This window comes from Helianthus annuus, chromosome 1 (assembly GCF_002127325.2).
Source record: "Helianthus annuus cultivar XRQ/B chromosome 1, HanXRQr2.0-SUNRISE, whole genome shotgun sequence".
In the NCBI taxonomy this organism is placed as follows: domain Eukaryota; kingdom Viridiplantae; phylum Streptophyta; class Magnoliopsida; order Asterales; family Asteraceae; genus Helianthus; species Helianthus annuus.
The window spans coordinates 115984878-116056437 of record NC_035433.2 but is presented as its reverse complement, the minus strand read 5'-3'; the positions used below and the strand labels follow the sequence as shown (position 1 = coordinate 116056437).

The following is a 71560-nucleotide window of genomic DNA, read 5'->3' as shown; positions in this document are numbered from 1 at the left end:
GCATCCCATCGGTCAACCGTTGTCAACAAAATCCATCCCTTTTACTTCCGACGACGCGATCCGTTGCTGTCGTGATTGTCTCTCGGCTCTCAAAAGCGCCAAGTCAGCAAACGTCCAGCATGGCGACATTTGTCCCGAAAACATTATAACAACAAATGGATTTTACGTTTTAGTTTCGTGGGGTCGTGCGGTTTTGGACGATAAAGACACGTGTCCTGCGGTGAATCTACAATTCTCGTCGGCATATGCGTTACAGCATGGCAAGCTTTGTCCTTCTTCCGACGCTGAGAGTCTGGTTTACGTTCTTTACTATATATGTGGCGGGAAAATGGCGAGTCAAGAACAGGTTGACTCAATCGAATCAGCGTTAAAGTGGCGGGAAAGATGTTGGCGGAAGAGGGTCATTCAACAGTACCTCGGTGAAGTGTCGTCGTTATTGAAGGCTTTTGCTGATTATATTGATGGGATTGTTGGGACACCGTATTCGGTTGATTATGATGTTTGGGTCGAGCGATTTAATAAGGTGGTTGATGGCGGTAGGAACCGAGGGAAGGTGGTTGAGGTTGAACATGCGGTGAGAGTTGAAGACGTTGGTGAGTCTTCGGGGATCGGTGACAGCAGTTGATTGTCGTATGGTTTAGTTGTCGATTTGTGTAAAAACCGATTCTTTTCGACCACGGTTATGAGTTCGTTTTGTTTTTGAAATCTTACTGTTTTTAGCCAATGATGTTCTGCATGTGACCAAAGAAAAGCTAGTGTGCTACATGTATGTCACATCATTAGAATTATATCTTCAAGTCAAAAAAAAAAAAAAAAAAAACCTTACGTTAACTTGAATTTATACCGTCGAGTGAACACGTATTTGTTTGACACGGCTCATTTCCAAACCAAATTTACGCCAAAACTTAGACTATTTGAAAACGTACATAAAAAACGAAAACCAACTATATTTGACTTGACTAATTTCCGAAAATATTAAGTCAAAATGCAAACCAACTTGAATTTATTTCAACACATACATAACAGGTAACTGATTAAATGATATGGCTGGGTAAGCATACATCGCAAGGGATCTCAGCATTTCGAAACGAAAGTTTTATCTTGGGGATAATTCTAGTGTTTATGCCTACATGTTGAAGATATTGTTGAAGAACCCACAAGATTACAATGGGAACAATGTATACGAAAGATTTAAAGCCAGAGAAACCAGATAGCAATGTTATTATTACGACGTGACGGCATAAAGGCGGCTAATACCTTGTATGAATTATATACCACATTATGATTTTATGAACCGAAGGTAAATTTCATTTTCATTACAAAAGAGAGATTAAGAATCCGAAAGAGCTTTGGTGATGTTACTCTGCACTGTTGCAATGGAATCTACCGCAGACTTGGCAAGCCAACTGATCCCAACTTTAACCCGATGCTCGTCGGTTGGTAGCCTGATCAAGTAGGCTAGTTTCCTAGCTGCATTTTGTAACACAAAACCACCATCATTCAATCTATGAGGTTTAATGACAAGTAGCAGTGGCAAAATGAACGGGTTGGGTAGCGGGTCAAAATTTAATGTTTAGTGTGGGTGAGAGAGGATGGGTGGGGTTGCTCCAAACAGTCCGAAAGTTATATAATTAGTATGTCATGATTACCAAAGTAGACTATTTCATTAATAATCTAAAATTTGGAATTAAAAAATTTAGTTTTGCAAACTTTTGACCCATTTCTGTTTAAGCTGAATTTGTTGTTTTTACCGGTTTGACCATAAGTAAATGGGTCAAATTGTCACCTCTACCAAAGGGTAATGTGCACAAAGTGCGGAATAATTACCAGCATGGCCGATAGGACCCTCCAATGTTAGGCCCTCAATAAAACTTGGTGTAATGGCAGCATCATTTCTCCCTAGGACCATCATCTCACCCAAATTCTGAAATCTGTACACAAAACAAGAGTAACATGTGTAAAATAAAAATAATGCATGTTCACTGTCATTTTTTATAAATAAATGTATTGAGTTAACTTGCTCCATATTTGTCTACACCAAAGGATTCTTTTTTTTCAGCTATTTTAAAAACAGACAAATATTATTTATACAATATGTATCAAATTTACTATTGAAAATTTATTGGGAAAAGGAAGTGACATTTGAGCATCGAACCTAAATGGCAAGAGTGGACGGTTGTTAATCGCAGCCCAAATGTTCCAACCAGCAAAATCTGCTTGCTGAAATGCAACCTGCAAAATTGTTTTTTTAAAAACAGCAGTTTAAGACAAAAACGGTTCGGGTCAAAACAACACACTTTGACCTGTTGCCACCTCTATCTATGGTACCTGTGCAGTGGCTGGAAGCACTTTTCCTTTAGGGTCTCTTAAAGCAGAAGAATCACCGACAGCAAATATACGTGGGTGGCCCTTCACTTGAAGCGTTTCATCTGTTTCTGCTTGACCTCTACCTGTTACAGGAAGCTCAAAAGGCCACCCATTTGGTTCTAATTGTGGAAGTAACGGTTTATTTCCAACGGTCCATAGAACCAAATCAGCTTCTAGAAGTTGTGTTTTTGCACCCTTTTCAGTAGGCTGTACCTCCACAACTAACTGTTCAGGATTATTGCCCCTTGCTGTAACATCTGATTCGTCACCAGAAGTTACAGAATCACCTGATTTCCCTATGCGGCGCACAAAATATCCTAGTAGAAGCTCAACTTTCCTCGAGTTAAGAACCTGTGAAATAGCTTTTATTTTTATCTTGAGATATGTTAACGGGAATTGATATAGGATTCATTAAGGCTTTATTGATTAGCAATAAAAGATATTTTTATAACCTTTAGAGCGGCTTCTTTATTTCCAGGAGGTGCAGTTGGTAAGATTGACGAGTCAACACTGATGGCCTGCACAACTCCTTTACCTTCTAGTCTTTCTGACACTGTGGCCGCCAGCTCAACGCCTGAATAACCAAGGCCTACCACCACCACACGAATCGGATTTGCCTTACCAAAATTCTCGCGTTCCAGTTTTGTTAATTTGTCATTTACTTTCTGCATCACAATGTATACACTAGATAATAAAGATAACTATGCTAGGGCTGCAAACGAACCGAATGAACACGAACAAGGCCTTGGTCGTGTTCGTTTGTTAAGGAAATACTTGTGTTCACTAACAGTTCATGAACACTTACCGAATGAGATTTTATGTTCGTGTTCGTTTATCAAGGAACTGAACATGTTCGTGTTCATTTGTGTTCGTTTTAGGTACCAAACACAAACAAATGCAAATAAATGTTCATGAACACACACAAGCACAAACAAACGTTCATGAACACACACAAGCACAAACAAAAGTTCATGAACACACACAAGCACAAACGAACGTTCATGAACACAAATGAACACAAACAAGTGTTCATGAATGGAAATAAATACAGACGAACGTTCATGAACACAAACAAGCGTTCATGAACATAAACGAACACAAACAAGCGTTCATGAACATAAACGAACACAAATGAACATATATTAAATTTCTGATAATATGCATCTTTCATCATACTGCACACACATTAAGAATATCCACCCAAAATATACTAATGAAGTTGAGAATACTGGAATAGGGTTTATTTGTCTCAGTTACCTCAAATAAAAATAAAAGAATATCAAAAATAAATATAAAAATTAAAAACCCTAATTAACTATCGAACACAAACGGACATAAACAGACGAACATAAACGAACAAACACCAACGAACTTCCCGCCGAACGGTTCATGAACTGTTCGCTGAAAGTTCAGTTCGTTTGCAGCCCTAAGTACGCATAATTGCATATAAACGGTAAACCAGTAATTAACTATTTCTAGAAACTTACAAGAGCATCATCCAGGGTCGAGAACGGTAGTGCATATTCAACGGCACCGGGTATGATATCAAGCTTAGGTTCAGCTCCTAAAGAAAGTACCAACCTGGCTGCCCACATACAAACATACAAATTAGCAAGTGCACATTAGCTCAAACAAAGTAATCTTTTTCTTTAAAAAAAATTGTGGGGTTTGATACCAATCATATTCGATGGCAAGTCCACTTTCAAGTTGAACAGTTCCTCCACAGCCGGATACGTTAGGCCCGTTTATTCCCACATGGTCACATGGACTGAGGACTTTCACCTTATCTTTTAGAAACTGCACCCCGGTGTTTACAAGCAGATCCGAAAACCGAGGAGCAATCTCCCATGCGTCTACTTCTAAAGTACTCAAAAATATATTTAGAGCAATCAGTATACCATCATCAAAATTGAGCATTAAACCATGAATGAAAGCAAGTACCTCCCGTTAGAAGCTCATATAACATAGGCTTAAAGACAAAGCGTTCAGATTGATCAACAAGAATCACCTGCAGCAATTATCAAATTTGTATTATAATATGACCTAATGTGAGAATGAAAGAAAAATCTTGAATAAAGGAACATGTTGCGATTCACCAGTGTTACCTGTGGTTTCTTATCTTCGGGCCATGTGAGTGATTCCAATCTTAGAGCGGTATATAGTCCTCCAAATCCACCACCAAGTATGCACACCCTTGGCCTCTATAACAAATAGGAATTATGTGTTGATAAAATGATGATAATTGATAAACCTGTATCTAATTCGGTGAGCTAAGCAAGCAAGCTACACAATGAATATGCATCTAAAATATAAAAAACAAGTAACGCCAACAGAGAATGCAACCTTTTTATCAGGCCACGAATACGGTTTCACATCCTCCTCTTGAGAAACTTCTATGCTCCCCGCATCGTTCCCCACCGGTGCACAACCAACCAGACTCGGTAGTCCACGCCTCGAAGTACTCCCAAACAACACCGAACTAGAACGAAATTTCGCGAAAGATGAACAGCAAAACATTTTCCCCCAATGAACAACTCCACCTGAAATTCATTCAATTAAACAAAAAAATTCTTCAAAGTTCAACCTTAAATCAAGTTTTCCTCTCTATGAGAAACTCAAATCATTAATCCTCTACGATTCCGCTTTCATTTAATAATTCTGTCTTAAACCCTAATCTCATTTGCTTCGAATTAAGTATTACTCCCTAAATCAACATTAACTACTGATTCTGAATTCAATTCTCAAAAGTAATTGAAAAAATCCATATAACTTTCCCCATTTCAATTCAAGCTATGGATGAAGGTTAAATGTTGAATGTAATTTGATAAATGATGCATATGATAAAAGTGTAAAAAAGAAATGTTACGATTGAGAGGAGGGAAGAGTGGTGAAGCAGTTAGGGCTGAGGCTGCCGCATTGAGGTGTGCCATTGCAGTAATACGTTGATTTACAGAGAACACGAAGAAGAAGAAGAAGAAGTGTAGAGAATGATGTGGTGATTTCACTTCCACGTTGAAGTGTTATTTCTTGCCTCTTCGTACGGCTAACTCGGAGATTGGAGACACAGAAATTGCGTTTCTACTTTTCTAGTTTCTTACCAGCATTTTTGTTTAAGCCAAGTTACCGGTTAGTCTATTTCATTATGACGTGCATGATTCGATCGGTTCAGTTATTATCTTGAATCGGAGTCATAGTTTGTCTATTCTATTAACAAATCGGTTTTTAGTTAATCAGTTTGGTTAGATTGATAGTTTATTATTCTGTTCAGTTAATAGCCGAAACGAAACTTAGGTTAAGATTTTTGTTTAAAAATACATAAAATTGAGGTGTAACTACATGAAATTGATTTATAAACACATGAAATGAAAATATAAATACATGAAATGGAGGTATAAAATATGAAATACATGAACCGGAGGTATAAAAGCTATAAATATATAAAAATATAAATAATTAGTTCGGTTTGGTTAATTTTGATTAAACGGGGCTGAAAAACTGATAATCAGATTTTGGTTAATTCGGTTTTCGATTAATGGGTTTTCAGCTAATCAGTTTTCAGTTAATTCAGTTTTTTGTTGATTTTGGTTCGGTTTCATTTGTTTATGGTTAACGATTCGGATTTTGCTCACTCCTAGACATTGTTAATCACGTAATATATCAATTTTTTTATTAAAATAACTATAGTTATACTATACTCAAATTAAAGAGAATAAAATTCTTGTTTTATTGGTGTAATTTTTAAAAATAATATTAGAATACGAAAAAGTTATAGTCATTTAAAAATTGTGGGGTAATTAGATTTTTATAAGGAGATAAAATATAAATACTAATGTAACACCCCCAAAGTCTTTTTATATGTGTATATGCCAGAGATAATAACTATTTATAAACATAATCATTGTTAGAATGATAACTAGGATTATGAACATAATTTAAGTGTAAGTAAAAATCTTAACTTAAAGAATAGATTTAACCCATAAAATACAAATATCCAAACATGAGGGGCCAAATTAGAATAAATTAAAAGATAATATATAAAAACAAAACTTAAAACCCAAACAGAGTGTGTTTGTGTCGACAGGAGCAAGAGAAAGAGAGGGGAAACCCTCTAACTTAGCAAAATCATTAAAATTGAAAGGGAAATCGAAGCTTGATTGTATGCATGAACACTAAATCTCCATCGTCTAAGTGTTCTTAACATAAATGTAAGTTGAATTTCATGATTTGGTGATTTTGTAGAAAGTGGCTTGCAACAAATCCTTGAGTTCATATGAAAATTAGTATGGTTGTGAGTTAGAATCACCTCATAGAACAAGAATTATGCTTGAATTTGGTTAATTGATGACTTAAAAGTGAAAACCCATTTGTAGTAGTAGTATGATGAAATATGATTGTTTTGGTAAAAAATATGATTAAGGATAATGTAACCAAATTTGTAAAGTGAGATAGAGTGCTTAGGTGATTAACGGTGATAAAACGAATGCTTGATGAATAATGTCATTGAACACAAAGATTTTTACGAGAAAATGGGCCCTTATTATTTATATATATATCAATTATTGTTGCTCCCCTCAAAACTCTCAAATACAACCCAACACGAGGCTTGTTGAGAGAACCCATAGTTTAAAAATAAAATTCATATGAAACCAGTCAGCAACAAGTTTTGTCTAAAATTGAACAATGAAACTCTAAGAGCATACGTACTGGGGCCTTATATGGCGCCCAATTCAAACATAGCGCCCCCATAGCGCCCCGCACACCGCGACGGGCGGCGTTATGGGGGAAAAAATGGGGGCCGGCGCTATATATTTCACGGCGTTATCTCCTTTCCTTTTCAACCATTGACCAATCAAAATAAAGAATGGTTTTTATAATTAATTAATAAAAACAAAAATTAATAATTAGGTAATGATGGGTAGGGGCTTTATGACTACGGGCTCTAGTGTTATAACGCCCCATAAAGCCTTTGTGTGACGTGGCACGACACGTGTCGCATAACGCCCCACAAGGGGCTTTATGACTACGGATGGCCTAATAAACCAAGTTACGACATTCATCCTGACATAAAGCAATTAAAATAATCCAAACAACCTTTATCTAAGTAATCTGTCTAAATATTCATTTTATGCCTAAAAAGACATGGTGTGGTGGTAAGGTAACTCCCCTCTATCTTAAAGGTGGGGGTTCAGTTCAAATCATGTAAGGTGCATGTATAGTAGACTTTAGAAGTAGGTTATGTGGAAAACTATGGGTGATTTTTTTTTAATTAAACACTAAAAATAAATGGATTAACCTTGTTTGAAACTCAACAATTATAATGTGCAAGAAATATAAAGAGACTAAATGTTAGAAATACAAAGTCGATTTATAGAGGTTCAAGCAGATTTTAACTAATTTATTATACGTCCTTTCCTCGATTCTCTAATCAAGAGTTGCTCCAATATGTGTTTTACTTAAACGGAAGAGATCACTAGTATAAACGTTTCATTAATCCAAACAATGACCACCTTACAACGTTTCACTAATCTAATATAGTGATCAACAACTAATAACACAAGTTATCAATTCAACACACTGTCATAACAAGTAATCACCAGGAAGATTTACACATGGCAGATTAAATCAATCTACGATTTTCCTTAAACTTGTTTTCCCAACAACTTAGTTTGTTGTTAAAAAAATATTTACTAACACTTTAAGTTTTAATAAAAACTAAACATGGAAGACCCAAGCAATTAACAAATGACCAACATTCAAAATGTTAACAATCAACAAATCAAATGACTAGAACATCACATAAATAACAATCAATAAATCAAATAAACTAATAATCTAAACATTCAACCATTCAAGTTACATTTAGATAAATTTGTTTAAAATACATATCTAAAATTGGGTTATTTGAGATTGTTTGGGAGAGTTGAACTTAAAGGGTTGTTCAGATCGCTCCAAGGGCACAGAGGAAGGTTGCCGATTTGCTGGTAAGGTCTGTAAAGTGTACAATAGGCTTCTCATTTGTAATATGTTTGAAATTCGCGATTAAGGGAGGGGTGGGATGTAACAACCCGCACCTTCGTGCGTTGTTACTACTCGATACACTCGTTACGCCTAGCACCAGAGATTCGGATCATAATGTAACTATATCAGATATATCGCTAAATCGAAGTATAATCGAATAATTACGCATATTCTATCGCTATTACAAATCTATTTTCATAAATTATAACACTCACGATGATGTTGAGTGAGGGCTCAATCTACCCTCCTCGATAACCGTGAGGGGTCGAAATATAAACAAGCAACGCTAACAAAGACTATCGGGAGAGTACCATGTCTCCAGCCATCGTGACGATGACGGCAATACGAGCAAAGTAGTACCCCGATAATCATTATGGCACCTCACATCGAAGAACGCACTCGAAGGCACGCGTAACTCGATCATCGCACCGAATATTGGATATATAGATACGCATATACGACCTTTTACGTATATACGACCTATCGCAACACACCAAAAACGAGGATTGAAAGGCTTCCGTACGGACGGGCCAACCAAACGGCTGGGCCGGTCGATCGAACGGCTGGGCCGGCCGATCGAACGGGCCAGCCGATCGGCTGGGCCGGCCGATCGGACAAGCCAGTCAATCGGCTGGGCCGGCCGATCGAGCGGGCCAACCGATCCAGGCCATTTCGCCCTCCTTTTCCTCCTTCCTTGCCTATAAATACCCCTCATTCACCCCAAAACACTTGTTGTTACTGCTGCTGCTCGACCAAGACGTTCCAACCCCTTAATCTCTCGATTTCTCGCGATTCTTGTAAGTTTTCAACTCAAATCTCGTACTTCATTGATCTATATGCATTCTTTCATCTTTCTATCTTTCGATTTTCGACTTTTAATCGTGAAATCAACGGATTTGGAGTGTTCTAGGGTGATGTCACCATGGAGTTCTTCAAGAGTGATGTCATCCCATGAAGAACAACTCAGATCCGAATGGTTTCCATACAATTTTTACATAAATCTCCTCTAAATCTATGTTTTCTAATCAAGAAGTTATGGATTTGAGATGTTCTAGGGTGATGTCATCATAAAGTTCTTATGAACTTCAAGTGTTGGCCTCATTCCACCAAGAACAACTCAGATCTAAGAGATTCCGCAAGAATAATCAAGGTTTTCACATCAGATCTACACATAAAAACGGTAGAACCAGAGCTTAGACCGACCTTCTACTCATCCTTAGTGTCGTGTTGGTCAAAGATCTGATTCCTAGCGATGAACCCACCAAATTCGGGTTAAACAAAGGAAAACCGTCAAGAACGGCAAGTCCTGATGGAACGGGGTGATTCCCGACCGTTAGAACAAGTCGGAATTGATGGAATTTCAGTTGTTCAACACGTCACAGCAAAACGTCTCGACCAAAACTACCAAAAACATGTAAAATTGTCGAAAACAGCAGAACGGGCCAGTCGATCGAACAACCCATTAGATCGAATAGCCCATTCGATCGAACCCATCCATCCGACCAAACCTTGGGAACTTCATTATCGTTTAGCGCGTAAACCAATACTCATGTAACCAGTCTGAAATCAGGGCATTCTCAGGCTTTATCCCGTCAATCCAACCAAATACGCACTGTGAGTATACTTGACCCCTTTTTATCGAATTTTGGGTGTAACATACGTTCTTTATAAATCGAACTTATCAAACGAATGATTCAATTGGTCAATTTATCACTTGCGAATAACTGTTTGCATAGATATACGTGATGCTAGTTGCATGTATGCTAGGACTTATACTCGTGATGTCCCACCACGACTAGTATAGTACTATTTCGCCCGACGGGGTCTAGTTATGCCATCGAAGAATCGAGCATCGAGGACTTAGCTGGTAGTATCAGTTTTGTGAGTATATATGTCGTGTATTGCGTCTATGCATGTGGAAATTCGCAGCTCTTTTAAATATAGTATGCTATTACGTATCAAACCTGTATACTCGCCAATACTTTTGTATTGACAATGTTTTAACGTATGTTGCAGGTTTAGTCGAAGTCTACATCAAATCAAGCTTGGAAGTCTAGAATCTCACCAAAAATCTAGGTTGTCGGATTTGAATTGTTCGAGAGGACAAGAAATCTGTAATAACTTATGTGATTGTATTGTTTGTTAGTATGGGATAACAAATGTAATGAATATTATCGCAATATAGTCGTTATGGATTCTCTTGAGCAATCTGATTCGCCTAGTGCCGCGCCCCGATGATTCTGCCATCGGTTGGGTTGTGACATGGGAGGTTGAGAAATGTTGTGACTTTGGATTATAAGAGCATGGGTGAGATTAGATTAAAGCGTATTGGGTAGTAAGTGCTACCGGGTAGTAATGAACTAATTATTATAAAAATTATAATTGGGTGCACTCATTGGGTTAGGTTTATATTTGTTACTTTTGTTTTATGATTGGGACATTATTTTCACATAGGATCATTAATTAAATGGTACACCACCCCCTCCTTGATTGATGATGGTTTATATGGATTAAATCATGATTACCACAACCCTCCCAGTTGATAATTTTAAGACAAAAATAAATTAAAAAAAATAAAGGGGATAGTGGTTTGGGTCATGACCACACCCTTAGAATAGTGGTTTTGAATGGTGGATTAAAGATGGATGCCATTAACGTAGAGGGTCATGAGCCTAACATGATTTCTGGATGTTATTTTTCATAAAAAAATTCATAGTAACTTTTTTTTTTCTTTTTGTGTGTATGTGTTAGGCAATCCTAAGCGATATGCTTAGGTCTGCCCCAACAGTTCGGGGGTGTTTGGGGTTCCTTTTTTCCCACCTCCTTTTGACTTATTAACTTTTATAAGTTATAAAAATAGTGTTTGGCAAAACAAGGCCTTTTAAAATAACTTATGGTTTCTACTATGAGAAGGCAAATTTGAGAAGTCAGAGATTTGTAACTTCTCAAATAATTTATGACCATTACACCCTTCAGTTTCAACAGATATTACACCCTTCACTTTTCAATAATTTATCCAACCACTGTCGCCATCTTCAACAATCTTCTCCTACCCCATCTTCGTCTTTCAACAGATATTCATCATTAATGCATGCCTCCTACCCCATCTTCAATAGCATTAACTTTAATTCATCTTCAGGATAACTTCAATTCATCTTTCAATCGACCATATCAAACCCTTACTCCTTTTATGTTATCATTAATTTCCATCTCTGTTCATAGGTTACCAGCGACTACACCATTAATCCTCCCACTACCGCCTTCAATTACCCCCATCTACCATGCCGGCTTCGTTTATATCCAACCGTTACATCTGCCCCCTATATATCTACCATCAAACCTTTACATCTCAACAACAAAACAGAATCATCCATCTTGCTATTGCTTGTTACTGTTGTTACTTGTCTCTGCTGTTGCTCGTTGCTGCCGGAGCCATACTGGAGATAGAATCGGCTAATTTTGCAAAAGGTAATAATAATTGTTTTCTTTTTAAAATGGTTATCTGAATGTGTGAACGTAACATAGGTACATATTAATATTGATCCATTCTTGATTTGTAAATTACAAAAAAGCCATTGTAAATTACAGTAGTGTACGTCTTGATTTGAACCATGTGCACTAACTAATGGCTTTTGTTTTCTGGTAACTAATGGCTTATGATATTTGAACCATATCAGACAGTTGCTTTTGTTTTTTTGCTTTGTTTTTAGAGACAATAGTGTACGTCTTTATGCACTTTAACCATATGCACTAGCTAATGGCTTCTACACTAACCAATGGCTTTTTCGAATGAGTAATTTTACACAACATAATATATATCAGTAAATGGATGAAAAACGCCAATAAGTTGTTGGTTGAAACATCATCTACCAAGAATAAATCGAGATTATTGTGGGATGATTTTACATTCAAGGCGTTTGTCGATGCGTGCGTGCTTGAATATAATAGAGGGAATATACCTGGTACAAGCTTTAGTAAGGTTGGGTGGGCGAATATAATAAACAGTATGTACGAGAAAACAGGCAAAACCTTTGAAAGAAAGCAAATAACAAACAAATGGGATAGCATGAAAAAAGAATGGAAGCTTTATGATCGCTTGATGAGGCTTGAAACTGGGATTGGCGGGACGAGAAGCTTCATCGATGCATTGCCCGAGTGGTGGGAGGAGAAAATAAAGGTATGTTCTACTTTTACCATCTAATAAACTTATAATCAAAGACATAATGTTATACGTATTTGTGTTTTGTTGTAGGTAGATCCCAACTATGCCAAATTTAGGGGTGTAAATTTGGAGATATTCGAGTCGGATTATGCTACTTTGTTTCGGGATTCGGTTGCTGTAGGAGACAATGCTATGACTCCGATACAATTTCAAAATGATGTTCAAACTGAAAATATAGATGGCAAAGGAGATATAGAATTCAAAAGGTTATGTAGAATAGCTGTGCAAGGAATAATAATAACTCGTGGCTTTCATAATAGAAGAAGGCCATGTCACACGTCGAATCGTACATGCCACATGTATGTTAATGAAATATTAACTAGCCATCCTAGACGGTGTTATGAAATATTTAGATTGCACGTGCCAGTTTTTAGACAGTTATGCATAGATCTTGTTACTAATTACGGATTGAAACAAAGCCGTAATATGTCTGTCGAGGAGTCCGTCAGAATCTTCTTGATGACTTTGGCTCATGGGTGTACGAATAGGTTTGTCCAAGAATCTTTTAATCATTATGGGGAAACTATTCATAGACATTTTGTCACACCCCGATTTCCACGTGTCTCACCGGTGGGCCCTGTGGGGGATTACCGTGACGTAGTTGGCAACATTATAGTCAAACCACACAATATATATGAATGCACAGCGGAAGCATAAAGATAAATATATTTCAACATTAAGTGTAATATCAATGTATCACCATTGTTGAAATAATAATCCACAGGGGATCAAATAATAATAATAAAGTATTGTTCAACAGACTTCAGGCATCTTAAGCTTGCGAGACTTCTAATGATGCTAAGGAGAAATCCCAGCCAATTACGCATAGTACCTGCATTTAGTCTTTTTGGGGAAAATACGTCAGTTTACACTGGTAAATACATTCAACTGACATTTTTGTAAAATGTTTAATAAAATTAGTTTAAATGCTCAAGGCACAAACTCTTTATAACTTGGGATAATTTATAATTAAATCTTGTAAAGAATTACATGTTACTATGCGTTCGGTCGCCCGGGTCGTGCCGGGTTAAAGTTTAATAGACACACCACATAGCATAAAACCGTGGCGGGTAAACCAACGGCTACACTTTTATAGTCATAGACATAATGCCGGGTGTACGCCTACACCCGGATGTCGAGGTCGTGGCCATTCGTAAATGCTGCCAAGGATATCCGGGACATGGTCATTAAGCCCCCAAAGGCGTAAAGCCAACAAAACAAATTTTTAAACGGATCACATTGATAATGCCCAACTACTAATGAGTTGGGGTCAATTGCCCAACCAAGCGGTATTTTAAATACCGTAACCCAAGCCCGTATAACGGAAAATAAGTTAAAAGTATTTACCTTTGCAAGTATAATTCCTTAATTGAAATAAATTGCAGATAGCTTTTACTGGTCCCCTATTCTGGAACGAAGGTTTAAATTAACCTATTAGAATCCTAACGGGTCTTTAATTTAGCCGTAGCTTAGACCGGTCAGTTTCAATGGATAGTTACGGTTTAATCGCGTGAAAAGCGAAAACCGTGAATGGAGTGTGATTTTGACCCAACAAGTTTGAAGACTTGTTTTATATGGGTATAATAATCATACTCTGGATTTTGGGGTCAAAACAATATGGTTTGACCCGTTTCGGCTAATTTATGTAAACTAGTTACATAAGCCGAACCGTGCGCGCAAAAGGCGCAACGGGTAACCGTAAGAGTCCTACATTGTTTTCCTAAGTCAACATGCTTTAAAGAGGTTGTGGTATCAGTAGGATACCTTCCATAATGCCCGTAACGAGTTTAAGTTCATATTATGCCCCGTAGGGGTATTTCGGTCTTTTTAAAGATTATAAAAGAGGTTTATGAGTTCTACAGGAAATCTGAGTTTCCCGAACAGTTTATAAAGTCTAAAATACTTTATTTATTAATTAAAATCAGTAGCAACTGGAATCGGGTCAAAAGACCTTGTAGAACTCAAGTTATGGCCGAAAAGGGTATATTCGGTATTTACCGAACCGTTGCCATAACCGCAGGTTATGAGCAGGTTAAAAATAATTAAAAATCTTTAGAAATCCCAAAATATTATTTTACATCAGTGAGTAAAAGGTTTGGTGTCGAAATCCGGGTTTAGATAGGCGTTATGCTAATTGCGCTATTTAATCACTAAAGTTTCGCAATTTGCGCTATTTAGCATAACTCCTATTCTGGACCTTGGATTGACATGAAATTTTCAGGGACATGCTTAGAAATCAGTAACCAAGGTTATGATCCTTTCACATGTCCGAAATTCTCATTTTAATTTAAAAAGGGCGTTACGGTCAACTTTTAAGCATTTAACGGAAATGTGTAAAAGACTCGGACAAACAACGAACCGGTCACAGAGGGTTATACCATCATGTAACCTGGTCCTAAGAGAGTCCTAAGGCATATCTAAATCAAACTTTAAAGGGTCAGAACTGAAGTCAATGCAAAAGTCAAACTTTTGCGACTTTCGGCTCCGAACCGGGTCTAAACAGAAAATGGTCGGATCAAACAAGCTTAGACTAGTTTATATACTTATTATCATGTTTTATGAGTGTTCAAACAGGTTACATATCATCTACATTACAGATTATGCAAGAAATCGCAAAATAACATTTCTGTTGACTTTTTCTAAGCATGTTTGACTCGATATTTGAACTAGTTCGAGTGGGAATCAGAGGGTGCCCTTTTTGGGGTTTAAAGCCCACATGATTACCAACATATAACTATCTTTGATTCGACAAATCACTGGACCATTCGTGATTTATCGCAAATTCAATCGTTAATTACGACGGATTGACTTTTAAGCTTAACTAAGCAATAACTAAGCCACAAAACGGTAGACACACTTACAGAAGCTTGGTGCACGAATTAGAATGTTAGAAGAGTGCTTGAGAGCTCCAGAGATGGTTTAGAATGCAGGTTTGAGGTGTGATTTACTTGTGCACAATGTATGGCCTTTTATAGTAACATTTCATGCATAAGATCATTACACATCAACCTACAAGGCATCATGGATGTTCAGCAGGTGGCCCTGGGTGCTAGGGGTCATGTAGAGGGCGCCCATGCTTCATTTATTGCTCAAATGATCGTTCACAACTTCAAACAGCAAGTCTGTCCAAGAATTCTGCATCTGGGACTTGTACGCGGCCCGCATTAGGATCAAGCAACTCACACGCGGGCCGCATGGATCCTAATGTCAGAAAACAGATCTTCAACTGGCGCGCGGCCCGCATTGGCTCACCCAAAACCTTAACGCGGCCCGCATTAGACCTGATTTCCAAGATTTTCAAATCTTTTGTAATGGTTAACCTGACCTTTCGGTTTCGAAGGGGTAACTTTGCGATTTGGCCCTCGATTATTTACCGTTAAGGGCCTCGTGCCTTTTACCCGCACTGTTAAGTCCCCGGTTAGTTTAATTACTATCCGAAAAGCCTTAGCTTTCATTGTTGACGCTTTTAACCCCTCTCGTACGAATTTGATCATAACTTTCTCGTTTTAAAACGGAACTTCGCGAAATTTATATAGTATATTCTAGTGAGTATATTTTACTGTTACAAAGCATCGGGTTCGTCAAAGGGTCACTCAGAGGTATAATTAAACATGTTGACACAGTTAACCCCTGTAGCTTGTAATCTCTCACTTTCTTCCGCGTTTCGCTCCGTACGATCCATGATTTATTCGTTTGAAGGTACGAGCATCGTTTAGGGTTACTATACAGTATATTTACCCTTTGTTGACATTTATAACCCTCGAATTTACATACTTTCAAGGTTTGTCAACTTTAGTCCTTTATTTAATATTTAATGCCACGTGTAAACTCATGACACGTGTTAACACATTATTGGACACAAAATTTCGAGGTGTTACATCCTCACCCCCTTAAAATAAATCTCGACCTGAGATTTACTCAAACAAATAAGGGTATTTTTCTTTCATTGCGGATTCAACCTCCCACGTGAATTCGGGACCTCTTCGGGCATCCCATTTGACCTTAACAATAGGTACATGCTTCCTTCGAAGCTTCTTCACCTGTCGATCTTCAATCGACAAAGGTTTTTCCACAAATTTCAAGCTCTCATCTATATGCACATCTGTATGAGGTATCACCAATGATTCATCAGCGAAGCACTTCTTTAGATTGCAGATGTGGAACACATTGTGAATTCCATTGAGCTCTTCTGGTAAGTTTAACTTATAGGCAACGGACCCGACACGTTCGATAACCTCGAAAGGTCCTATATATCTCGGGCTTAGTTTGCCTTTCTTACCGAAACGCATCACCCCTTCCAGGGTGATACTTTAAGTAACACTTTTTCACCTACTTCGAAGTGAAAATCTTTACGCTTTGGATCCGCGTAACTCTTCTGCCTATCTCGGGCAGCTTTGAGACGGTCTCGAATCTGGACAATCTTGTCCGTCGTTTCGAAGACTATCTCTGGTCCTGATAATTGGACATCTCCAACTTCCGCCCAACAAACAGGCGATCTACACTTTCTACCGTATAATGCCTCGAAAGGCGCAGCCTTAATGCTGGTATGGTAGCTATTGTTGTAGGAGAATTCGATTAGTGGTAGGTTCTTATCCCAACTACCACCCAAATCGATAGCACATGCACGTAGCATGTCTTCCAACGTTTGAATAGTACGCTCACTCTGACCGTCTGTCTGAGGATGGTAAGCCGTACTAAAATTCAAACGTGTGCCCAAAGATTGCTGGAAGCTTTTCCAGAAATGAGACGTGTATCTAGTATCTCTGTCGGAGATAATAGACACAGGTATGCCATGTAAGGCTACAATCTTATCAACGTATAACTGGGCTAACATGTCGGAGCTATAAGTCTCCTTGATGGGTAAGAAATGAGCTGACTTAGTCAGTCTATTGACTATAACCCATATTGTGTCATTTCCTTTCCTTGTCTTGGGTAACTTGGTAATAAAATCCATAGTTACACATTCCCACTTCCATTCGGGAAGTTCAGGCTGTTGTAGCAAGCCTGATGGCTTTTGATGCTCAGCCTTGACTTGCGCACAAGTTAAGCATTTTGCTACATAAGCGGCTACAGACTTTTCAAGCCTATCCACCAATAATTTGCCTTTAGATCCTGATACATCTTATCAGCTCCCGGGTGAACAGAATACTTGGAACTATGGGCTTCCTGGAGGATAACATCTCGTAGTCCTCCATAAATTGGAACCCATATTCGTCCATTTAATCGTAAAATTCCGTCCTTGCAAAGAGTTAACTGCTCCTCAGTTATTCCTAACTTCTCTTTAGGATAGTTAGCTTCCAACACAGCTTCTCGCTGTGCAGCTAACAATATCTCAATCAAATTATTCTTGACTTCAATGCTCTTGGCATTGATTCGAATGGGTTTCACCCTTTCCTTTCTACTTAAGGCATCAGCGACTACATTCGCCTTGCCGGGATGATATCTGATTTCACAATCATAATCATTTAAAGTCTCCATCCAACGGCGTTGCCTCATATTTAGCTCCTTCTGATTAAACAGGTGTTGAAGGCTCTTATGATCCGAATAGATCACAAACTTGATACCATACAGGTAATGTCTCCACAGTTTTAGTGCGAACACAACGACACCCAGCTCCAAGTCATGGGTGGTGTAATTCTTCTCGTGCACCTTTAACTGTCTCGAAGCATAGGCAATAACTTTGCCTTTCTGCATGAGCACACATCCCATGCCAGTGTGTGATGCGTCGCAGTAAACTACGAACTCCTCGGTACCTTCAGGTAATGTCAGCACAGGAGCGTTGCTCAGCTTTTGCTTCAGAATATCAAAGGACTCTTGCTGCTTAGGGCCCCAAACAAATTTTATCTTCTTCTTGGTCAGGGAAGTTAAGGGCGCAGCAATCCTTGAAAAATTTTCAATGAATCGCCTGTAGTATCCTGCTAACCCCAGGAAACTACGAATCTCAGTAGGCGTCTTTGGCTCTTGCCAATTCATGACAGCTTCAACTTTAGCGGGATCCACCTGGATACCACGTTCGCTGACAACGTGTCCTAGAAATTGGACTTCTCGTAGCCAGAATTCGCACTTGGAGAATTTGGCATAGAGTTTCTCATGATGTAGAAGTTTGAGAATACAACGAAGGTGTTTCTCATGGTCAGCTCGGTTCTTCGAGTATATAAGAATGTCGTCGATGAAAACGATGACGAATTTATCTAAGTACGGCTTGCAGACGCGATTCATGAGATCCATGAACGCAGCCGGTGCATTAGTGAGCCCAAAAGGCATCACTAGGAACTCGTAGCGACCGTAACGAGTCCTAAATGCGGTTTTATGTACGTCTTCATCTCTGACTTTCAGTTGATGGTAGCCTGACCTCAAGTCAATCTTCGAAAAACAACTTGCCCCTTGTAACTGATCGAACAAATCGTTGATCCTCGGCAAGGGATATCTATTCTTTATCGTGACCTTATTAAGCTCGCGATAATCAATGCACAGACGCATCGATCCGTCCTTCTTCTTAACAAAGAGGACAGGTGCTCCCCAGGGAGACGAACTAGGTTTGATGAAACCTTTAGCTAGCAGTTCATCCAGCTGGGTCCTCAACTCCTTCATTTCGGTTGGTGCTAGCCTGTAAGGTGCTCTAGCAATAGATGCTGCTCCAGGGATGATATCGATCCTGAATTCCACTTGCCTATCCGGTGGCAAACCAGGTAGATCTTCAGGGAAAACTTCTGGATATTTCGAAATGACGGGAATGTCTTCTATCTTCGGTTTAGGCTCTTCAATAATCACATGTGCCATGTAGATGACACAACCCTTCTTAAGACATTTTGAAGCCTTGAGCATAGTCACTTGCTCAGGCAATCCGTACTGGGTATCTCCCCGAATGGTAAGCGATTCACCGGACGGAGTCTTTATCACCACTTGCTTTCTGTTGCAGATGATTTGGGCCTGGTTGTGAGATAACCAGTCCATACCCAATACTAGGTCAAAACCGGCCAATTTAAAGGGAAGTAGAGATAGAGGAAAAGAGTGGTTCTTAATGGATATCACACAGCCATCTAACACAGTGGAGACGGTTTCTATGGTGCCATCTGCTAGCTCTACCTCGTAATTCACATTTAAGGTTTTGACAGGCATATTCAGCAATTTGCAAAATTTATGATCTACGAAAGACTTATCAGCGCCCGAATAAAAAAGTACTCTTGCAAAGATATCATTTACGAGAAAAGTACCTGTGATCACGTTATCATCCAGCACTGCTTCTTTCGCCTCCATCCTGAAGACTCTTGCATTGGTCTTCTTGGCCTCTTCAGGCTTCTTGGCATATTTAGGGCAGTTGCTTTTAATGTGCCCCTTCTCGTTGCAGTTATAGCAGGTTGCATCTTTTATCTTCTTGCAGTCCACGGTCTTGTGGTCCTTGGACTTGCACAACCCGCAAGCATACGACTTGGACTGAGTCTGCGAGTTTGATTCGAGCCTACACTTTCCAAAGTGATGTCTCTTGCAAGTCTTGCACTTGGGCTTCTCACCAGACTGTTGCCCATCCTTCCTTGACTACGACCCTCTCTTGTTATCACCGTTTCCACGGTGTTTCTTGCTCGACCTTCGTGAAGTATCATCTTCACGCTTTCTCTTTTCAGCTTCTCTGTTCCTTAGCGATCTTTGTCGGACCGCATCCAGAGTAAGGGACAAAGATATGTCGGCTACAGATCGAAAGGTCGCTGGCCGAGAGGCCTTCACACTTGCCTTTATTTTGGGGGCTAACCCACCGATAAAACGAGCGATCCTCTTTGGCTCCGGGGTTACCAGATATGGAACCAACCGGGACATCGTGTTGAAGCTCGTTAGGTAAGCTTGACAGTCAAGGTTTGTCATAACCAACGATAGAAAGTCGGTCTCAATCTTTTCCACCTCTTGTTGAGGGCAGTAATTCTCCTTGATGAGAGAAATGAATTCCTCCCATGTCATGCTGTATAGAACAGCCTTTCCCGAGGCCTGAACCAACGACCTCCACCAAGCCAGGGCCTCGCCCTTGAATGATTGTGACACATACTTTACCACATCTCTTTCTGCACAGCCGCTGATGTCCACCACGGTGTCCATCTCTTCTAGCCACGTTATGCAGTCAACTGCGCCTTTCTCTCCAGTGAAGTCTCGGGGTTTACAAGATACAAAATACTTGTAGGTACAACCCCTGGCGCGAGACGCATCAGTATACACTCTCTCTTGACGGACACTGTTTTCATTGGACGAGTGATTATCATCGTCCTTTTTAGGCTTGGACGGTGGCTTGCTGTGTGATTTTGAGTGGGTTTTCGGCTTGGAGTGTGGTTTGGATATGGTTCTGCTCCGAGATTCAGTATATTCCTCATATTGTCGATCCGGAGCTGCCTTGACAGCATTGTCGACAAGAGCTTTTAATTCTGCGCCCGTCAAATGAACATGGGCGTTATCGTATTCGTCTTCCTTCGAGTGGCTATTTTCCCCATTAGGATCAGCCATGGTAACTTGAATCTGCTACAGAAGATAACGGAAAATTTTATTTAGGAGTTTATTATGGAATTGTCTTTTATGGCAATTCATTAACCATGGTAAACAGAGACCATATCTGGTTAATTTGTTACTCACTTTTATTTAGGATTCGAATATAACTTATCCTAATTACAAACAATATTGTTATTAGCACAAAAGCCTAGTCACGAGGACGTTTTTATAATATTAGCCGAGATTACAGAGAATCAAGGTATGAAGGTTTGAACCGTAGTCCTTTTACCCTTTTCTGACAGGGAGTCATAGACCACCACTATCTTTTGTCTTATATGACAATGATTATGGCCCGTAGACACTACATCACTAATGGATGTTTAATAAGTTTGGCCCGTAGGCACTACATCACTATTTGGATGTTTAATAATTGATCATCTTTATTGACGATTTAACCCATGATTTATAAATCATTAATTTGGGTTTTGGAATCCTTAGAAGGATTAAGAATGATGCGTGCGATTTTAACGAATCACATCTGCCATGAACGTTAACATGATTACAGAGGTTAACAGGAATTCTGAATCTTTTAATCAGGTCTTACCATCTTGGCCGGATCTTATAAAGACACCTGGCTAGGTTTCACTCTTAAGATTCTTTATTTTAGGCAGATTTAATTTAAAAGGAATGATTTTTGATTTATTTCATATATAATAATAACAAAAATGAAATTCATAACATAACATTCCATAAACTTCAAATATGATTACACGCTGCCCTAAACGGGACTTTATAATTAAATAATTACCTACGCAGAGGTTTATAGCTAAACATATCCAAGCAGGGACCAAATACAAGATAGATGTCCGCGTAGGGACTAAAGGATAAGTCCGCGTAGGGACTAAAGTACGATAAATGTCCACGCAGGGACTAAATTGCAAATACAACATTACATAAGGAGACTAATGGTCTCGTTTCTTCCTTCCCTTCAGTAGGTTTGCTAAGCCTTTGAGAAATCCGCGATTACTCTTACGTTCTTGTTCGAAGTCTCGTTCCACACGGTTTAAGCGGTGGAGTATTTCTTCTTGCTCCGGTGGAGAAAAACGTGGCTGCTGCGACGGTTGCTGAACCGGAGGTCTAGGAGGTATTGGATACCCATGAGCTGAGTAATCTGGTCTTCAAGAGGTTCCATGAAGCGCATTATAATTAGCCGCTACCACATATGGATCGGCATCATAGTTATAGTTGTAGTGCGTGTGAGTCGGCTGCTCAAACGGATTGTACGCCGTGGAAGCGCCGTACGCTGGTATCGGATTGTCATATCCAAACGGTGGCGGAGGTGGTGCAACTGGTGGAGAATTCACCTCTGCAGGGTGACCAGAAGGTTCCCCTAATTGTGGTTCTTCTTCAGGTACTGACGGAAAGTGACTAGCACTCGAGTGGCGAGGGGTGCTGAAATGGAATTCCCCTCCTCGGGTGGACATCCGTGCGCCTGATGTTCTACGCCTTGGCGGATCTGGAATTACTGGTTGAACCGGTGGCGGTGGCGTAACGGCCACGAACCGCGAATCCTCAAAAGGATCCTGTTGTTGCTGTTGATCATGAGGCGAGTAATGTTGTGAAGGTGTAAAGTACCAATTACATTGGTCAAACCTCGCCTGGTAACTATCGGGACCTTGATAGGGTGTTCCACGAAAGGATGACCCATCGGAGATCTCGATTGGATGATTGGGAGTACCCCGTGCAGGCTCGACGGGGTCTGTATCCTCGTCCATATCTACTGCATTGTCTTCAGAAAAGTGATCCTCTGGTCCTAAAGGGTTATACCCTATTGGCTCTTGGACATAATCCGCCGGGTTAAACTGTCCTATGAAGAAAGGTGAAGGATCGCCATAAGATCGGTGCGAAGCAGATCGCTGGAGAGGTATAAAGGATGGTTGAGGGTTATTGGGATTATTTTCCGAATCTGGTCCAAACGAATGACGGTATGAGGGTGTTGAGCTATGCGAGGTAGAATGTCTCGCAGGTTCAAAGAGGTTTCTTCTTCGTCTCTGTGGTTCCTCACTTCTTGTACTAGAAGGAGCTCGCATGTTCGAGGGTCCAGCCTCGTGATCATTGTGAGTAATGATCGTTCCTCTGCCTCTTCCTCCTCTTCCTCGTCTGATTGCAGGTGGCATATTTCCTGCTTTCAAAACTTTAAATAACAATAAACAATAAAAAGACAAACTGGAATAACAATTCGAATTTGTCCTATGTTCTTGTCTAGACTCAAGTATGTGCAACTGTGTAACTGAGATTAAACACAAAGGCTAGTGTTTAATTCACTCAGTGTTGGCTCTGATACCAACCTGTCACACCCCGATTTCCACGTGTCTCACCGATGGGCCCGGTGGGGGATTACCGTGACGTAGTTGGCAACATTATAGTCAAACCACACAATATATATGAATGCACAGCGGAAGCATAAAGATAAATATATTTCAACATTAAGTGTAATATCAATGTATCATCATTGTTGAAATAATAATCCACAGGGGATCAAATAATAATAATAAAGTATTGTTCAACAGACTTCAGGCATCTTAAGCTTGCGAGACTTCTAATGATGCTAAGGAGAAATCCCAGCCAATTACGCATAGTACCTGCATTTAGTCTTTTTGGGGAAAATACGTCAGTTTACACTGGTAAATACATTGAACTGACATTTTTGTAAAATGTTTAATAAAATTAGTTTAAATGCTCAAGGCACAAACTCTTTATAACTTGGGATAATTTATAATTAAATCTTGTAAAGAATTACATGTTACTATGCGTTCGGTCGCCCGGGTCGTGCCGGGTTAAAGTTTAATAGACACACCACATAGCATAAAACCGTGGCGGGTAAACCAACGGCTACACTTTTATAGTCATAGACATAATGCCGGGTGTACGCCTACACCCGGATGTCGAGGTCGTGGCCATTCGTAAATGCTGCCAAGGATATCCGGGACATGGTCATTAAGCCCCCAAAGGCGTAAAGCCAACAAAACAAATTTTTAAACGGGTCACATTGATAATACCCAACTACTAATGAGTTGGGGTCAATTGCCCAACCAAGCGGTATTTTAAATACCGTAACCCAAGCCCGTATAACGGAAAATAAGTTAAAAGTATTTACCTTTGCAAGTATAATTCCTTAATTGAAATAAATTGCAGATAGCTTTTACTGGTCCCCTATTCTGGAACGAAGGTTTAAATTAACCTATTAGAATCCTAACGGGTCTTTAATTTAGCCGTAGCTTAGACCGGTCAGTTTCAATGGATAGTTACGGTTTAATCGCGTGAAAAGCGAAAACCGTGAATGGAGTGTGATTTTGACCCAACAAGTTTGAAGACTTGTTTTATATGGGTATAATAATCATACTCTGGATTTTGGGGTCAAAACAATATGGTTTGACCCGTTTCGGCTAATTTATGTAAACTAGTTACATAAGCCGAACCGTGCGCGCAAAAGGCGCAACGGGTAACCGTAAGAGTCCTACATTGTTTTCCTAAGTCAACATGCTTTAAAGAGGTTGTGGTATCAGTAGGATACCTTCCATAATGCCCGTAACGAGTTTAAGTTCATATTATGCCCCGTAGGGGTATTTCGGTCTTTTTAAAGATTATAAAAGAGGTTTATGAGTTCTACAGGAAATCTGAGTTTCCCGAACAGTTTATAAAGTCTAAAATACTTTATTTATTAATTAAAATCAGTAGCAACTGGAATCGGGTCAAAAGACCTTGTAGAACTCAAGTTATGGCCGAAAAGGGTATATTCGGTATTTACCGAACCGTTGCCATAACCGCAGGTTATGAGCAGGTTAAAAATAATTAAAAATCTTTAGAAATCCCAAAATATTATTTTACATCAGTGAGTAAAAGGTTTGGTGTCGAAATCCGGGTTTAGATAGGCGTTATGCTAATTGCGCTATTTAATCACTAAAGTTTCGCAATTTGCGCTATTTAGCATAACTCCTATTCTGGACCTTGGATTGACATGAAATTTTCAGGGACATGCTTAGAAATCAGTAACCAAGGTTATGATCCTTTCACATGTCCGAAATTCTCATTTTAATTTAAAAAGGGCGTTACGGTCAACTTTTAAGCATTTAACGGAAATGTGTAAAAGACTCGGACAAACAACGAACCGGTCACAGAGGGTTATACCATCATGTAACCTGGTCCTAAGAGAGTCCTAAGGCATATCTAAATCAAACTTTAAAGGGTCAGAACTGAAGTCAATGCAAAAGTCAAACTTTTGCGACTTTCGGCTCCGAACCGGGTCTAAACAGAAAATAGTCGGATCAAACAAGCTTAGACTAGTTTATATACTTATTATCATGTTTTATGAGTGTTCAAACAGGTTACATATCATCTACATTACAGATTATGCGAGAAATCGCAAAATAACATTTCAGTTGACTTTTTCTAAGCATGTTTGACTCGATATTTGAACTAGTTAGAGTGGGAATCAGAGGGTGCCCTTTTTGGGGTTTAAAGCCCACATGATTACCAACATATAACTATCTTTGATTCGACAAACCACTGGACCATTCGTGATTTATCGCAAATTCAATCGTTAATTACGACAGATTGACTTTTAAGCTTAACTAAGCAATAACTAAGCCACAAAACGGTAGACACACTTACAGAAGCTTGGTGCACGAATTAGAATGTTAGAAGAGTGCTTGAGAGCTCTAGAGATGGTTTAGAATGCAGGTTTGAGGTGTGATTTACTTGTGCACAATGTATGGCCTTTTATAGTAACATTTCATGCATAAGATCATTACACATCAACCTACAAGGCATCATGGATGTTCAGCAGGTGGCCCTGGGTGCTAGGGGTCATGTAGAGGGCGCCCATGCTTCATTTATTGCTCAAATGATCGTTCACAACTTCAAACAGCAAGTATGTCCAAGAATTCTGCATCTGGGACTTGTACGCGGCCCGCATTAGGATCAAGCAACTCACACGCGGGCCGCATGGATCCTAATGTCAGAAAACAGATCTTCAACTGGCGCGCGGCCCGCATTGGCTCACCCAAAACCTTAACGCGGCCCGCATTAGACCTGATTTCCAAGATTTTCAAATCTTTTGTAATGGTTAACCTGACCTTTCGGTTTCGAAGGGGTAACTTTGCGATTTGGCCCTCGATTATTTACCGTTAAGGGCCTCGTGCCTTTTACCCGCACTGTTAAGTCCCCGGTTAGTTTAATTACTATCCGAAAAGCCTTAGCTTTCATTGTTGACGCTTTTAACCCCTCTCGTACGAATTTGATCATAACTTTCTCGTTTTAAAACGGAACTTCGCGAAATTTATATAGTATATTCTAGTGAGTATATTTTACTGTTACAAAGCCTCGGGTTCGTCAAAGGGTCACTCAGAGGTATAATTAAACATGTTGACACAGTTAACCCCTGTAGCTTGTAATCTCTCACTTTCTTCCGCGTTTCGCTCCGTACGATCCATGATTTATTCGTTTGAAGGTACGAGCATCGTTTAGGGTTACTATACAGTATATTTACCCTTTGTTGACATTTATAACCCTCGAATTTACATACTTTCAAGGTTTGTCAACTTTAGTCCTTTATTTAATATTTAATGCCACGTGTAAACTCATGACACGTGTTAACACATTATTGGACACAAAATTTCGAGGTGTTACACATTTCCATAAAGTTATGGCAGCTGTGCTTAAGATGAGTGCTAACATCATCAAGCCATCCACAAACTATAATGATGAGGTACCTGCTCATATATTAAACAATCCTCGGTATTATCCAATGTTCAAGGATTGCATTGGCGCTATTGGTGGAACACACGTGAGAGTATCAGTTCAATTGAAGGACCAACCGAAGTACATTGGTCGAAAGGGATACGCGGCACAAAATATAATGGCCGTTTGTGATTTAAACATGTGCTTTACTTTCGTATGGGCTGGATGGGAGGGTAGTGCACATGACACCAGAATCTTCAATGAAGCCTTACGAAGGCCGGAGCTTCTATTTCCACATCCAATGGGTGGTTAGTATAAAGCATTTTTTATGTTATTAGTACTTGTTTGAAATGACTAACAACTGTTTGTTATATTTGTAGACAAATATTACGTTGTTGATGCCGGGTACCCAAATACTAAAGGGTATCTTACTCCATACAAAGGTCAAACCATTCGTCAGGGCCGTCTCAGAAAATCCTTAATAATTTTTGGGCCCCGTGCGATTAGAAAAAAATGGGCCCCTGAATAATAATAATAATAATAATAATAATAATAATAATAATAATAATAATAATAATAATAATAAGAAGAAGAAGAAGCTAATGTAGCAAAATGATCTGTGTTAAATAGTTAAACGAATCATGAGGTTCTCCATTTGTATTCGACCAATGAATTAGTTGTCAGGATCCAACCACATTTTCTATATCTCAAATTCCATGATCAACAACCAAAATTTTAATATGCACATCACATGCTTTAATCAAAATATAGGTTTCGGGTATTATCCAAAAAATCAGTATGAAGTTAAGCACAATTAGTTTCAAAATTGTTAAGAAAACTAATCGGTTAAGACAATTATCCATGTTCAAAGAGTGAATACATAACTCAAATTAGCATTAATTAAAAAACAATAAATTCAAGTTTTTGTGTAACAATTTCAACACCCTCTACACAAACAAAAATAACTAACATTTAAATCCTTTCAGCAAAAATAACTTTAATATGTAAATATATCCAAGTTAGTTTGGTGACACAAATCTGTTCATATGCAAATAAAAAAAATAAAACTAGAAATTGGATTCTAATACTTTAAACTATAAACGGTTAAATGAGAAATAATAATTGAAAAAAAAAAAAGACTTACAAACTTAAACAAGAAAATGTGTAAAGCATTTATGTGAATGATTAAATGAAGAAAAAAACCTTACAGATTTATGAAGGACCAAATTTAAATGTGAAGAAATAGTATATTCAAAGACTAAAAGATAAAGCTTGCAAGAAGCACATGGGGCCTTTCCATCTGTTCTATGCTAAATGAGTAAGCTGAACCAGCCCCTTAGACCCAAACAATACATGAAGGAAACACAAAAAAAAAAAAAAAAAAAAAAAAAAATCAAAACTGCAATTAATGAGAATCGAACAGGAGACCTATAGTAACAACGTCCAGCGAGGAATCCAGTGGGCCAAAGAATCATTTTGTTTAACATTTTCTACCATATATTTATATATAAAATATAAACATATTTTTAAACAATTTTGGGCCCCCAATATGTTTGGGCCCTGTGCGGTAGCACCTCCCGCACAGGCCCGAGGCCGGCCCTGCCATTCGTTATCATATACCAGAATGTCAACGTGGACAGAGTAGTGCTATGCGTGCTCCTCGCGGACCAAAAGAGACATTTAACTATCACCACTCGTCATTGCGGAATATCATTGAACGAACCTTTGGAGTATGGAAAGCTAGGTGGGCATTATTGAGAGATATGCATGTTATTACACATACGAGCACCAAGTGAGTATTGTGAGAGCATCGATGGCGATTCATAACTTTGTTAAAAAGTCTGGTATGTATGATGAAGCATTTAACACAGCCCAACAAGAATCTTACAATCCCCGCGGTACTAGTGATGAACTTCATGAAGAAGTTCCGTCTACAAATCGTACGGATAATGATGGTATGTACATGGCAGCAATAAGAGATATGATTGCGCAAGATATAATGGAATCACGAAGAAAAGCATAGTATGACATTAGTTTGTTATTCTTGTGCATTTTTTGTGTTTTTTAGCAATCTGAATGTAATATTATGATGTTCTAATTAGAAAATTATAAAATATGTAAACAAATGTTATGTTATATGTCTCGTGAAGTTGTTTTGCAATATGCAAGAGAGAAAAAAAAATAAAAATAAACAAGCTAAACCAAACACTTTTTAAAGGATGTTCTTTTTGGTCATTTTACATGAATAAGTTAAACCAAACATCTTTTAAAAAAACTACTTGTTGACTTATTGGCTCATAAGCTAACTCAAACACTTTTTTAAAAAGTCTTTTTCAAAAAGTCATAAATTAATAAGTTAGTTCTTACAAAAAGTCATATTTTTAATTTAAATAAGCTAACCCAAACACCCCCTTCGGATAACAAGCAAATTCGTCAACTCCATTATTTTTCTTGTGACCCCCATTTGACCTAAAAGTAAAAACGTACGGCAACAAATCACAATAATCAACAAGTTAACTTCGGCGTGTGAGATAAGTGACTCGGGTGCATGCAACAATAAAACGAGCCTCAACGGAACAAAATCCCCCTTTTAAAACTCTTCCCCATTCCTCCTCTTCTTTCGTAAGAACACCTTGGAGAAAACGTGCAAGCAAGGGATCAATGGAACAAGGAGAGGCTTCTGGTTCAAAACCCTACGATGAAATTTGGTCCAAACTTGGTATTTCCCTTATTTCTTTTCTTCAATTAACATTCAAAATCTTCTCTTTTTTTTTTTTTTACCTTCAATTGCAATGAACGCCGCTGGCTGTTGCAAATATTGTCGTCCTAGAATGTCAATTTGAAATATATTATTCTTAATCACATTCTTGATTGGTGTATGTGACTGCCACCCATGATTCTGTGGTTTTCTTGATTAAAGTCTTCAACTTTCTGGGGTTTCTTGCGGATAATCAAATAAAGATTTCATTTTTCTTTGATGGGTTTTTAAGTAATCTGCACGTAATTCAGTTTTTGATTCATTTACTTTTTTACCCCTGATGAATTTAGGGTGTGTTTGGATGTGCATGCTTATAGTCATCACCTTAGAAAATTCACCCTAAAAAAGAGAAAACGAATGGTTCTTGGTCACATTATAAATTTGTGTATGTGAACATTTTGGGGTTTCTTGTTGATAGTTATATAAATACTCTATTTCCCACTTGTATGCATGTCTCATTTTTAGTAATTTGCAGCCAAATTTGTACTTCATATGCTGATGCCTAATTCCTAGGTTATTTGGGGGTGTGCATGTGAAATGGTTCTTTTGATTTTTATATACAAATGAACACAGTTTTCTTGATGCAATTCCTTGTAGCCAATGTGTTTTTGACCATTGATTGATATAGAGATGTTTGAATGGGAGTTCTTAAAGTAATTATTACAACTATAAGAATCAATTTGTCATATTACCATTTAAAGTAAAGGATAGAGATGCAACTGTAGTTTTCCAAAATCTGCTTTCTGGTCCAATATTCTATTATTTGACCTTAAAGAATCAAAATGAGAATCATATTTATGAACCTTAGGGGCTATTTGGCAACATCTGAATGGTTAAGTGCTGAACCAGTGTGAGTGCATTTATGTCTATCGCCTCCGTCAAGACAGATTGTAGCGGAAACAACTTAATATTAGACTTTATATTGTAATAATTAGATAGAAATAGCAAGGTGGCATTTTGGTAATTAATGAGAAGTTTCATTAATTCCAAGGCCTATAAATAGAACTCTAAGAGTTAGAGTTAAGGACTTTTGACTTTTGGCATTTTGGAGCTTTGGAGAGCTAGAGCTAGAGAGAGAAAGTCTAGAGAGAGAGTGCTGTCCACGTGATTCAGGTGTTGTACGTTTTCAGATCATTGAATAGAATCACCGATTATATTACGTCTTGTGTGTTCGGTCACGTTTGTGTACGGATTCCGCACTTCACACGTTCGGTTCGCAATCGTTTCGGAGTCGAAAACCGGTCCTACAACCAGTAAGAGGTCTAAACCATTAAGTGCTGAACCAGTAAGAGCTCTGAACAATTAAGAGCCTGTATAATGCTTAACCGTTCAGAGGCAAATGTCTGACCAATTCAGATTAGAGGTCTTAACCATTCAGACTCTGTATAAATCTTAACCATTCAAAGGCAAATGTCTGAACCATTCAGACATCTGTTCGTGAAACAAACAGTCTGAACTATTAAGTGCTGAACCAGTAAGAGGTCTGAACCATTAAGAGCCTTATTAAGAGATAAACAAACAGCCCCTTAATTTTTGGCTGCACATCCAGTTACCCCCTTATTATTTTGCATACCCACTTTGTAATGTAAGTAGTTAAATGCCAGAATTGTGTAATGGGATATATAACGACAGATGAACAATGTGTGACTTTGGGTGGTAAAGGTTCTGATATGGAGTCTCCTGAAGATGAGTTGACTCATTGGTGATGAAGAGAAGCCTAAACATAATTATTATTTATTTATTTATCATTAATAAGAGTATAAAGCGTTATTGTCATGTTCCAGTGCCGTCAAACTCCAAATATTCAGATGTTGAATTGCGGTCTGATGAGGTGGAGATACACTCAGAGGTCAAAGTCTCTTCATTTGAAAAGCTCGGATGGTGTAAAATTACAAGAAATTCAGATCTCTCTTCTGCAACATTGCAAAATAAGAGGTACTTAATTACCGAATTTGGCTGTTCTCGCAAAACTGTAACCTTCAAAAACGTTTCTTGCATACATGAAAAATATTATATTATATTCTTCTAATGATAAGAGATAAAAGGCTTACTTTTTACTTATTTTCTATAAGATGGTAATTATTATGTAGATATAATTGGACCGACATGAATATTTTTCTTTGCTTGTGCAGTCTAAATGTAATATTTGTTGACGGGACCGATGTTCCATCTGAAGATACAATCATGATTAGGTGTGGAAGTGAGATAATCCCCGGCCCTGTTTCTGATGGTATAGACACTTCACACCGATTTTCCGCACACTATTTTCTTAATTACGTTTCTAAAAAGATAGCCTCTGACTATAAGTCTATTGATTTCTTCTTGATATTCGAAGGCTATTTGAGTTACAGATTTAAAGTGATGCCGATGAATGAGTCCTCCAAGAAGCTGTTACAGGTAAAAAAAACTAAAATTTATTTGTAAAAAAAATTCATCACATATCGTTCTAGAATATTGCATGGCGATGAAACTATGAAAGTTTGTTTTGTTATGCTAGATATCTTTAGATTCGGATCATGCAAAGTGCAGCATATGTTTAAACATCTGGCATGATGTTGTCACAGTTGCCCCTTGTCTCCATAACTTTTGGTACGCAGACTTTAATTCATGAGTAAACTTCCATTTTGCTCCCTGTGGTTTGGTCACTTTATCGGTTTTGCTCCAAACCTTTAAAAATAGCCATTTTACTCCCTGATGTTTCGGTTTTTTTGCCAGTTTGCTCCCCGCCTCTAACTCCATCCAAATTGTTTGTTTTTCCATTTTGCTCTCCGCGGGGAGAAAACTGGCAACAAAACCAAAACATCAGGGAGTAAAATGGCTATTTTTAAAGGTTTGGGGCAAAACCGTTAAAGTGACCAAACCACAGGGAGCAAAACGGAAGTTTACTCTTAATTTATATTATAATAATATATTATATTATTTTCTTAGAAAAATACTGTTTATAAAGTTCTTTTTTTTCTTGTCTTTTAAAGCAACGGATGTTTCTCGGAGTGGTTGAAGAGGTCACAGCAGAAACATGCAATTGTTCTTTGTCCCCATTGCAGATCCGCTGTACAATTTGTGGGGAGAAACCATTTCCTACATAGCATTGAAGAGGTATATTTCCGTAAAATCACTTAATGTCAAGTATTCTATTAAACAAATATACGAGTAAAATGCCATTTTCGTCCATGAGGATTGGCCAGATTTGCGACTTTCGTCCAAAGGTTTGTTTTTCCGCATCTGGATCCAAAAAGTTTGAAATCTTGCCATTTTCAATAGACTCGTTAACTTCATCCATTTTCCCCTTTAAGTCAAGGATATTTCCGTATTTTTTGTTAACTTAAAGGGCAATTCGGTCTTTTTCACTTTATGTACAAGCATTTAGCATAATGTACAAGTATTCACTAAAAGGGCAATTCGGTCTTTTTCACTTTTTGTACGAAAATACCCCTGACTTAACAGAGAAAAATGGATGGAGTTAACGAGCCAGATGAAATGGCAAGATTTCAAACCTTTTGGATCAAGATGCGGAAACACAAACCTTTGAATAAAGTTGCAAAACTGGCCAAACCTTAGGGGATGAAAATGGCATTTTACTCCAAATATATATACTTATCATTTTATTAGTTGCATGACAAATTTGCATATTGCTACTTATTTTGCAGGATATACTGCAAAGTGATGCTTCTCTAAGACGTAGTGATGAAGAACTTGCTGTATTAAACTCGTGTGCGCTAATAAAATCACCTCTTGTGAGTCAAATAACTCATTATATTATTTGTTTTTTAGATAACGTACATGGATGGTCCCTGTGGTTTACCAAAATTTTGGATTTGGTCCCTAGCTTTCCAAAAGTACATGGACGATTCCGGTGGTTTGCACTTTGTAACGCATTTAGTCCCCAACTTTGCCAAAAGTCACATGGATGGTCCCTGTGGTTTGCACTTCCTAACGCATTTAGTCTCTAACTTGGGCCTACTAAAACCTTTAGATATGTTGGTTGGGGGACTAAATGCATTACAAAGTGCAAACCATAGGGACCATCCATGTACTTTTAAAAACTTGGGGACCAAATCCAAAATTTTGGTGACCAACAGGGACCATTCGTATACTTTACTCTTGTTTTAATGATCATAAGTTCTCTAATCATGTAAACTATCCATCTCACTTCCGTTGTTAATAACTCCATGATAATTAGGTCATTAACAATGGAAAGAAGCCTAGAGGCAAGAGGCCACGTTCAACGCCAGAAGAAGATAATGTCACAGATCATGCATGTGCTCAATGTGGTAATGCACTAGTGTTTTTGAGTAAAATAAATACGAACGCTTCTAATTGTAAAACGCCAAAATAAATAATTAAATATTAATCATCCCTTTTTTTATTTTAGTTTGACACTTCTAATTTAGTTCACAAATGTCCATTCTTGCGATTTTATCACTCAGGCACACAGTATGATGGGTTCCAGTGCAATCAAAACACCGTGCATCTGCAATGTCATGCATGTGGAGGAATGATGCCTTCTAGAACAACCAATATACGCGTACCGCAACACTGTGAGTGCTCAACATATTCATTGCTTAATTAATAACATTGTTTTGTAGTATTATTTCTAAAACGAAGAAAAAGAATTAGTGTTTATTGTCCATTCCAACCTAAACGCCCCGATTGCGGTATGCACATATAATGTATATATGTGTAGGCCATCGGGGGGAAAAGTGAAAGTGCATTAATTTCAACGTTATTTTACTAATCTCGTGAAAATAACGTTAAAAGCTGAGGACGGTTAATCATGCATCATGTGGTGGCGTTGATAGCTGTAAGACAAAAGGGTACATGCACTAATCGGTCTTTGTCCCGATTGCTGAGTGTTATGTGCCTTATGTCCAAGGCTTGATGCAAAACTACTATCGAGTCGGGGGTCTCACTGGAAGCAGCCTCTCTATTCCTACGGGGTAGAGGTAAGGCTTGTCTACATCTTACCCTCCTCAAACCCTACCTTTGCTTTGCTACTGGTGGGATTTACTGAGTATGATGATGTCCATTCCAACCTAGGGCTGCAAACTAACCGCACGTTCAACGAACAGTTCGTGAACCGTTCAGCGGGAAGTTCGTTTGTGTTCGTGAACGTTTGGTAACGTGTTCGTTTATGTCCATTTTATGTCCGTTTGTGTTTGATAGTTCACCAAGGTTTCAAATTTTATATTTTGTTTAAATATTTCAAAATTTCCACCAATTAGATATTTGATAAATATTAATGTATTGTATATGACATAATATTTAATCATATTTATGTACCTTCGAAATCTAATACGTGTTCGTTTATGCTCATGATGAACGTTCGTTTGTGTTCGTTACCTAAAATTAACAAAAGAACACAAACGAACACGGACACGTCCATTTCCTTAATGAACGAACACGAACTGATAATCTCGTTCGGTAAGTGCTCATGAACAGTTCGTGAACACATTTATTTCTTTAACGAACGAACACGAACAAGGCCTTGTTTGTGTTAGTTCGGTTCATTTGCAGTCACGTGGCTGACCCATTTTGACACATACGAAGAGTTACCCATATTGAGCCGTTGGCCCGATACCACCCCGTCATTTGTTCAATTGTAGTATTTTTTGAAGTGTTCTTGTTGAATAATCTTTCAACGTTGCCTTTAAACCGGCAGGCGTAGGGTGTGATAGAGCATTTTGCGGTGCGTATTGGCATTCGCAGCAGGTTACAAGAAGTGACTCGCATCATATGTGTGCTCCCGAGACTTTTAAGCCAGTAAGCTATTCATTTTATCGTGTTGTTTGCTAGTTATTCTTTTCTAGATTGCAACTATTTTTTAACTAAATATGAAATGCTTGACAGATTGGAGAACGAACGATCACAAGAATTCCTTTTCTGGCACACGAAAAGAACCGGCATGAACAAGATGTAATGAAAGTATTTTCTTCACCCCCTAAAAATGCCTGATATGACAATAGTTACCTCCAATTTTCAGATCACTGAAAGATGTATACGCCAGATGGGGAAAACCCTCCAAGACGTTGTGTCAGAATGGGTTACAAAATTGAATAATCGAGAAATAGGTAAAAGCGTGAACGCATAAGATAATCACGCATTTCAATGTTAACGTTATGGTGAGATTAATGAGTGAACGCTGCAGATCGGGCAAGGATGCCACTGAATCACGCAGAGATGATTACTTCTGGAACGCATTTATGCAAGTAAGTTTTGTGAGCTTGCTGACTATTCAATAGTCAACTCGCCAGTTTCTAGCATGGTTGACTGATTCCAATAGAATAGATAGATATCTGAACTTTTTTTAACTTTTTTGAATACCGTTTTGATGTAGTGAATGCTATGATAAACTGGTCTCATTCCTCTTGTACTGGTTCCGGGTCTGCTTGCCAAAATATGTACGTTCGCATACACTTAAACCACTTTTAAATTTCGCTTCCTGCATTAGCTTTAAGCGTATTCACTTGTGACTTTTATGGTCAAAGTCAAACTGATTAATTTACAACTAGTTATTCTCTTTTTTGAACATATTATTGTTTTCTCATTTTTAAAAACCTGTTATGCTCTTGTAGCGTCTACCTGCGGATGCAGCGCAACGGGAAGATTGTTGGTATGGCTACACCTGTCGAACACAGAACCATAACGACGATCATGCTCGTAAAAGGAACCACGTTTGTCGTCCAACCAGGGGTAATGTTGGAAATTAGCTGCAGCTTGATGTTTTCACACCTATGTTCTGTATTTTGAATCATTATGTTGGTAAAAGTTTGAAACTTGTGAAGGTAATGCAACTAGATTGTTGGTTTTTTGTGGAATGTTTAGGTTTATGTTTTTTGAACTATGAAGTGCTTGCGGACACGTTTGTGTACAGGGAATGTAGGGCTTGTAAGGCTACACGGTATGGTACCGTCTCCCCCTCCGTCCTCCCTCGGCGACGCGCGGCAGCCCATCCCGCCCCCCTCCCGTCGAGCTCCGTCCCCGTCTTCAACGTCGGAGAATGGACGTGCAGGACGATCCTCCAATGGTGGGCCCCCTTTGTTTGTTTGTTTGTGTTAGTGACTTGTACATTAGGCTTCAATACTTGTACATAGGGCATAGAAATTAAAAAATAAAAATAAAAAAAGTGGTGGGGTAGGATCATCCTCCCATATCTAGGGGTGTTCAGAATTCGTTTCGAATTCGAAAAATTCGAAATTCGTTTAAATTCGATTCGATTATTAAGAATTCGTTTCGATTATAAGAATTCGAATTCGATTCAATTCGAGTCAAGTAAATCGAATACGAATCGAATATGAATTTATAATTTCAAATTCGATTCGATTCGAAATTCGAATAAAAATTATATATTTTTATTTAGTATTTTTATATATAATACATATTTTCAAATTTTTTCCCAGTATTAAAATTACACATTACCAAACCCACTACATGACCTATAACTAAAACCTAAGTAACAAATCTATTAATAGATTTCTAAGCGGAAAAATATTAACTTGTAATATGGAGTGGTTATTCCCGACTTCTTGTTTTGAATTTTAGACTTGTACTACTTTATTTGGAACTTTTTCTGTGATATCGTGCTTTATGGCTGCTTTAAAATTTATGTTTCATTTTGAAAGTTTTTTACATGTTTTTAAAGAATCTGAATTAAATCGAATTTATTCGAATTCGAATTTTTAATCGAATACGAATTGGGTTTTTTATTCGAATACGAATTCGAATCGAATTCGAATCGAATACGAATTCAAGGAAAAATAAAAATTATTCGAACAATTCGATTCGAATAATTCGAAAATTCGATATTCGATTCGATGAACACCCCTACCCATATCCTCTAGTGACCACCCTTGGGAGGAGTATGACGTGGCGCCTACGTGGCGGATCATCCTCCCTTTGAGGACCATCACCATACCCTCTGGTCTAAGTTATAATGTATGCTTTTAACCACAAGTTTATTTATGATTTAGTTAAAGATTGAAGTGGTTAATACCTAATAAACATCACAATAAAGTTAAAAAGAAAAAAAAAATCCGAAATTGTCCCTTTTAGACCTACGTTTGAAGAGAATGTCCGTTTGATTTTGTTTTCACAAAATGTCCCTTGAACGTGAACACGGTGGCAACATTGGTGCTTTACAGTCGGTCACCCGTGGTCGAGGGTTAATGAAATCATGCCACGTGTCGGAAAACCCATGTTATTAATAACGATGGCGCGTCCAACGGTGTTTGTGTGGTTGATGTCACGGTTGCCCTCGCTGGTCTTAGGTTCCGGTCCTCCCAGTGTTTGTTTTACCCTTTCTTTTTAAAGAAAGTTAAAGGCAAAGAAATAAAGGATCAAGAAACACCATGTCTTGCAAAGAAGTAAAGGAAGAGTCGGCCATCCATCGGAGCACAGTTCAAGCTTGCTTTATACACATGGAAGACGAACAGTTAAAAAAACAAAATAAAGAAACAGTCTGCGACCGACTACAAAAAAGTGGTGGCAGACGGTGAAACGCAATTAAAGAAAGCTTAATGGAACAACCCCCTCCCCCCCCCCCCCCCCCCCCCCCAGCTTGATAATAGATTGATCACATGTATAAGAGCGGCGAAGTCGCCCGCGACGTCCAGACGCAGAATGGTTCTTGTAAATTTACTAGTAAATTTATGGTTACTACACAAAATAGTAGATTGAACGACAAAAAATATGTCGTTAGATAATTGACAAAGAGTTTCATGACAAAAGAGTTGTTATATGTTGACCAACAGAAATCGAATTGTCTATATATTGAATTTGAGAATTCAATTTCTCAAATATAATATTCATTTTAGTAGTCATTTATTGACTAAAGTTTTTGATTGAATAAATCATTTCATTTCGATACTGTTTAATCGATTGTTACTTGACGCCGCCCGCGATGTTGACTAGATGAACACTGCCGGAGATGATGGCTTCGTTAGAGACACCTTAGTTGAACCTAAACACCGTAATACATGGGGTGGCCCCTCTTGGGGGGGGGGGTGGTCTTGCCCTTTTGGGATAGGAAAGGCAAAGGGACATTCTCTTGAAACGTAGTAGGTCTAAAAAGAACATTTTCAAGATTTACCATAAAATTAAACCCAAAATTTAGAAACCGCATGGATACTGGTTCAATGATCAACATGAACATGATAATTAATTTAAATTTTAAGTATGCGACTTTTTTAAACTATGTCACTTTATTTTAAACTTTTCAATTGACATAAAAAATACTCATCTAATCTAGTGAAGTTATTACATACACATAATTTTAAAAAATATAAATAAATGAATTAGACAAGTAACACAACCTTTTTAGCTTAAAGTGTTCAAGGATTCAACTGAGAATTAGAATAATGTCATGTCAAAATATTACAACCTTATTTCATGTGATAAGAAAGGATCTTAGTTTCCAACTAACGTTATTGTTCGTTGACTTAAAACAAAAACAGAATGTCAAATCACAAGTGTCCTTTTGATTTTAGTAGAGTTGGTGATGTTTAACAAGTATACTTCTGAGAAGACCAATTCTTGATCCCCATCCTGTCACAATCATTCTAGATTACTTGTGTTTAGTACTCTTCTCCATCCTCCTTCCTTAGCACTCTTCTCCATTTTTCTTCTATAAAAATGATGGAGACAACATGCAAACAAACAAACAAACAACAAGGTAAACATCAATGGAACATGGACAGGGTTCTGCCTCAAAGTCATCAAATTTGTTCAAACCTGGTACTCCCCCTCATTGTTCTTGATCACATTATTGATTTGTGTAAATGATTCAATGGCTTCTTTTTATTAAAAGTTTTAAGCATTTATGAGATTTCTTGCTGACAATCAAACAAATATCCATTTTGCTCTTATGGGCATTCCTCATTTTTAGCAAGGGTGGTGTGAATTCATGACATGAACTTGACGATATTCGTGGGTTTGGGTTCGGTCAAACCCGCCAACACATTAACTAAACGGGTCGTGTTAGTCCAAAGGGTTCGTGGGTTGACCCTTTAACCTATTTGTTATCTATTATATTTTTTAAAAATGTATTTTATGTTGTAAGTTAAACTAGCGGGGTATTTTATACCAAAATTTAAAAATTAAATTATAAATCACATAAAGATTAAATGTGAAAAAACTAGAAATTAAAAAATGTTTGGGTTAAATGTGTCAAACCCACAAATATTCGTGTTGTGTTTTGGATTGTATCGGGCAGGACCCACCAACCCGTGAACACGACCAGTTTAGCACCCCTGATTTTTGGTAATTTGCATGCAATTCGGTTCTTTTTACCATTGATTGATTTATGGGGTGTTTGGATATGCATGAAAAAGGTGATTATTGCTGTGTATGCCTCTTGACTGTTAACTATAATGATCAAATTGTCATATTACCAATTAAAGTGAAGGATAGACTTACCAAAATCAGTTAACATGTCTAACATGGATGTAATGGAATGAATATTAATGACAGATGAACAAGGCGTGATTTGTGTGAATGGTGAAGGACTTGATATCGTGTCTCTTGAAGATGACTTCAAGTCTCTACTCATTGGTAAGAGGAGAAGCCTACACAATATTATTACTATTACCGCTATTATTGTTATTATTACTTCTAATGCGACCCGTTATTGTACTGTTCCAGTGCCATTGAATAGTGAACATTCAAATGTCGAAGTGCAGTCTGATGAGGTGGAGATACATTCAGATGTCGAAGTCTCTTCGTTTGCAGATCAGGGATGGTGTAACATTACAAGAAATTCAGACCTCAGTTCTGCAACATCCGAAAATACGAGGTACTTAATTACTAAATTCGGTTGTTTACACAAAACTTTTACCATTAAACAAGTGTCTTGCTCCGAATTCGACCCGTTTAGCTATAGATGGGTAGTTAGTGTTTTATCTCAAACGGGTCAAAACAATCTATAAGTGGAAATAGGTTCAAAAAAGTTGAAAGTCACCCATGTCTAACGCAGAAAATCTACTTATCAGTAAACGAAAAAATGTGATTGTTGTAGTATAAAGACGACCCAACCTGTTTCAATCTTTTATCCAACTGATGCGGTCCGTTTTACCATGTATATTGAGTTACAGACTTAAGATAAAACCAATGAATGAGTCTTCCAAGAAGGTGTTCAAGGTAAAAAAATCATTTGTAAATAAAATTCAGATAATCATATGGTGACGTAAATATGTTTCGTTTATGCTAGATTTCTTTAGACTCGGAGCATGCAAAATGCAGCCTATGTTTAGATATCTGGCATGACATTGTCACAGTTTCCCCTTGTCTCCACAACTTTTGGTATGACGATTTGAAATTATGTCTTAATGATTTTATTTTCTTAGAAAAATAATATTATTTATAATAAGTTTTTTTATTTGTTTTCTTGTCATTCATAGCAACGGATGTTTCTCGGAGTGGTCGAGCACGTCACAAGAGGAACATGCGATTGTTCTTTGTCCCCATTGCAGCTCTGACGTACAATCTGTGGGGAGAAACTGTTTGCTACATAGGATTGAAAAGGTATTTTCCATATAATCACATAATGTACATCTTAATGTCAAGCATCCTATTCAAATAAACATCTATACTTATTTTGCAGAAAATACGGAAATATGATTCTTTCGTAAGACGTAGTGATGAGGAACTTGTTGTGAACTCCTATGCATTGATAAAATCACTTCCTGTGAGTTAAAAAAAAAACTCATTATATCATATATTTATCATCATTTTTTACAAATCTTGTAAACAATAATACTCGAACTCCATGTTATTTAGGTCATTAAATATGTAAAGAAGCCAAGAAGCAAGAGGTCACGTGTCATGCGAGAAGAAGATAATAATGTCAATGTCTTAGATCTTGCATGTACTAAATGTGGTAATGCACTAGTGTATTAGTTTTTTTTTTTTCGTAAAGAGGACGAACAAATTTCATTAATAAACAGAATAACGAATACAAGGTTGTAGGCAGACATTTCCCCAAGGGCACTGGCGTATTTGAGTAAAATATATATGCGTTAGTTATCGCTTCTTTCAATATAATTTGACACTTTGTTCTTTATCGCTCAGGCACAGAGTATGGTGGGTTTCAATGCAACGAGAACACAGTGCATCTGCATTGTTATGCTTGTGGAGGAATGATGCCTTCTAGAACCGATATAGTTGTGCCACAATACTGTGAGTAGTCAACATATTCATTGACTCGTTGTTAAGATTGATTATAGGTGGAAATTTTGACCCATTTAATACAAATGAGTACATTTTTGCTATAAAACATTCAAAATCGGTATATCAAAAACATAGTTAACACGTTAATTATATGTTCAAATGAAGTATTTCTTTTGAATTGGCAGGCATAGGGTGTGATGGACCATTTTGTGGAGCTTATTGGCATTCCCAGCAGGTTAAAAAAAGTGACTCATATTGGATGTGTGCTCCAGAGGCATTTAACCCCGTAAGCTAATCTTCTTTTGTATCAAATAATTTGTTATTATTATTACAAGTTTCTTAACTGAATATAAAAATGCTTGGCAGACCGGAGAACGGACTATTACAAGAATTCCTTATCTGGCACACGAATGGAACTGGCATGAACAACATGTATGAAATGAAAACATTTCCTTCTTAACCCCCTAAAAAGCTTGATACGACAATAATTACGTTCAACTTTCAGATCACCGAAAGATGCATACAGCAGATGGGGAAAACCCTCCAAGATGTTGTGTCGGAATGGGTTACAAAATTGAATGATGGAGAAATAGGTAAAAGCTACTGCCTTCAACAATATAATAATTAAAGAAAATGAAAACCGAGCTTTTGAAATATATATATATGTGTTTTAATGTTAACGTTATGGTGAGCTTAATGCATGAACGATGCAGATCGTACAAGGATGCCACTGAATCACTCAGATATGATAACTTCTGGAACACATCTATGCAAGTATGCTTTATGAGCTTGAAGATTATCATTAATGTTTAACTGATTCCAATAGAATAAATATTTTAACTGGTTTGAATACTGTTTTTGTATAGTGATTGCTATGATAAACTAGTCTCATTTCTCTTATACTGGTTCCGGATCAGCTTGCCAAAAGACGTACGTGTTTCTACTTTCAACACTTCAACCATATACACTTTGACTTTTAAGGTCAAACAGATTAATTTACAACTTAAAACTTAATATTTAATCTTTAATGTCCGGGGAATCCTTTATGTCAACATGATAAGCTCATAATAAGTAGCATATATTAGTATTATTTGAGCTTAATCTTGTATCCCAAGGCATGTCAGTTAAGTTTGTTATAAGTAATTTGTTTGACCTTAAAAAGTCAAATTACCTGTTTGAACATCATGCTGATTAAAAATGTTAACCGATTCGTACTTTATTGCAAGTGATTTATAATGCCGGTTTTGTGCTTGTAGCATCTACCTGAGGATGCAGCGCAAAGGGAAGATTGTTGGTATGGCTACGCTTGTCGAACACAGAACCATAATGACGATCATGCTCGTAAAAGGAATCATGTTTGCCATCCAACCAAGGGTGTTATAGGAAATTAGCTTTAGCTTGATCCATTCGCCCCTATGCTTTATTTTGAGGTCAATATGTTGGTAAAATGGTTGATACTTGTGAAGGTTTGAATTATGAAGTGCTTGTTGACTAATTTGGGCTTGTAATGTGTGCTTCTGTACACTTTGTAAATCAGTGTCTATGTATATTGTTTTATACAAACATTACAAATCTAAAGTTGTAAGATTTTTAACTGTTTTTATTATAGATTTTATAAGTTAAAGGACTTTGTTGGAGTAAAAAGAAAGATGGTTACATAAAAATGAGAAAAATGGTGCACTAAGACATATAACAAACATAATGCGGTCTCATATCACATTAGTGGTAAAAAGAGTCTAATGAATGAACGAGTAAAAATTGGTACTCTACTCTTAGTCGTGTATAAGTTTTAACATATATACGTGAGTGTCAAATGTGTCAAGTTGGTTGGTTGATGGCTGATGGGTTGAATTATTCAGCCAGAACACAACCCATATCTTTATATGTGTAAACAATATAAACTATTACTCAAACACACTTAACATAGTATACCGCACACATATTTACATTTAACCCAACTAATTGTCAAACGGGTTGTCACGTAGAAATCAAGTTGTAAATGTGTTAATCAGTTGTTGAGTTATAATAAGTGAGTTAAACATGTAAACTGGTTGACGGCCGATGAATCAACCTGTTTATTGGGTCAACCTATTTAATTCAAAGACTTAAACGTATCAACACAAACCCGAACATAACCCATTTAATCAAGAATATCACCCTCAACACAACCCCAAGTAGATCGTTTGAAGTAGTCCCTAAACATAGAAACAAAACAAGTTAGAAGACAAGCTTCTAGAAACATCTCGTGTATAACAATAAAACCCCCTAATCCTGTCTAGGGTTTTGTTATCCTTTCCGTTTTCACTCTTCAGTCACAGCACCACATCATCTCTTCACTCAAGGTACGTAATATGAATCCTATCCAATTTCAAAATCGACATAAGTCCCACTTTCACACGGTTCTTGCGTTACAACAATACGATTTCAATTGTACAATCCAATCGAATACAATTAAACGACTGAATTCGTATCCTTCTTGTGTGAATTTGTATAGCTTTAAGAAATGGCAGCCGCTCAATTGACATCGACATGTTTTCTTCCGTCATTTGATGGTTTGAGGTCTTCAACATCCAAAGCTTCATCTGTTGTGGTGTCTATGCCTTTTAGAAGTTTGACACTTAGGTCGACCCGTGGGTTAGTGGTCAAAGCTGCAACCACTGTTGCTCCAAAGGTTAAATTTGTAACCTTTTTATTCATTCTGCAAGTTAGTTGGTCATACATTATCTGGTTCTTGTTTTTGTTTAATCTTGTTATTGACTTTGTGTTGGATGTGAAATTGACTACTTTTATATGATTTTCAAGATTAATTTAGCAATATTTAACATTTTGTGTCAAATTTGCTATAATTTTGTGTTTCAAGGATGCCAAGTTTGATATTGTAGATTAGATGTAAGTTTGTTTGGGATATTATTATTTGTTCTTCGTTGAAGTTCTGTCTTTTGAGTAATTTTTGATGCGGTAGCATGGTTGTGGAAAGCGCAAGGTGGCGTGAAGGTGTAAAGGGTGAGCCTTTGGCCTAGGCGCAAGGCTTTTAAAAAGCGAGGGCCCGAGATAAGCAATGCGCATAGCATAAAAAAACATTTTTAGGGGATTTAGACATGTTCTAGACTTGTTTAGGGCTAGTTTAGGGTGGTTATGGGTCATTTTGGATGTTTCAGACCAGTTTGGCCGGAATTTAGTCAATTTACAGTTTGACGGATTTTTCAGTATTTGGTCGAAATCTGGCCGACGTTTCTTTGCGCCTCGCCTGGTGCCTAGGCATGCGCCTGGGTCTCCTTTGGCAACTATTTGTTATAGTCCTAATAAGTTTGCTATTTGCATTTATGAATCACTTGATTAACTTGTTAGTTTCGTTTTAGTGGGGTTGATTGATGAAATTGTTTTGGACTTTGGTGGCATTTTGTTTTGCCACTTCTACATTTGCAAACTGGCTATCAGAGTTGTGTTTTGGTTTTCCCTTTGTTTTGTGCAATTATGTGTTTTTTACTGATCTATAGTTGTATGCACTTGGTTAATCTTGGTTAACGAGTTTTCTGATCCGTGAGGTCTTCATTTCATCCTGCAGTACACTTCGTTGAAACCATTGGGTGATAGAGTTCTTGTAAAAATCAAGGCTGCAGAGGAGAAAACTGTAGGTGGCATACTACTGCCATCAACGGCACAAACGAAACCTCAAGGTGGTGAGGTTGTTGCTGTTGGCGAAGGTAGGACGATTGGAGACAAGAAGGTGGACATTGGTTTGCAGGTAACTAGTTGATTAAATTAGTCATGTTTAAACTTTAACTACTTGTATTGGATAATAGCAATGGATATGTTACCTTATGTTTATGCGCTTATATTGCAGACTGGTACCCCAGTTGTATATTCCAAGTATGCAGGGACCGAGGTTGAGTTTAACGGCTTAAGCCACCTTATACTGAAGGAGGATGACATTGTTGGTATCCTTGAAACCGAAGATGTTAAGGATTTAAAGCCTCTTAATGATAGAGTTCTTATCAAGGTTAGGAATCCTTATAGTATTATTTAAGTGGCGTGCTTTATAATGGGGTACCTGAACGGCCAAACGCCCTATTCTAGCAATCTTTTTTTTTACTTTATATTCTTATCATGTCCCAAAAGTTTTGCTTATTTTCACGTGTTTGACATTTGTTGTATAAAAGGTTGAGGAAGCCGAGGAAACAACTGCTGGTGGATTATTGCTTACACAAGCAACCAAGGAGAAACCCTCGTTTGGCACGGTGAGTAATAGTCTATATATACTTGCAATCTTGAATGATTGCATCACAGACTGTATGTGCGTGTGTGTTCTGGAGGTGGCTATTTCGACCCTTTTGCGTTTGAGTGAGTTTAGGGTTTAGGAATGAATTGATTCCCCGAGCTTGTTTTGACCTAGAGGTGCACAAAACAGGTTTTTTAGGACCGGAACTGGGTATGAACCGGGTCCAGGTTTGGTCAAAAAACTCAACAACCGGTTCCGTGTACGTTTGGGTTTTTGACCAATTTGGCCGTGTTTTTTCGGGTGTTGGCTGGTTCGGTCCAGGTTTTGACCAGGTAGAGGTGGAACCGGTTTCGGGTCGGTTCCTTTATCTAAACCCGGGTCGGGAACTGGTCTGTACCTGCGGTTGGGTGGGGTAGGAACTGGTTCCGTGTCGGGTCTGGAACCCGGTTTTTTGTGCACCATTATTTTTTCCCATCGCCCAACAAACCAACTTGTCCACTTTATTACCTTTAATATGTAATAGCCACTAGCCAATGTCATGTTAAGCTTAGAAAACAAAGAGTGAATTGCAAGGGTTGTCCTTTATCTTTATACCCATTGGCAGGCGCTGTCCTTTATGTTTAAAATTGACGAGTTTTGTACTTTATGTTTTCAAATCATACACGTTTTGTCCTTTAGCCCTAACCCAGTTAGATTTTTCTGTTCTGGTAATGTGCTATGCACATGAGGGTAAAATTGTCTTTTCACCCTATTCTTTAAAAATACATATAAAAGAAAAAAAAGTATATATCATAACAAAACCCTCTTCTTCCCCAAATCTCCAACAGATCCCACCATTCTCATCCCCCAATCTTCCCCTTCAATTTCACCATTTTCAGTTTTTCACCCCATCGATGGGTTGCATCTGCAGCACATCATCCAGCACCCACCACCACCAAACCTCATCAACCTCCTCATCACACACAACCCTCTTCTTCCCCAAATCATCCAGATTAACATCCCCATTAAAACCTAAAATTTCACACTCAATTTACAGCTTCACAAATAAAACCCAAATTGGCATCATATCATGAGATCCAAGACATAAACATCTCCTGCATTCGCACAAATATACAGGTTGAAAAAAACCATCATCAATTTACAGCCTCACAAATAAAACCCATATTAACCTCCGATTCAAGCCTTCAAACCAATTTGCAAATTGAAAAAAAAAACCGACTGCTTGTTTTTGTTCGCCGGAGATGATGGTGGTTGGCGCGTCTACTTTGATGGCGGTAGGTGGAGCAGTGGTCTGGTGGAGACAGTGGTGTCGCCGGAGGGATTGAGAAAGAGAGGGGGGCTGTGATGGTTGATGGTGTTGTCGGAGGGTTGTAAGGGGTGGGTGGTGGTGGTGGTGGCTGGTTGAAATACCCGGTTCCCATTTTTTGAGAAAATTGAGTGAAAATTGGTTTGAAGGTTGCCGACCTGGTTACAAAATCGGATTCGATATCGATGTATCTGATCTTGTGGAGTTGGAGCAATCTCATGATATTATTGTCGCATCAGCCATATTTGGTACTTCTTTGATTTTATATAAGCAACCGACCTGGAGGTTATGAAGGTTGCCGACCTGGTTAGTGGTTACAAAAGCCCTCTTCTTCCCCAGCCATATTTGATGAAGAAACCGAAGTATATATGAGAAATTCTAGCGCTTTGGACTACAGAATGAATGTTGGATTATGGAGAATTATTGTTGTGCATAATGTTGGAGGTTATCAAGGGGGATTGGAAAATAGTTGAAATGGGGTGTGAATTGTTGCAGGTTGTTGAAGAGAAATTAGGGTTTTGAAATGGGATTGATTAGGGGAAGAAGAGGGTTTTGTTATGATATATAATATTTTTTTTTCTTTTATATGTATTTTTAAAGAATAGGGTGAAAAGACAATTTTACCCTCATGTGCATTGCACATGACCGGATTTGACAGAAAAATCTAACTGGGTTAGGGCTAAAGGACAAAACGTGTATGATTTGAAAACATAAAGTACAAAACTCGTCAATTTTAAACATAAAGGACAGCACCTACAAATGGGTATAAAGATAAAGAACAATCCTTGCAATTCACTCAAAAACAAATCTTTATATTTTTGCTTGTACCTTGTGGCTTGTCCTTACTACATGTTTGTGGGCTTTGGAACCACAGGTGATTGCAGTTGGGCCGGGCCTTTTGAATGAAGAAGGAAACAGAACAGGAGTGCCATTGTCTCCAGGAAACACTGTTCTTTACTCAAAATACGCAGGGAACGATTTCAAAGGAGCCGATGGTTCAGACTACATTGCTCTTCGTGCTTCCGATGTCATGGCTATTCTTTCTTAGTTGGTAGTCTGATGATTAATTTTTATGCTTGTTTTGGTAAAAGGATAACATAGCATTGCAGTGTTGTACTCGCGTCTTCAAAGACCGACATTTTTTCTATAAAAGGTTCTGGATTATGCTACCTTTATCATTTTTGCTTCATAGCAACAGTCTATCAGGTCTCTCGGTGTCTATTGAGCAAAAGATTATGCGTTATTTATTCGTGTTCATGTTTTTGCCTTTGCTTATGTAGCCAAAGCCTCAAAAGGGCATACACCCATGTGAGGCTCAGTCAAACCACCTTGAGCGCAACAAGGTGCACGGACATGACTGAACCGGTCTGAAACAACTAAAAATAGCCTATGAACAATTCTAAAACAAGTTTAAAAAAGCTAAAATTGGTAATTACGTGCGCCTTGCTTGGCTCAAAGGATATGACCCAGGCGAGGCTTAGCCAAACCACCTTGAGTGCAACAAGGTGCACAGACACTAAATCGATCTCAAAACACTAAAAATAGCATAGAACTAGTCTAAAACAAGTTCAAAAAGAATAAAATTGGTAATTATGCGAGCCCGAGACAAAAATAGCCTAAAACCCGTCTAAACCCGCCTAAAACAAGTTTAAAAAAAGCTAAAAGTGATAATCACGTGCACTTTGCTTGACTCGGGTGTGCGCTTTTTAAGCGTCTGGCCGACAGGCTAACCCTTTTATGTCTTAATATAGTAATAAGTTTTCTTTTAGGTACAAACTTTGTAAAAAAATGATAATATAACAATGGTTTTTGTTAAATTAGGACTCATTAAATATGAAACAGATTGGTTGGTGGAAAACCTACCAACCAAGATTTTCAAAGTACTCAACAGTGTCTCTTCTTATCCAAATGCATATGTCAGGTCAAGCATTCATTGAATCATTCAAGATTCGTCTTTAATAGGAAGTTTGATTAGGTATACATGTAATTTAAAGTCGACCAACATGCACGGTCGGCCCAAGCCCACATGGGCCAGGTTGTGACTGTTGCCCTCAAGAATAATAATAACTCACAACTAACTGCCCTTAATTACTTTTACACTTTTTCAACACAAAAAAAAAAAAAAAAATTGTCTTAATTTAATTTTAATTTAATTAATAGCTAATTAGCTACTTACAATAACAAGATTGTAAATAAAGACTATCATCTCCATATACTAATACTATGCTCATTGTTGTACAACAAGCCACATTCATTACTACTTTCTTGATAAAAAGAAAACGATGAAACCGGTGGCGGTGCAACTGCCTTTGCTGCTACCGCCACTGCTACGGCCTTCGGGACCGAAACCGTTGGTAGACCGATGGTTAGCTCTAGATTGATTTCAGGGTGTGTGATGTTCTCCTGTGGTGGTGGTGGTGGTGGTGTGTTTTCTTCGGTTGATAATCCGCTTGTGGTGGTACTACTACTCACACCCCCTCCGCCGCCGCTACCACTGTTAGACGACTCCACTACGGGTGTTTGTTGGACGGTTTTGACGACATTGGTGACGATAGTGGGTGTGGGATGGTTAATAGACAGTTTTCTCTTGATGTGTGTGTTCCAGTAGTTTTTGATCTCGTTATCTGTCCTCCCGGGTAATCTTGATGCAATCATGGACCATCTGTAACAAAAAAAAAAGAATCTTTTTTAGTTACACATGTTCTACAAACACTTATATATAGATAAATCTAAAATCCTTTTAATACAAATAAGAGATAAACTAAAATGTTTTGCTTCCGCCACTAGATTTAAGTGGCCACAACAAATTAAAATATCTTCTAAAACACTATAAAATAAAATAAAAAATCATTTTCAATTACACATGTTTTACAAACATTTGTTATATATAAAATCTGAATTTGTTTCAACAAAAGGCGAAGAGAGACTAAAATGTTCTGGTTTCACCACTGGCTCATTTAAATGTTCAGGTTTCTCTTTTGTTGTTACACATGTTTTAACAACAAGAGAGAAACTAAAATGTTCTGGTTCCGTCACTTACTCATTTAACCTGACTAAAATGTTCTGGTTTCTCTTTTATTGTTACACATATTTTAACAAGTGAGAAACAAACCAGACTAAAATGTTCTGATTTCTCTCTTGTTGTTACACATGTTTTAACAAGTGAGAAACTCAAATGTTCTGGTTCCATCACTGGCTCATTTAACCAACCAACCAACCAACCGTATAAACTAATATATATGAATACAAAAGTGAATAAAGTCTTACTTATTGCCAAGAACTGCATGGAGACTAACAATGAGCTGATCTTCCTGTGGGGTAAAATTCCCTCGTTTAAGATCCGGTCTGAGATAATTAATCCACCGTAGCCTACAGCTTTTTCCACACCGGTTCAGACCGGCAGACTTAGGCAAAGATCTCCAAGAGCCTTCACCATGGGCGTTGATGTAGGTGACAAGACGTTCATCTTCTTCTTTGGTCCAAGCGCCTTTGTTGGTGTGGTCTTTCTCACAACAAGGTGATCTCACCATTTTTGAAGATGGTTTAGTTTTGGAATAATGGAAGAAGAAGAAGAAAGAGGAAGGAGGAGGAGGAAGATTGATGGTGGGGAATTGAGTGGGGAAATAAATAAGGAGTTGGTGGGAGAGAGAGAGAAAGAGTGGTTGTGATTGAAGTTAGTGCTTGATTTGGTAGGTACCTCTATGTCCTACTTTCCATCTTCCCTTTTTCATCATATTTATTATTATTATTATTGCTCTTTTAATTTTTATTTTTTTCTTATTTTTTAGCATCTTATCTTTGGTTATGTTTTTATAGTTTATACTTATCTGTCATGTCACATGTGTGATATTTTAAAAAGAAAACAAGTTAAAAAGGATAAACATTTTTTTAAAGAACAAGTTAATATGGATAAACTATAAAGATATTGTATTTTTTTTTGCTTGCTTATTTAGGCTAAATAATGATCTTAGTGTTTAGTGTTTAGGTAGGTGTGAAACAATAAGAATAGCAAGGAAAGCACAATACAAATGTACCTAGTGTTTTGAATGTGATACATAAGAAGTTATGTAAATGTCATCCTATAAGAATAAAGTGATTTAAGGATGAAGAGGTCTATTATACGAGCAAGAGGTTTTTGTGAATTGTTATGGGCGTTGATAAAGTGTGCATTGTAATCATTATAACTGATGCTAGCCCGAAAATGACTTGAAAAATATGCGGTACGCTCGTTCATACGCATGCTGATTGGCCCAGGGTTTCACGCATGGCAGGCCTTAAAGGATAGCCAAGACTATGTGTAATGGTTTAAATAAAAGTGAAAATGTGACTCTCATAGGCAGGGGACTCTCCATCACTTTTCCCATGTGTAATGGTTTCACTTGTAAATTAAATAAAGGGTTTTTTTTTTTTTTTTTTTACATATTTTCCCCTCCTGGAAGGCCATATCACATATTTACCCAACCCTTAAAATCAATTACATATTTCCCATTTCTAAACCATACATATTACATATTTCGGCTTCCTAAACTATATATATTACTTATTTATCCTTTTCATTAGAATTTCCCTTACTGAATTACTATTTTACCCTTAGTAGACTTATTAAATTACTATTTACACTTCCCCCTTTTTAATATCATTTACATATTTCAATTCCTCTACTTGCTACTCTTCCACATTAGTTACATATTTTCCATGCCTAAACACTAATCTTAATCTTTAATATGTTTAAGATCGTTCACTTGAATCATTGTATATTAATTGCAATCATTGTATATTATGAGTTTGCAGAAAATAGGCAGTGATATTTGTGAAGGTGTGGGGTAGGGTTTGCAGCGTTTTTGGCGTCATGATGTTTGCAACGTTTTTGTGAAGGTGAAGAGTGAAGGTGAAGGAGAGCCAGGGGCGTTTGTAGGGTTTGGCGAATGTGAACAACCAGGAAAATTGAATAGTTGTTTATTTTGATAGGAATTAGAAAAGGGTAGTTGAGTAATTTCTTATGAGAAAGGAAAATATGTAATTAAATTAAATGGTTGGGTAAATATGTAATAATGTTTGAGGGAAATATGTAAAAAACCCTTAAATATAAATAAATAAATAAATAAAATGTGTTCGCATGATTGGTTTGGAGTTGGTAAACCCCATCTTCCCATCCTCTCACGCCGTTAATAGTCTAACTCTAGGCCCCATAACACTTAGTCGAAGAGTTGTTTAACGACCCAACATGTTGGCGTGACTTAGGGCGTTAGAGCACCAGACATAGTCTAATAGAGGAATTGATCTTAAATTAGAATTAATTTCATTTTCAGATGTTAAAACTTTAATGTATACTCCTATCAACATTATTGTGTTCTTGGGTTATCTATTGAGATAAGTCATTTTATCTGCTTTTGTTATAAGGTGTTTTTGTTTTTGAAGTTAAGGATTTGAGCCCGTCGAAGACGAATTGGTGCAAACAAAATTGTTGTTCAGAAAATAAAATACACAAGAGTATATATGAAAGAAATCTAATTTAGAAAGTGATTTAGGATGTGAAGATTTATTATATTTTTGTGTTTTTTTTGTTGGTGATACAAATGTAACGTCCATTTTAATCATTGCAACCGGTGTTAGCCGAAATACGACTTGAATATGTTATATGTGTATATCAATCACGTAACTCATAGCAGCCTCTAGTTGTTACATGTAACATAGTCTAAAAAAATGTGTAACACGTGGCAAAAGAAGGTCCATTCATTTGAGTGTCTTAGACTAAGGGGTATGGTGAGGCCCATCCCCACGAGGATGGGCCGCCACGTAGGCGCCACATCACCGGCTCGTGGGGGATGGGTCTCCCTCACTTTTGAGGGGGGGTGGAGGATGGGGCTACCCCACCTTAATATTTTATAATTTCCTAAGGTTTTTTTATTAACTTAAATAAAGTTATTTCCTAAAAATTAAAAAATACAACATAACACAACATAAATAAATTCATTTCATAACATAAAAAAAAATTACATTTCCTAAAAATAAAGAAAAAAACATTTCCGAAAAAAAATTACATTTCCTGAAAATAAAAAATTACACTACTCGTCTTCGTCTTCGTCTCCGTCACCGTCCCCGATGTTTACGTTGTTCCATATATGTTCTACCAGATCCTGTTGAAGGTTTGCATGCGTGAAGTCGTTGGTTAGCGCGAACGAGTTTAAATCCTTTTGCGTCGGATCTACCGGGACAGTATTCCCGTAAGATGCATTCTCATCATACTCACAAATCGCCCGACCTTCGGCTTCAATAATCATGTTATGGAGCAAAAGGCAAGCGTACATACAAAGGCGCAACCTCTTCGGTGTGAACGCACGTGCCGGTTGTTCAAGGATGGCCCATTTTTTTTTAAAACACCAAAACAACGTTCGATGTCTTTTCTTGCAGCTTCTTGACGCTTGGCGAATTTTTTTCTTTTTTCGTCCTCGGGAAATGAAATAGTCTTGACAATTGTAGCCCAAGACGGATATATTCCGTCAGCAAGATAATACCCGCGTCTATACTCAACCCCTGAAACTGTAAACCTGGTGTCCGGACCGATTCCATTAACGACATCGCTAATAATAATAATAATAATAATAATAATAATAATAATAATAATAATAATAATAATAATAATAATAGACTTAATTTCAAATATACATTGATTATTTTAAGATGTATTAGCTAAGGTAGGTGATTTGATCAGTTGCAAGTAAGTAAAATTATTAAATTTTATAACTAACCAAAATAGTAAATAAACTAATAAGCCAAGTAAAATTATTAAAATTTATAACTAACCAAAATAGTAAATCTATACTATATAATAAAAGAAACCACTTTAGAGACACTTGTCATTATATTAGGCCATCTCTTACAGATAATTATTATTTTAGTTTAATCTTTTAAAATTAATTATAGATAATCATCCTACTAAATATTATTTAGTTTAATATATTATGTTATAAATAACCCTTCAATTAAATATTATTAGTTTAATATCTTATGGATAAATATTATTAGTTTAATTTCAGTGAGTTTTATATATTCATAAATCTTAAGTATAAAACGACTTATTTTACTCTTCCATATTTAGACCATGCACACTTTACTTTGTTATTTCACTTTACTCCATATTTAGACAATATACTCTACTTTAGTTCAATTTCTTTATACTCTATTCGGTTAACTTTATACTCGGTATTTCATATCCACCTCCATTTTTGTAGTGTTGTTTGTCACATTTGTAGCGTTGGTTATGGATCCATGATATGAAAACAAATTATGTTATCGATTGAAACAACCGATGATGTGAAAATGTATATCTATAGCTATACTATATAGTTAAAGAAACCAATATTTGACACGTGTCATTCATTGGAGGCACATATTTTGGGGGTTTTCCGCCTTTCTTTTATATTTATTATTTAGTATATAAATTAGATTTTTTACTATTATTAGTATTTTTATTATTTATCAAATATATTGATTACTTAAAATTTATATATAAGACTTTATACAAAATTATATTTATTTAATACACAATTAATCCAAAATTATATTTATTTAATATATTATTAATCTAAAATTACATTTATTCAACTCGTGTAATACATAGAGTTTTTAAAGATTTAACTTTTTTATTATTTGGTATATAAATTACAATACGCGAGGTTCTTAAAAATATAATATTTTTTATTATTTAATCTATAAAATTACATTTATTCAACACGTGTAATAAATGAGGTTTTTAAAGATATATTGTTTTATTATTTGGTATGTAAAATAACATTTTTTTAACCCGTGTGATACACGCGGGGTAATAATCTAGTAGACTAATAAGACAAAATAATATTAATTTGGAGAGGGTGCAAAATACATTGAGTGAGAAGTTTTAACCGAATAAACCCTAAAGTTTATCCAAACAATAAGCTTGTCTTGCATTTTGTTCTAGAAGGTCTCAACTACTCCACTCTACATATATTCCTAAAGAATAATATTCATATTTTAATATATTATTTATATTTATATACTATTATTATTTTGTAACAAAAGTATGCATTTATAGTTGTACATTGTGCTTAAATTATTGTATCTTAATCAAAATAGTTGTACATTTATATACTATTATTATTATTATTAAAACACTATAAATTAGCAACCTATTTGTGCATATATATCTTGTACTCAATGCTTTGGGAGTTTTTCAAAAAAAAAATTGAATTTCCTACTTTTCACCCAAAGGTATTTGTAAAATTACTTTTAACCCATAACTATTTGTTTTTTATACTTTTAACCCAAAATTTTTTATTTTTTACGATCTACTCTCAAAACTTTTTTTTTTTTACTTTCAACTTTAGTCTTGTATAGTTTTCATTTTTTGCTAATTTTTCGCTTTATGCTTCGTTCTAAATTTTGCTGGTTAAAACATCGCAACGTTTTTACGTTTCGTTCTAAACTTTGTGAGTTAACACAATGTAACGTGCGTGTGTGGTTCAACGTTTTTACATCGTCTGTTATTTCCCCGTTTGACAAGTTCGACTTAGTTATTAACTTCCATGTTTAGAGTTTCGGTCTAATTTCCGTCGTAACTTCAGTGTTGGTGGTCGTTGCGGTAATGTGGCATTGATGCTATTTGACACAGTTTTACACCCCTGGCGGTTTTTCAAATAAAAAATGGTTATGCATATGGTTGTTGTAACCTTGGTTTTGAGGGTTTTTCAAAAAAAATAATTTTTTACTTTTCACCCAAAAGTATTTCATAAATTACTTTTAACCCAAAACTATTTGTTTTTTTTTACTTTAACCCAAAACTTTTTATCTTTTACAATCTAGTCTCACAACTTTTTTACTTTCAACTTTGGTCCTTTATAGTTTTCATTTTCCGCAAATTTTTCGCTTTATGTTTCGTTCTAAATTTTGTGACTTAGCACATCGCAACGTGCGTCTTTGGTTTAGCGTTTTTACGCTTCGTTCTAAACTTCGCGACTTAACACGACGCAACGTGCGTGTGTGGGTGAACGTTTTTACATCGTCTATTTTTTCGCGTTTGACAGGTTCAACATAATGTGCGGGTCCTAAATCGACTTAGTTATAACTAAAGAATCCCCGCCGCATTGCGGCGGGTCGTAATTCTAGTTATTATTATTTTGTAACAAAAGTATGCATTTATAGTTGTACATTGTGCTTAAATTATTGTATCTTAATCAAAATAGTTGTACATTGTGCTTAAATTGTTGTTCATTATCTAATTTATTTATATATTATTATTTTGTAACATTTTTGTAAATTGTGCTTAAGTTGTTGTACCTTAATCAAATAATGGTTTCATTATCTAACCAAATTCAATTTGTTTTGTATGCATGTATGGTTGTAAATTGTGCTTAAGTGGTTGTACCCTAATCAAATAATGGTTTCATTATCTTACCAAATTCAATCGGTTTGATCCATTCAAAGTTGTGTTGTTTTATTTGTAAATTTACACTCCATAAATTAGCAACAATTTTGTGCATAAGGTGTTGTAATTTATGTTTTGGAGGGTTTTCAAAAAAAAAGTTGATTTTTTAACTTTAACCCAAAAGCTTTTTATGTTTTGTAATTTTAACACATATAAATTGTTTTTTTTTTCATTTTTAACTCAAAAGTTTTATTATTTTCAATTTAACCTCACAATATTTTACCTTCAACTTGGTCCCTATACTTTTCATCTTTCGCAAATTTTCGTTTTACGTTTCGTTCTAAATTTTGCGAGTTAAGACGGCGCGACGTGCGTGTGTCGTTTAACGTTTTTTTTTTTGTTTCGTGCAAAATTATGCGAGTTAACACGATACAACATGTATGTGTGGTTCAATGTTTTACATTTATTTTTTTCGTTTGACAAGTTTGTCGTAACGCGCGGGTCCTGGATTGACTCAGTGTTGGTAGTCGCTGACGGTGGTATGGCATTAGTACTATTTGGCATAGTTCTACGCCCCCGCCGCAACGCCGGGGGAACTTAAATCTAGTTATAACATAATTTACACGCCTTTTCAATTTTATTAGGGTGTTAATATTCGCACACCCCTCCTCTTTCTTTCTCTCAATCTATATATATATACACACACATAGATATATGGAGAGATAGAGTGAAAAGAATATGGAAATAAGAATTTAGTGCTGTGAGAATAGAACAAACATTTTTATTATTAACTAGTATTATGAAGCGTCGCGCGTTGCGGCGGCATCAAAACTTAAATTAACCCGAATATGTACCATCAGTTATTTTAACCAGATTCGTTTGCGAACGAAACCTACATCAAGCATGAACACATATTATATTTGACATGATTCCTTACTAGGAAAAACTTACGTCAAACGTAAACCGACTTGGATTTGTACCGAAACGTACTAAAAAAGCATGAAGATTTTTTTCAAGTTAAAGAATGAGACAACTTATATCGCCTAGTGAAAACGTATTATACTTGACCCGACTAAATATCTAACAAAATTTATGAGAAAACGTACACCAACTTGAATCTATACCTAACGTAGTTAAAAAAACATGTAAGAAAATATATAATTTTTTTAAGTTAAAGACTGGTATTGTACATTGTGGCGACATTAAAAGGTAAAATAACTCTAATTTATACCACCTAGTGAAACGTATTATATTTGACCAGGCTCGTGTTTAACAAAACGTAGACCAACGCATTGACAACATGTAGATCTACTAAAAACATACATAAAACAAACACAAAAATGTATTATAATTGACCCACTTACATAAAAATAAGCACGTAAAACTTGAGAAATCAAAATAACATTTTACAAATTATTTATATTGCCAAAAGGGTGTAAGTAACAATGGTGAAGGTCGAGGATAGAAAGAGGAAAAAAAACATAAATAGGAAAAAAAATAAAAAAATAATCATGATGTGACAAATGCTAGAGTGCAAAACCATTTTTTTTTAACGACAAATTTGGATCATTGACGGACCATTGGAGTATCATCGTGCCACCAACAGAATCACCCGATCATATCCATCTCCACTAGACAATAATGTCTATACACCAATTCAGGAGGAAACCCAATAAATCTGGGAAAAACCCCCTTTGTGGGAATCGAACCCATGACCTAATGGTCATAAACCTTATCCCACCACCAAGATACCACTAGACTATAATGCCATGGGTAGTGCAAAACCATTTTGAAATGTGAAAAACTACATTTTTAAACTTGGTAATTATACTAATAATTAAAATAAGTATAATAACTCATATCGCTTACAATATTATGATTTATCTTATCATTTTAAAGTTTTAATTGGCCGTTTACACAATAAATAATTTTCACCTCAATAGTTTATTTTCCTTTTATAATTTATGTTTGTTAGTTTTTTTAAAAAAACTAAATACATGATATAATTTTTCTTTTTTAGTACCTACTGAAAAATATTATTATTTTTTTACAAACACTACCTATGTTTTCATTTAAATTTTATTAATTAAAATCAGGTTTCTTCCGCCGCAATAATAATAAAATTAAAACACAACATTCTAGTTAGCTAACCCTGCTGGCCAAAAACGCAAGTGACACTGGTAGTGGCTGCTGTGTGTTGGTAATTTCCAGTGTGTTGGGTCGCAACACCACGCCACCATTTTCCTTGTATTTGTTACATTTTATTTCGTTTTTAGTTGTTATATATATATATATATATATATATATGTGTGTGGGGTAAGGTTATTGTAAAAAAAGTTAAAAGTGTGAGAAAGGTGAGAAATATTGTGGAGATGACATGTGTCCTAAATCTAAATTAATTCAAAAGGGTAAACAAGTAATTTTATCATTAATTCAATTAATTAAAAACTTCCCATAACCGTCACCTTAATTATAGGAACTGGATTTTTTTTAAAAGATCTCTATAAACACCATTCAGCAAGTATATAACACCATTCAACAAGTATATAACACCATTCATGGACTAAACATCTGATCGAAACATATTTTTTTCTCTATATAAATATAGCTATATGGTACTCATATTAAAGATAAAAAAACGCTCGTTATTATGGTGTAATTTTTTTTTAAAAAGTTACATATAAAAAGTTATTGACGTTTAAAAAAGATGGGGGGAAGTTACATGTGCATTAATGTTAGTCTCTTAATTTAATGTTAAATTTACCTATATACCCTTAATCTAGAAAATTAATATGATTAATGGTAAACATTATTTACAATTTTGCCATTATCAACCATTAGATCAAAGATCTAATGGTGTAGATTCTTTCTTACCTTTCTCACAAAAAACCTTTTTTTTTACAGGAACCTCTACCTATATATATATATATAGGAATGAGATCAAGAGAAAACGATTTGAAGTGTGAGAACAGTGAGAACGATTTTCAGCCATAAGATCTTTGTGATTTGTGGCTAAGATGATGCGGTGGCATTTTTTGTAAATAATGGGAACCTTATAACTACCAGGAGGGGTAAAATTGGAAGATCCAAACAAGGGTGCACATGCTAATCACATGCCATTTCCCCCCATCATATTTAAACGCCAATAACTTTTTCATACGTGATTATTTTTCTAAAAAAATTACACCATAAAACTCAGCGTTTTTTATCCTTCTAACGTGTATACTATTTATATACTTTTTGAAAAAATGAACTGGGTTTTTTATGGCGTTTTTCTGAACTGTGTGTTTTATGGCGTTTTTAACTAGGTATTTTCATGGCGTTTTTCTGAACTAGGTGTTTTTATGGCGTTCTAAATAGGTATTTTCATGGCGTTTTTCTGAACTGAGTGTTTTATGGCGTTTTCAACTGAGTTTTTCATGGTGTTTTTCTGAACTGGGTGTTTTATGGCGTTTTTAACTAGGTATTTTCATGTTTGCATCAATGCCACATCTCAACACCAAAATCGTTCTCACCGTTCTCACACTTTTCACCGTTTTCCCTAATTCCTGACCCTATATATATAGGATTAGGTTCAAGAGTGAACTCTAGTGTAGCTTGCGAACTGAGTGAACTAATCCTGGCTATACACGTGTGTAGATCAATGGCCAGGATTTGATGTTGAAATACACTAGTGTAATTTACGATTTGATGATGAGATCCTGGCCATACACGTGTGTAGATCAATGGTCAGGATTTGTTCACTCAGTTCACAAATACACTAGTGTTCACTCTAGAACCCCACCCTATATATATATATATATATATATATATATATATAATTGTTTGAACCAAGCAACCATTCAAATTTATTGATTTAAGATAAAATTCCATCATATAGTATCCATATATCATCATTTGACATTTTACACTTTAGTTTTTCTAGTTAGTTATCATAAGTCATACTTTACTAGTGGTTTGTGATATAAGCATGCACCACCTAAAGTTTGGTTGTTGAAATTGTTAAACATCTGATTCAGTTAAATTCGGTTTTAGTTGTCAGGGAAATAGGAGGGAATAAGGGATAGATATGTTGATGGTTTGACGTTGGCCAACCAACGTGCTAGTTGAAGGAATCGTAAGAGGATGTAAAGAACGCTATAGAAAGAAAGGGAATACACTGCGTTTGGTGTGGTGTTATAATTGCAAGTGATGGAGGTGTGCAACCGATGGGGCAAGGTATGAGGAGGTTGTTGGTTTCCAATGAGCAACACCGACAAAGAAAAGAGAGAGAGAGAGAGAAAGAGAGAGAGAGATAGATGAGTGAAACATTTGGGGGTATGGGCGGGTTGGGCTTTTGTTTCTTGATTGACTTTCTAATTTTTGGGAGACACCACTACAGCCACTGTTGGTCTTCACCACTACCATGACCTTTAGTCTCCGTCGGTTACAGCGACGTCCAGTGAAGACGTGTGGTGTCTGTCGTGAGTCTGTTGACTGCTGAGGATGCGAGTGGTTAACATGGTTTGGCTTTGTGGTCTTGTACTTCATGTTTTGTTGGTTGCTTTTGGATGTTATGTTTGTACTATTGCATTTATTGGTTGTACCTAATTTTCTACTTTTTGGGAGTCACAACCATAGGCACCGTTGATGCCTTTTGTTTTTCTGGTTATGGTGAGGCGTTAAAATCGACGAAGATGACTTAATGTTCGTCGGAGATGTTTTTTTTATGGTTTCTGTTTTTGTGATTTGGTGGAAAACATTGTAAAAATAGTGATACCCTTTCTATGGCTCCGAGACTCTTGACGCTTAAGTGGCTATGATGGTTTCCTGAGCCTTGGTTGTGGGTATGAAGTTCAAGTATGTTAAAACGAGGTGTGCATGCCAGTTGTTTGGTGAAATGCTTTGATGGTTAACTTGCTATGATGGTTACCCGAACTTTGGTTATGGGTGTTTGTTAACATATGTGTGTTTTATCTTGTTGTACCTCATGCTTAACAAGTGTATTGTGAGGCGATGATGATGTATTTTTTGGCGTGGCAACTGTGATGCTTGAAAGCAAGCAACCAGAACTGCAGCCATGAAAATACGACCTGGGCCTGAAATGTATAAGCTGAGACGGCTGGGTTGGTTGGGTTGCCCAGACCGACAAAATTAGCCTAAAGGATTTGGAAAAAAGAAACTAGCAAAGGAAAACGGTTGGGTTTGTTGGGTCGGTCGGACATGCCAAACCAACCTTAAATCGTGGATGGTACCGTATAGATATCTTACCGGATGACCAACCCATAAAGATGGTTTGGTTGGTTTCAGCTATTTATAAACACGCTACTTTGAATTACAGGATGAATCTCAGGATCTGTACAAAAGGCAATAGTTGAGAGAGTTGGCCATTCTAAACAATAACCTTCGATGGCACAGTACGCAGCCAAGAGGCAGTGTGTCGCCTTTTGGTTCACTACTAGAAAACTGCTGCTATTCCTACGTCAATTTCCGTGGGAAATCCGTGGGTAACTGCGTTTACCCACGGATTTCCCACGAAAATGGGTTGTGGGAATTATGCTCGTGGGTAATTTTTTTCTGACGCATTTCCTACGGATTCTCCTACTCATTTCCCACACAAATGTTTGGTTAGAATTCTCCTACTTATTTCTCACGGAATTAATTTTCTTAACTTTCCGACGCATTTCCCACGGAATATTTATTTTTAAAAAATTTGTGTTAAATCAATTATATTTATATTCATTATATTTATTTTATATATTTTAATTTTCTTACACAATTCCTACGGAAATTTTTTTTCTTCCTACACAATTCCAACGGAATGTATTCGTTTTTCCTACATAGTTCCTACGGAAATATTTTTTTCCTACACAGTTCCAATGAAATGTGTTCTTGATTCCTACACAATTTCTACAAAAATAGTTTTTTCCTACACAATTCCAACAAAATGTATTATTTTTTCCCACGCATTTCCTACGAATTTATCTTTGTTTCCTACACATTCCAACATAATGTGACGAAACCTGTTTATTCTTTTTCCTACATGTTTCCTACGGATATAATTAAAAAATTAAAAAAAAACAAAAAATACTTGCTTTTTCGTGCTGAAAAATGCATAATGATAAATATGATTCGGAACATAAGTTTAACAAAAACAAATAAAAATTATTCGAAGCACATTTAAATTACAAAATCGCCATTACTCACTAATGAATGCTAATCGATGCTCCTCCAAAATCCAGCACACGCGAATCCTTTGCAGCTTCGGTGGAATTCTTTAATATAGCATGTAGAGTTTTAACAACTTAAAATTAGTATCCAAGATAACATATCAGTATCAAATTGTTTTCTATCTTTAAAAGCGCATTACCTGTAAGGATTGAAGAAGCAGCAGTAGCAACAGGGGTGGCTGCATGACTGCCAACTGGCAATGGATAAGAAGACAAGATTGTACTGGATTTTGGAGCTGGGGTCTTCGGCCGGTGATCTGAACTATTGTCATGAGAGAGTGTTTCCACGACTTGATCCAGGACTGTAGCTACCTGTTAAAAATAACTATGTAAAAACCATTCCAATCTATACTTATCTCAAACATGCTATTACCCAATGTGCTCTATTTTGGTTTATATTTGTATAGGTTCTGTAATATGTATGCCTCAAAAGTTTATAGCAAGAAACAAGGATAATTAGTGTCACACCCTCAAAATCCACACACGGAGTACTACCGCGAGGCACACATGAGGGTGTGCGGCACACACTGGAGTGTGCGGCCTCCTCAAGTGTGCGGTCATGCAGAAGTGGTCAAGCCATATATTTTATAAGTGTGCGGTTCCCCAATTAAATCAAATAGAAATTTACTGGTGTCATCTATATCGTTCAAGTGATTTAACAACACAGATTTCTTATCATTATATTGGAGTCGGGGCATGATTGGGCGTTTTCGTATAAATTTTTTTATAAAACACGCACCATTACGGGCGGTCTAACAATTTCGCAACTTAATATTCAGATTAAACATCATCATCACAACTTTCGTCAGAACTCAACATTTAATTATCCAGCTTAAATGTATGGCAATTATCATATCGTCATCCTGAGCATCAGCTATTAACACTACATATATTACATCAACAGCCAATAATCATTCTTTTCAACAATTTCAAACAATTTCACACAATCTTTCGAACCTTATGATTGTCTAATATCAACAGTTAACATTTAGAAAACACAAAGGCACAACATCAACCAAATACTGACCGAGAGACGATAGGGTGTGTGTGTGTGTGCGCTGCAACTGTCCATCTGCTGTCGTTGCCGCCCCGAGGTTCCACCACCACCACTTCAGTTATTGCAAGTGCCCAAACGGAACCACCACTTTTTTTTTCAGCCATCATCCACGGTTTCAACCATTGATGCCTCTGTTCACAGTCACCGTTGTCGGTGCGGCTGCGGTTGCCGGCTTCGACGGCTCCTCCGTCTGTCACCATCATCCTCATCTTATCACATCAGCGGCAATGAGACCTCTCAGCCGCTGATTGTGTCTGTTCGCCGGAGGACCTCTAGAGCCGAGAGAAATAGAGGAGCCCGATACGTTTACGATTTTAAGTGAGCTTGGGCCCAGGCCCACAAGCCGAGAGAAAAACGACACCTCTCAGCCGTTGATTTTCTATATATACCTAGATTTTAAGTGAGCTTGGGCCCAGGCCCACAAGCCCGTTTTTCGTGGCCCGATACGTTTACGAAGCCTGTTTTCGAATCCGATTGTCGTAAGTTGTCGTAGAATATTGTTTTAGGGTCAAATGCCCTAAAAATTATGTAAAATTCGACACTAACAGGTCATACAAGCCCTAATAGACCGTGTGGGCCTTGATATATCTTAATGGCCCGATTAGTGCCTTTATTATGCAAAATTCGACGTTGAAGGGTTATACCACGTTGTATTGAGTGATATTATATTGTAACGAACAATTACAAGTCATACATGCCCTAATAGACTGTGTTAAGCCTCGATATATATCTTAATGGCTCGTTCAGGCCTTTAATTTGAAACATTTGATGTTTAAGTATAACAACACTCGGTAAAACCGACACCCTCATAATATTTCTGACACCCTACTATATCTTTAAATATATCAATATGTCTTTATATGCACCCCGTATGTGAAAACCGAGCCCAAATTAGAATATAATATATAAAATAAATTAAAAACAATAATTATTAAGCTAAGGCGGGCCGCGTAGGGCCTCACCTCAACTTAACGCGGGCCGTGTAAGGGTATAACCAGACTTCGCCAAAATCTTAAGTTAAAGCGGGCCGCGTACAAGATTTGTTTAAGTTAAAGCGGGCCGCGAGCGTCCTAAAATCTGGCACAGCCCGGTGTGGCCACGTGTCCGATGCGTGGCGAGTCTATGCGATGATCGGGCCAAGCTACGCATTGACCGCATGTTGACGCGGGCCGCGTAGAGTCTGGCCTTATTTGACGCGGGCCGCGAGGAAGTCCAATTTCACAACTATAAATAGATCGCATCAGTGTTCGTTTTCCGTCGCTCACATTCTCAATCTCAAATCACAATTTCTGTAGGAAGTAATTATACGCGGGCATTATACCCCCTAAAATAGCGAGGTTCTGCTACGATGTAAGTATTATAACCCCTGGAGACATATTAGATACGCTGCCCGATTGATCTAGGGTTCCGTAACGGCTGTCGTGGTTCTGCCCGACGTAGTCGTTGGAATGCCGTCTCGGGGAGGGTATTACTAATGTTAAAATGGGTTATTATACTAACACACGTGCATTTGTGTAAATTATAGATATTCACCAGGAAACCCTAAAGAATCACCTAAGACAGCAATGTGAGTTGATCCACTTTTTGTTAACTGTTTTTACAAAACCTTAAATTTCCATGCTAATAACAGTTATTGAGTATTTGTAAGAATACAATTACAGTCGGTAAATTTGGGGTTTTGTATACAAAATTTGTTACCACCTGGTAAAGGAGTAACATGACCATAAGTCGGAACGACATTACCGTGTGGTGGTAATTGATATAACTTGGAAACAAATGTAATTGCGGATGCGCCCTCAATACTGTTCACTGTGAATTTTTAATTAAACTTGATTAAACTGGGATTCACTCACCAGTATTTCCCACTGACAAAATGTTTTTAAAACGCGTTTCAGGTAACAATATGTGAAAACCAAATAGAAGCCAGCTGGACAGCACTGAAGGCTTGGAAAAGTGGCAATAAAGTTACCTAAGAATAAAAGAGATGCTTTTTAATAAATAAATAGGATTTATTCCTATGAAATGTGTGTATTGAAAATTTGGGTTTTACCCATATGTTTAATATTATAAAACATGGTGGTTTACTCTGATTAAATATTTCCTAACTACGGTCTTGATGAAAATTTCTGCTGCCAAATTTGGATAAATAAATGTGATACCACCGAAACTGGCTCACGGCCGCCCGTTCCCGGGAGATAGGGATCGGGGGTTGTGACATTAAGGGTTACAACACGTTGTATTAAGTACTATTATATCATAACGAAGATTTACAAGTCATACATGCCCTAATAAATCATGTTGGGCCTTGATATATCTTAAAAGCCCATTAAGACCTTCATTATGTAACATTCGATGTTGATTAATTACATCACATTGTATTGAATGCTATTATATCATAACAAAATATTACAAGTCATATATGCCCTAATAGAGCATGTTGGGCCTTGATATATCTTAATGGTCCGTTAAGGTCTTTATTATGTAACATTCGATGTTGGAGGGTTATATTATGTCATGTTGAGTTATCTTGTATCGTAATGGACACTAACAAGTCATACAATCCCTAACAGACCATGTGGGCCTTGATATATCTTAATGGTCCAATTAAGGCCTTTATAATGTAACATTCGACGTTGAAGGGTTATACCACGTTGTATTGAGTGATATTATATCGCAACGAACAATTACAAGTCATACATGCCCTAATAGATTATGTTAAGCCTCGATATATCTTAATGGATCGTTCAGGCCTTTATTATGAAACATTCGATGTTGAAGGGTTACAACACGTTGTATTGAGTGCTATTATATCGTAATGAAGATTTACAAGTATACATGCCCTAATAGGCCGTGTTGGACCTAAATATATCTTGAAGGTCCGCTGAGACATTCATTATTTTTCTACGGAACTATTACTCATTATTTTCCTACGGATTTATGACGAATTGTTAAAAGGAAACATATTTCGTAGGAATTGCGTCAGTATTTTCCTACACGTTTCCTACAGATAAATATAAATTTGTTTTAAAAATATCATATATGCGTATTACAAAAAAAATTATACATTCCGTGAGTAATCTGTCAGAATTTCCGACACACTTCCTACGGAATTAATTTAGAAATAACATATATTTTTATTAAATAATAAAACTTTATATTTTAATATCGTTAATTTTATTTATTATAAATATTTTTTTATGATAAATTGGATTCCTACGCATTTCCTACTAATGATTAAAATGAAAACAAATTTCGTAGGAATTGTGTCAGTATTTTTCTACCCATTTCCTATGGATATATATAAATATGTTTAAAAAATAATATATATGTATATTACAAAAAAAAAAAATTATCCATTCCGTGAGTAATCTGTCGGAATTTCCAACACACATCCTACGGAATCAATTTAGAAATAACATATATTTTTATTAAATAATAAAATTTATATTTTAATATCATTAATTTTGTTTATTATGAATATTTTTTTACGATAAATTGGATTCCTACGTATTTCCTACTAATCGTTAAAATAAAAACGAATTCCGTCGGAATTCCGTCGAAAATTTCCGACACATTTCTTACGCACACCGATTCCTACGAATTTCCGACTAATAGTTAAAATGAAAACGAATTCTGTGGGAAATCCGTGGGAAATCTCTGACACTTTTCCTACGCATAACAATTTGTGGCTTTTTTGTTGCTTTTTTTGTCACAAAACTAAAACCCTTTCTTGTTCGTAGGAATTTCGTGGGAAAAGTGTCAGCATTTTCGTTCGTAGGAAATGTGTATGAAATTTTGGTAGGAATAGTTGTAGTTTTCTAGTAGTGGTTCCAACAGAATAAAACGTGTCAAAACCGGGTTCCGAGGAACCCGACATCGTACTCGGGCTACTTAAAAACTAAAAATGAGAGACAAGGGTTACATTTACTGTATTATTTGTTATCAACATGTGTTTATTAGGTACACAATTATTTATATAGCGTTGTATTTATAGTTGTTACTTGGATTTGATGACAAAAGAAGTATAATAAGCTTAAACACAACTGGATTGCACATCAATTTCGTTGCCCGCGGCGCAAAGCGCGCCGGTCACTTTTCTAGTTCTATTTCTAAAGCCAAACATTTTGTCTACCATAAAATAAGAACCGTCAATCACTTACGCAGAAACAACCATGCGTAAACCTTGATATCACTAGATGGCTAGAATACAAGCGTTTTGCTATACAAAACTTAATATGGCGAAAGTATAAGTGTAAAACAAATAGCTTACACTTTGCAGTTGGCCCAGTTTTAAGCAAACACAAACACAAACACAACCAATATTGGAATGGTTAGTATTCCTACACATCAGTTTGGCAAAACGCCACTAAAAGCTTAGCTTATCTCATTGTGCCACCATTAACATTTTATCTACATCATGTGCTTGTTTTTATGTTTTTGACAACACTTTTTGTCTTTTTTATTCAAATTTGAGATGTTGAGAGCTATCACGAATTAGAAACATACATTTTGTTAAATCTATTTTTGCTAAAAATTATTCTTTAAATTTTTAACATTTTTAACTACTAGAAATTATTATTTAAATTTTTTAACATTTTTAACTAGTGTGGATGTAGATTATAGTTCGTTCTAAAAGTTTGGTCACATAAACTGTTAAAATAAGTATTTCGAGACATGAACCTGTTATAATCAATTACATAAAATATATCTTACCTTTTCATAGTGTAAAGATTACAAACACAAAACTACGTAAATTCTGGCAACATTACATAAACATGTGACAGGAAACATGGTATTATTATTCACTAATATATGTATAAATAATATCGAAAAAGTTGTTGTGTATTCTCCTGCTTTTTATATAAGTTTGTCGAGAATTTAACCCACGTGTTATCACTAATTCATTTTTTTTATATTATTAGTTACATTCTCCCTAAAAATAATTAAGCTTTTTTGCTTCAGTTAATTTAATATAATCTTTAATTTGATCAGTATATATGATAACTATAACAACCATGAATTAACCAACATTTTGGAGAGTAATACAAACAGATATTTGAATTAGTTTCATATCGTCCATGAGATTGTCATGTTGAATATAAATTAGAAAATAAACCAAATAGAGTTAATCAAGAAAAACGACCAAGTAATAACAACTTATGTATCCTTAGTTAATCTTAGAGTAAATATCCATTTTAGTTCATGCAGTTTCGCACAAATATTTTTTCAGTCCTTTTTATTGTTTTTTTGGTCCAGTAGTTTATTGTTCATACCAATTAGAGTACAACCTCTAACACTATCTATTATTGTTCATACCAATTAAAGTCTAACCTCTTAACACTGTCTTTTTTTTTTTTTTTTTGTTAATTTCTTGTAAGGGTGTAAGAGCTGTTCACCTAACGGGAAGAGGTACATTTTCCACCCATCCGATCATCTATTGTCATATCATGTCAACTCACCTCTCTAAGTCCTTTTTTACCCAAAAACATAAGTGGTGGTCACCTATCTTGGGTAGAGGTAAACTATTTTTTTTTATAAATTAGCATTAATATTAATAAATAAAACATATTTTAACAAATAAAACATATTTTTAACAAATAAAAGTACAATAATTAAAAAAACATTACATTAATTTAAAAATAATTAAAATTACGTTTAATTAAAATATATTAAACTAAATAAAAATACTACTCTTCGTCGGATTCCACCAATAGGTGGGGTAAATCTAGTCTTCCGAGATGCTCCACGAGATCATGTTTTAGTCTCCAATGCGTATCTTCATCCATAAGTTCGTTTAACACACTGTCATCGAGAGCGGGCTCGACTAGAGGATCCTGAATGTGTACCGGTGCTATTGCATTTTCGTCGTCGTTTAAAATCATGTTTTGTAAAATAATGCACTATACACCACATACCTAAGTTTTTTTCACAGTCTTAGCACGCATTGGCCGATTCATTATACCCCATTTTGACTTTAAAACACCAAAATTCCGTTCCACGTTTTTTCTTGCCGCCTCGTGTTGCTTCTTGAACTTCTTTTCGTCTAGTAGGTGAGGATATGGAAATGATTTGACAAACACGGACCATGTAGGGTAGATTCCATCCACGAGATAATAACCACGTTTGTATAAGTGGTTGTTAACATAAAATGGACATTTTGGCGCAGTTCCATTTTGTTTAGTAAGAAATAATGGAGATTGCTGAGGCACATTAACGTCGTTTTGTGCACCTGGAGGACGGCAAAAAGCATGCCAAATCCACAAATCTTGATAGGCCACCGCTTCGAGTATAACTGTCGGGTATTGATGATCACCTCTCATATATTGGCCCCGAAACTCTGTGGGACACATTCTCCAAACGAAATGAGTGCAATCAAGGCTACTGACCATATCGAGAAGGTGAGGTTTCTCCTCATGAGCTTGGTACAAAAGCGCCATGTCGTGGTTTGTTGGTCTACGTAAGAACTCGGGAGCATATATTTTACATACCGTTTCGAAGAAATATTCTAGACACTCGCGGGAAGTCCTTTCGTACCATATGTAAATACTCGTCGTGTTCTCGTCTGGAGGGTTACCGGTTGCAAGTTGTTTAATCATCGATGTAACTTTTTGCAACGGTGTAAAACCCTTCTTCATTCTCGCATCCACGCTCTCTTCAAACCACGAGTTATTCGCTTCCACGTCGCTCACATTTTAAAAACAAACGTTTTAACATACAAAACCTATGACGAAAAATATCATCGTTGTATTTCGGGTCCTCGACAAAATAATCTGCCATAAGGGTTTCGTGGCCACTCTCACGATCACGACGAACATATCGTTTTTTGCTACATATGTCCGTGTCTTGTAGTTCTGCTTGCTCGATGAGATTTTGGAAAAAATTATGCTACTATCTGTTGGAAAAAAACAAGGGTATTGCATCCGCCATTTTAAATAATAGGGTTAGAGATTAGTTTTGGAGAAATGAGAAAATGGGTTGGTGAGAATTGGGTATGAATTGTTTGAGATAATTTGTGATTTGAGTTGGGTTTATATAGTGTAAAATTGTAAATTAAATTTTTATTTTTTTAAAACATTATAAACGATTATCAAGGGAGTCGTTGCCTCCTCCAATGGTCCAAAAGCCCACAACGGTTAAATACATGGAAGCGGTGATTAATCACCGATTTTTTGGTCACCGTTCGGTAAACCTACGGTCGGCGACGGTGTTGTCGATTGGTAAACACACTCACCGAGCCCTTCCCCGCACCCACCCCGTTCACCCTAAAAAGACAGAAATTCCATAAGCCAAGAAAAAATAACAAACAAAATAAGTTATCCAATATAAATTAAACTACACACTCCACTCTCACTCTTCTCTCGCAAACCCCAGGTTCACATTTGCTCACCTTTCCATCATTGCTTACCTGAAATGGATATGGAGTACCAACATTAAATCGATTTTCAGAACCGTTTGATGGGTTTGAGCACTAAAATCAAATCGATTTTCTGAATAGGCACCACAACCACTCTCAAATCTGAAAAACGGGAAAAAAAGTCATCGTTTTTGTTGATTCATATATGCAATAGACCTGGCTTCAAACAATCGAACATGTGGTTTGCAAAAATCGACGCATCTTCGTCATAGTCCTTCTCATTGAC

General features: G+C 36.8%; 7 protein-coding genes across 7 annotated transcripts in view; 5 read left to right on the top strand and 2 right to left on the bottom strand.

The window, feature by feature from the left end:
• Positions 1 to 763, top strand: part of LOC110873730 — a 3340-nt gene extending 2577 nt beyond the window's left edge. Inside the window, exon 4 of the mRNA XM_022122733.2 lies at positions 1 to 763. This exon is cut by the window's left edge and continues 1405 nt beyond it. Within this exon, the coding sequence (XP_021978425.1) occupies positions 1 to 625 (625 nt within the window). The 3' untranslated portion in view covers positions 626 to 763.
• Positions 764 to 1080: 317 nt separating this feature from the next.
• LOC110873719 (alternative NAD(P)H-ubiquinone oxidoreductase C1, chloroplastic/mitochondrial) lies at positions 1081 to 5443 on the bottom strand. Its single transcript, XM_022122726.2, has 11 exons — positions 5234 to 5443; positions 4711 to 4907; positions 4473 to 4568; positions 4309 to 4375; positions 4043 to 4226; positions 3855 to 3948; positions 2820 to 3032; positions 2329 to 2718; positions 2156 to 2232; positions 1828 to 1931; positions 1081 to 1470 (listed from the first exon to the last, which is right to left on the bottom strand). Exons 1-11 carry the CDS (start codon positions 5295 to 5297, stop codon positions 1331 to 1333), a joined length of 1626 nt encoding a protein of 541 aa, XP_021978418.1. The 5' UTR covers positions 5298 to 5443; the 3' UTR covers positions 1081 to 1330.
• A 6599-nt stretch (positions 5444 to 12042) lies between these two features.
• LOC110928996 lies at positions 12043 to 27341 on the top strand. Its single transcript, XM_022172088.2, has 4 exons — positions 12043 to 12562; positions 12638 to 13142; positions 26764 to 27120; positions 27193 to 27341. Exons 1-4 carry the CDS (start codon positions 12215 to 12217, stop codon positions 27339 to 27341), a joined length of 1359 nt encoding a protein of 452 aa, XP_022027780.1. The 5' UTR covers positions 12043 to 12214.
• A 2018-nt stretch (positions 27342 to 29359) lies between these two features.
• On the top strand, positions 29360 to 36385 carry LOC110873712 (E3 ubiquitin-protein ligase CHFR). Its single transcript, XM_022122715.2, has 15 exons — positions 29360 to 29531; positions 31355 to 31505; positions 31703 to 31800; positions 31906 to 31967; positions 32068 to 32159; positions 32543 to 32666; positions 33218 to 33304; positions 33751 to 33841; positions 33998 to 34108; positions 35230 to 35330; positions 35418 to 35483; positions 35551 to 35638; positions 35716 to 35776; positions 35905 to 35968; positions 36143 to 36385. Exons 1-15 carry the CDS (start codon positions 29474 to 29476, stop codon positions 36275 to 36277), a joined length of 1389 nt encoding a protein of 462 aa, XP_021978407.1. The 5' UTR covers positions 29360 to 29473; the 3' UTR covers positions 36278 to 36385.
• A 3642-nt stretch (positions 36386 to 40027) lies between these two features.
• On the top strand, positions 40028 to 43316 carry LOC110873704 (E3 ubiquitin-protein ligase CHFR). The gene is made up of 14 exons (XM_022122706.2): positions 40028 to 40115; positions 40206 to 40356; positions 40655 to 40700; positions 40771 to 40862; positions 40961 to 41084; positions 41164 to 41247; positions 41340 to 41439; positions 41631 to 41738; positions 41915 to 42015; positions 42096 to 42161; positions 42235 to 42322; positions 42443 to 42503; positions 42596 to 42659; positions 42986 to 43316. The coding sequence occupies exons 1-14, from the start codon at positions 40028 to 40030 to the stop codon at positions 43118 to 43120; spliced, it is 1308 nt and encodes a 435-aa protein (XP_021978398.2). The 3' UTR covers positions 43121 to 43316.
• Positions 43317 to 43905: 589 nt separating this feature from the next.
• LOC110873700 (20 kDa chaperonin, chloroplastic) lies at positions 43906 to 48443 on the top strand. Its single transcript, XM_022122699.2, has 6 exons — positions 43906 to 44071; positions 44224 to 44400; positions 45295 to 45474; positions 45574 to 45729; positions 45890 to 45967; positions 48129 to 48443. Exons 2-6 carry the CDS (start codon positions 44233 to 44235, stop codon positions 48300 to 48302), a joined length of 756 nt encoding a protein of 251 aa, XP_021978391.1. The 5' UTR covers positions 43906 to 44071; positions 44224 to 44232; the 3' UTR covers positions 48303 to 48443.
• An 875-nt stretch (positions 48444 to 49318) lies between these two features.
• LOC110873690 (transcription factor MYB8) lies at positions 49319 to 50913 on the bottom strand. The gene is made up of 2 exons (XM_022122692.2): positions 50522 to 50913; positions 49319 to 49916 (listed from the first exon to the last, which is right to left on the bottom strand). Exons 1-2 carry the CDS (start codon positions 50782 to 50784, stop codon positions 49457 to 49459), a joined length of 723 nt encoding a protein of 240 aa, XP_021978384.1. The 5' UTR covers positions 50785 to 50913; the 3' UTR covers positions 49319 to 49456.
• Positions 50914 to 71560: the final 20647 nt, after the last annotated feature.

Bases quoted from the DNA above. Each gene is read 5' to 3' on its own strand.
- LOC110873719 (XM_022122726.2), bottom strand. From the start codon at position 5,297: ATGGCACACCTCAATGCGGCAGCCTCAGCCCTAACTGCTTCACCACTC. The intron at 2,719-2,819 runs GTTATAAAAATA...GCTATTTCACAG, and splicing joins ATAAAGAAGCCGCTCTAAAG to GTTCTTAACTCGAGGAAAGT. The intron at 1,471-1,827 runs GTAATTATTCCG...TACAAAATGCAG, and splicing joins GGGTCCTATCGGCCATGCTG to CTAGGAAACTAGCCTACTTG.
- LOC110928996 (XM_022172088.2), top strand. From the start codon at position 12,215: ATGAAAAACGCCAATAAGTTGTTGGTTGAAACATCATCTACCAAGAAT. The intron at 12,563-12,637 runs GTATGTTCTACT...GTTTTGTTGTAG, and splicing joins GGTGGGAGGAGAAAATAAAG to GTAGATCCCAACTATGCCAA. The intron at 27,121-27,192 runs GTTAGTATAAAG...TTATATTTGTAG, and splicing joins ATTTCCACATCCAATGGGTG to ACAAATATTACGTTGTTGAT.
- LOC110873712 (XM_022122715.2), top strand. From the start codon at position 29,474: ATGGAACAAGGAGAGGCTTCTGGTTCAAAACCCTACGATGAAATTTGG. The intron at 32,667-33,217 runs GTATATTTCCGT...CTTATTTTGCAG, and splicing joins TCCTACATAGCATTGAAGAG to GATATACTGCAAAGTGATGC. The intron at 35,484-35,550 runs GTAATGAAAGTA...TCCAATTTTCAG, and splicing joins AGAACCGGCATGAACAAGAT to ATCACTGAAAGATGTATACG.
- LOC110873704 (XM_022122706.2), top strand. From the start codon at position 40,028: ATGACAGATGAACAAGGCGTGATTTGTGTGAATGGTGAAGGACTTGAT. The intron at 40,116-40,205 runs GTAAGAGGAGAA...GTACTGTTCCAG, and splicing joins CTTCAAGTCTCTACTCATTG to TGCCATTGAATAGTGAACAT. The intron at 41,085-41,163 runs GTATTTTCCATA...CTTATTTTGCAG, and splicing joins TGCTACATAGGATTGAAAAG to AAAATACGGAAATATGATTC.
- LOC110873700 (XM_022122699.2), top strand. From the start codon at position 44,233: ATGGCAGCCGCTCAATTGACATCGACATGTTTTCTTCCGTCATTTGAT. The intron at 45,475-45,573 runs GTAACTAGTTGA...CTTATATTGCAG, and splicing joins AGGTGGACATTGGTTTGCAG to ACTGGTACCCCAGTTGTATA. The intron at 45,730-45,889 runs GTTAGGAATCCT...GTTGTATAAAAG, and splicing joins ATGATAGAGTTCTTATCAAG to GTTGAGGAAGCCGAGGAAAC.
- LOC110873690 (XM_022122692.2), bottom strand. From the start codon at position 50,784: ATGGTGAGATCACCTTGTTGTGAGAAAGACCACACCAACAAAGGCGCT. The intron at 49,917-50,521 runs GTAAGACTTTAT...TTTTTGTTACAG, and splicing joins CATGCAGTTCTTGGCAATAA to ATGGTCCATGATTGCATCAA.